Consider the following 67398-nt stretch of genomic DNA (forward strand, 5'->3'; position numbering starts at 1 on the left):
TACATACAAGATCAAGGCCAGCCACAGATACATAGGAAGACCATGTATAAAAAAAAAAAAAGCAAAAGATATTAATTCTGAATTGAAAATTACTACCTAAATAGTAAATGTACTTCAACAATAAGGCTAAGATTCCCTGAAGAATACATATCCAATCATCCAACATACATGTCTCCTCTGTCTTTTCAAATCTAGCTTCTATTATTCTTATAAATAAGAAAGCAGTTATTCATCAAGATGAGCTAACATACCATGTATCAACTCATCAGCTCCCAGGGCTGACAGAGGTTCTTCTGGCAACTGAGTAGTTAAGATGGTTTCTGAAACAAACAGCATTCATTTGTCCTAGCATAAATGTTCAAATGGATATTTGTTCATAAACAAGCAAAAATATACAAGCAGTCGTGGTTTCAAGAGGAGCTTGACCTTGTGGGCCTCAACTTCATTTTCCTTGGATTTATCCTCCTCATAGATCCTGATTTTTCTTTGGTCTAGGTTGTTCCTTGGGATCTCAGCCTTTTGGTCCAGTTCTACAGCTACAGATGAAGTTCTTTTGTCTTCAGACAAACAGAAAGCTGAGATATTGCTGCCATGAAAACATGGCATCATAATGCCAAGAAGCAAAATATTTGCTTTGGTAGAAAGAATGAGCATGTCAAATTGGAAAATTGAAGGACTGTTTGTACATTAGTCTTTAAATGAGGAGCATGTTTGAGTCACCAAGAGTTTATCAAATAAACATTCATGGCAGTCAGCGGTGACCAGAGAGCTGTTCATATGACTCACTCACTTTGACCCAGGTTAATCCCACTAGTCAAATGTTTTGCTTATTGTTCAGGTTTACATAATTTCATTCTTAGTCATATCTTATATAATTTAATTATAATAATGAATGACTAATTGGGAACCGAGAAAGCCTATGTGTTAAGATGCGTTATGCGTATTCACTCAGCATATTCCAAACATGGCACTTTTTCCTTCCTCTTCCTGGAATATGAACCTAAGTAGGACTGTCAAGCCTATATAGGACTTATTTCTAGAACCAAGCAGTGACCATGTGACCCATCCCTTTCTGTGAGTATAAATCTTTCCTGAGTTATCACAAATAGCAACAGATAACAGAAGTGGTTATATGTGTGCTGAAGACTATTAGGTAGCCCTCTCCTCCTAGGCTATCAAGACCCTGCAACATTCCAGGTTCTCTCCTTCCTCAAACCTACTCCCTGAGCTTCCTTTCTTCACATAAGAGTCACCCAATGCCTTCTAGCCAATTTTTAATTAAGGAATAATCTTCAAGTGTCTATAGCACACAATATGACACGAAATATATTGGGCCTGGGAAGATGGCTCAGCAGCTGAAAGCCCTTTGCCGAAAAAGCCTAATTTGAGCTTGATTTCAGAAAACCACAGTGGAAGGAGAGAGCCAACTCCTGAATGTTGTCCTTTGACCTCAATATCTGCAATTGTGACATGGGAATGACCGAGCTTCACACACACACACACACACACACGCGTGCGCGCACACACACACACACACACCAAAAATATTTTAAACTTTTCAAAACTCTAAGATAAATCTACATTTTTTTGTATGGAGTCACGTTAATTTTATAAATTATATGTATCCGATCAAAACGTTGAGCAATTCCATCACTATGTTTCTAGTCATTTAAAAACTAGTATTTAATTGAAAATTACAGTAGCATTTTATCCAATTTGACTTAGAACTTGTTAGCAGTGTAGACTTTCTAAACAGTCCGTGTGTTATTTGTGGATAACTGCTTGGAAAAAGCAGCATCAATCCTCTGATCCCCAACCATTTAGGAACAAAAGAAGAAGATTACAGAAACAAGCTGGCTTCTTTAGAGCAATTGTAAGAATTCTAAGTATAGGAACAGAAGCAGCTTTCTGTCGAGGCTTGATGCTTTACAGAGAATGAAATTTACTGTGCATTTAATATCTACTTAACCCTATATTGATTAACTGATTCCTCAGCAAGTTATACTTTTTCCGATATAATAAAATTCAGGAAAATGTAAATACTTTTAAAACCAAAAATATCCATTTAAATATACAGTAGGGAATACCTATAAAAAAAAAAAAAACAAAAATAAATGAACTAAAAGGGCTTGTCACACCTCCCGGCACTTGGGAGGTAGTGTTCAAAGGTTAAAGGTTATCCTCAGTTAGTAATTTCCAGACCAGATTGGGCTACATGAAGTCCTGTTAATAAGAAAGAGGAAGCGAAAGGAAGAAAATAAAATGTATCCAGCAATTGTTAAAGATATACTGATCTCAAAATTTTGTTCCTCTTACTGAACCAACAATCAGGGAGTCTATGTGGGACTGACCTAGGCCCTGTGTATGTATGTTACAGTTATATAACTTGGTCTTCTTATGGGACTCCTAATAGTGGGAGCAGGGGCTGTCTCTGGGTTTTGTTTTCTGGGTTTTTGTTTTTTTTTTTTTTTTGTTTGTTTGTTTGTTTTTTTTTTTTTTTTTTTTCTGCCTTTTGAGAATACTGGCTTGCTTGGTCCAGCCTTAATAAGAAGGAAGATGCCAAAATTTTCCTGAACTTGTTTGGTTGATATACATGGCAGGCCTGCCCTTTTCAGAAGAGAAACAGAGAAAGAGTAAGGGGGTGGGATGGGCAGAGGTGGGGGTGGGGGGACTGGGAAGAGAGGAACAAGATTTTAAAAAGTAATTTTAAAAATTTAAAAAACAAGAAAAAATATTTTTTGCTCCTCTTTAAAGTCACTTCTTTATCATACTAATTTGTGAGAGATTTGATGAGATTATACCGGTCATTAATGGGTGTTTGAAGTAAAGAGGAAGAAACAAAACAAAAACCCTCTGGGAAACACCAGTTCACTCTCTGGCCTGACAGGAATCTAGAGGGATCCTTCCCAGAAAGATGGAAGGCGGAAACTTTGAAGGGAAACACAAGGTGAGTAAGCCCTTACACTCAGCAGCCATCAGATGTTCCTACTTCCTGTTACTCCGAATCACTTTAGTTTCTGCACTGCGGGCCAACAAGTCAACCCCAAAGGACATGCTTTTACAGAATTAGCATACCATAGGACTTGTTGGGCATCCAGTGAGTGTTGCACTGGGTATGGATACTTGGCTTTGGGGGTTTTCATGAGTGGGGGTGTGTGGCTTTTTTGTTTTATTTAATTAAAATATAATTACAGAATTTCCCCCTCTCTGTTTCTTCCATCCTACTCATCCTCCCCACTCAAATTTATGGCCTCTTACTCTTTAATTATTACTGTTTCATACGTATGAAATAAATACATCAGGCCAACCATCTCAGTCCATTTGGTGGTGTTTGTATGAGGACTGACACTTCTGAATGGATAATCAATCAAGGAGTTCTTCTCTGGGGAAGACGACTTCTCCCTCTCTAGAAAGTCTTGGTGGTCTTTATCTCTGTGAGATTTCCCCATCTACACTGGCGGGTCATCTGGTGTTGTCACGGTTCATGTGTTATTTGAACAGCCATTTTGTTGAGATTTCATGAGTGTAGTCTCCTGGTTATAACTGGAACACACTACCTTAGAGCAGACTTTCTGGGCCTCTCGATTTTACCGTCTATCCATCCTTCTTTGATATTCTCAGAGCCTTAGGGATAGAAGTTGTGTTGTGGGTGTTTCCACTGAGACTAGACACCTCACAGGCAGTTGTTCTCTTAGACTATCTGTGGCAAGAAGAAGCTTCTGTGATGAGGAGTGAGAGCTACACTTACAAAGTACAGTTATGAATTGTGCTGGTTTAAGAAAGTGACAGTGGTAAGTTCTCCATTAAGACCTATGATTTTCTCAGCCATGGGTAGTTAGTTAGGTTTCCTGTACCAGTCGTGATATCGCTCCTGTTAATTGGGCCCTAAGTCTACTTAGGTAACTGTCACACAAGAAGTGCTACCACTGTACCTTTTGGGACAACTCGCTGTTCTAATCATTGTTGTGGTTAATAGACAGAGCTAAATAGGATGATTGATTGCTTTTCTCCCTTGGCAGCATATAAAACGCCTTCCAGTACAATTAATCCTCAGGGAGGAAGGTTTAGGTCAGACCCAACCCAAATTATCTAAGTCTTGTGGCCAAAGTAGGTTGTATCTTCAGCAATACAGACTTACTTTCAACCAAGGAAGAAAACCAGGGACAAAGCTAATAGCCTAATTTGTTTTCAGAGTCTCTGGGATTCGTTTGCCCCAACAAAGCAAAAGGAGGTTTCTGATGCCAGGCAGGATGACTCTAAGAGCTGGTTCTTTGAAAAGATAAACAATGGCTGGAGAGAGGGCTCAGCCATTGAAGGCTAAGTTCACAATCAAAAATATAAGAGAAGATGAATAAAATAACCTTGGCCCAGCTATCCAAAATAAGGACGATCGAAATGAATAGACCAGGAATAACAGAAAGCTATTGCAACAGATGCTGAAGAAAATCAGGCAGCTATCAAAAATATCCCCTACCATGATCAAGTTGGTTTTATTCTGGAGATGCAGTCATGGTTCAACATACACAAGTCAATGAATATAAGAAATCATATAAATGGGCTAAAAGACAAAAATCACATTATCATCTCAGTAAACACACAAAAAACCTCTAACAAAATTTAACATGTCTCTAGAGAGACAGGATAGGTATAGGATAGATGATATGAATAGATATGAATCTATGTATGCATCAAGAATATATGGAAGTATCATATACATCAAGAATATGTGGAAGTATCAGCAGGAATGAATCTGAGAGCAAATGGAAGGTGGATTCAGGAGGAGGGATGGGGAATAAAGATGAGATAAATGATGTAAACACGGAACTCTGAGATTCTAAAAAAAAAAAAAATTCAATTGATTTTTTTTTTAAAAAAGAGAAGTGTGGACTCAGCCCTCCTGTTCTGCTTTCTGACTAAAGCTTTGTGCTTACAATATAACCCAGCACTAAGAACAGCACACACTGAAGTCCACTCTTTCCTTTGGTTACTTCTGTCTGCCTAACGATTCACTTTTAAACCTTTCTACTACGTTTGGCTATTTCTAATGAAAGCAAGATGAAAATTTTTGATAACTCAGATTTCATGACACCAAAAAAAAATAAAAATAAAAATCTGTAATAGAGTCTTAAGTCCCTAGACACAATCACTAACTTTTAAAATGAGCTACCCTGGTAACCAATAATGGAATAGAATCAGATGTCTAGAAAGGCTTTAGTAGTAGAGGTTTATAATCCGTTGTTTAAAAAAAAAAAAATCTGTTATAATAGCTTAGGGATTCTCTTGAATTCCATGGTATGGTAAGTGCCTTGTGTGTAGCATAGTCTCGTTCTGGACCATAGTTTCCATGTTCTTTTAAAGTGGTTCAAGAGTCCCATGATCTGCAGCTACAAAATGTGTGTGGATGAGAAGCAAATAAATGGGAGGACAGTTTGGATTGCTGTCATGTTGCTGGTTAGTTCGATCCAATTTATTGGCATTCTTGATGTTTATTATTTCTAAGTCATGTCACAAAGGCACATGTTTCTTGGATACCCTGTGGCCTGGCCTAGAACACTAATGTGTCTGGGTTTTTATACTGCTGTGAAACTTGGATTCCAACCGACTGTTTATGTATAATTCCTTCTCCATCTCATCAGCGATGACTTTCACCTCAATTCCAGAACGTTACGGATCAGAGTTTTCCATTACCACAGTGCCACAGTCCTTATGCTTCTGACAGCATCGTGCCCATGAGAAATGGCCAACCTTTCCCTTTTGTGATCTGTCAGTGTTTGACCTGACAGTTAAGTCCTCGGGGCCTCCTAGAAAAATCTGCTTAATGGATGATAACCCTGAACTATGGTATTAATACGATCATATCTTAACATGCAGGGTGTCTGCCGCAAGAGCTAATTACACATCTTCCTTTGCTACAGTGGAAGGAGAGATTTAAAATCTATGTGAAAAAAAATGCCTTAGAATCAGACTTAATCTACACTACTATCTGACTTTATTGCGGAATGGACACTAAGCAGGCAATGCGTAAACTTTCCTAAGTTTTCTTCTGCTAAATTTCATGTAACATTGCACACATGTGTGCATGGGCACATATGCAAACACACACATACAGATACAAATAATGAATGAATAAATAAATAGTATAATATAATATTATTAAAATTTAAAGAACTCCAAAAACTCATAGCCAGTAAAAAAGAAATATGGCTGGGCACTATAACATCTTTAATGCTTCTATTTGTATTTCCATATATTGATTATTTGTGTGGTAAGTATATCAAGGAAACACAATCACTCAAGAGAGGTCTATGTGTATTTATCCATCTCTAAAACTGAGCTATCTGATCTTTGAAATTAGTGTTTTCTTTGGAGAAAGCAATAGGACACACTTTAGACTATTGTATATTTTACATATAGATGTTACAGACCATTTGGTCGGCTGAGAAGGTGTAAATAATACAAACGCTGTCCTAGATGTGAAACAGCACAGATATTTAAAGAGTAAAAGCACCTAGGTACTGGATAAGAACCAGGCTATGCTTCAGATACCTTTGATAATGAGTTTAATATCTTTATATAACAGACCATCCAATTATAAAATTGGTAGTTGACATGGCTCTTAATTTCAAATATCTGTTTATTCATTTTAGATCTGTTCATGTTTCCATTTTCTTTATAACAAATGAAACACCTTTCTGATCAATACACAGACTTTTTAAATAAATATAGTATGTAAACCATACCTCATTGAATATATATACATGTATGTATGTATGTATGTATGTATGTATTTACTTAGTCAGAAAATAGAGCAAAAATTCCCTATGTTACTTATCTAAAAGCAACTGAAACACCACCTTCCGACAATTGTCACAAAGACATCTCAAAAAATGACACTGAACAATCAACACAGTATTGAACATAAGTTTACCCAGATTTTTCCAAGAAAATGTATGAATTAATCATTACATGCTCCTTAATTAAGTAATTATCAAATAAAATGATTAAGATAATCATTGTAGAGTGACAAACAAAAAATATGTATACCTTGGATCCATCATTAATACCTTGCCCTGGATAACCTAGGTGTACGTGTGCTTAGGCGACTGACTAAAGGTCTTTCTCTTGCTGACAACCAAGGCCACACAATAGAAAGGGCTCTGGTCCAGGAGCCAGAAGATCAGACATCAGCTCTGCAGCCTCCCTGGGAAAAAAAAAAAAAAACTTTCAGCTTTTTTCAACTCTCAGTTTTTTCATCTGTAAAATAGAATAAAAATATCTACTGGCCTGCCCTGCTGGATTGTCAAGAGAATTAGAGGACTCGGTGCATATAAAAGCATTGAAAACCCAAAAACATTAGTAATATACTTTTTCTTAAGTGGTAGTTGATAGTCTCCTGATTTAAACCCACATTTTCAGAAACTAAGGCAATTAGTCATGGCAGTTGAGATATACCCCAAAGCTAAATCTGACATAAAAGCATCAAGTTCAAAGCCACTAAACATGCACCCTGTCCTTAGGCCTGAAAATTATTCAATGCCTTCTAGAGCCGAGGTCGGTCAGTTGGAGCCTCAGGATGGTATCCACAGCATGCTAATGATATTCTGCTTCAGAACTGGACCAGTTTTCCTCTGACCTCAATATTATATTTTCAACTGTCACATGTGGAAAATCTGGGAAGCTGGTCAGTAAGAAAAATGAGATAGGATCTGAACACCTGGGGTGCTGATACTTTAGTTGGGGTAAGACTGTTAAAAGCCCTCTGCCACAGTTCTTGTGACATCATTTAAATTGATGCTAACCTTCAAATAATCTATAAAACAACTTTAGGGACACTAAGGTAAAGCATCAGTAAAGTCTCAGAATTCAGTCATTGAAAGTACCCACCTTGGACCCAAGCTTTAAATGAATATACTCTCAACTGTCCCCTTGGGTATTCAATGGAGACAAAAATTATTCCCCAGAGTAACGCTGAATATTTTCCACTTTAAGTGGACAAGGGAGGACAGGCCTTCTAGGGCATTATTTATGCAAAAAGATTTTGAAGAAAGGAACCTGCTTGAGAACGTGTCACGATAGCCATCGTCAAGGGTTAAAATTTCAGCTTTTTAAAGTCCAGGCATCAAAGCAGCAAGACAGGTTTCTATGAATGACCTGATGCTTTTCCCTGCCCCGGCCACGTTGTAGCCACATTGTGTCTGGAAGCTAAGATATGGGCACAGAACTTTCGGTGTTTCCCTTAACAGCTTGGTTTGCACCTCTAGATAAAGATGTCTGGGGGAGTCCAAATCTCATTTAGCACAAGGCTCCTTTGTATTTTCCCACTTGCCTTCGCTACTGTGTAACACGACAGTTAAATAGCATAGCTTTCCAGATCAAAGGCTAGCAATAAATTCGAACAAATCTACAAGAAGCAAATAATAGAGGAGCCGAAATTGTAATAAGAGCAAATGATGATGAGGAAGAAATTTTATCTTTACCATATTTGACTTCTTGTATGCTTCTGCCATCTGCTCATGTATCCTTTACTCCACTATTGTAACCTTTGTTTTATAAAATAACAACTAATTAAGCATGTAACTGCCTCTCTCAGCAACTCAAAATATATACATATAGATGAAAGCAGAATTATTATATTACTTTCTCACAGCCATTACATCCGTAATTAGATCATATTGTTAGCAGAGGCCTGCTGTAGCTCTGGCTTGCCCAAGAATTTTCCTACTCAATATGAAATTCAGAGTTGAAACAATCATTTTTAGCACCTCTCCAAGTGCTGGTATTCTATGCTTTTATTTCAGATAACAAAAGGAAGGGAAAAAAGCTCTTGAATTGAGTAGGATAAAATCAGAATACCTCATGTCATGTAATTGAGCATACAAAAACCTAATTTTAACACGTTATTTTTAGCTCATCTCTTTAATGATTTCTCTTGATTTTACTTATTCTTCAGTGATTGCCCAGCTAGGGGGGAAAAAGTGCTCAATTAGATGACACTGGACAAAAAGTATCAGTTAAGTAACAAGAAAACTCTGGTTGTAATCAGGAACCCTGTTCATAACATTGTTAAAAATTATTCCATGCCTGTTTTTAAATAGTTGTTTTTTAACCTTAGAACATTGTCATGAGGGATCCTATGTCACTTGTTTTCTTACTAATGAATGCATTTCACATCTCGGACCGGATAGCTTTGATAAATATTCAACTCACAGAAGAGAGGAAAAACAGTCATAGACAATTCTGCTCTACTCCTTGGTGCTACTAGTTGGCCTCAATTCTGACCTAGAAGGAGTATCCTCAAAGTTGAAAATTAATTCAAAGTCTATTCCAGGTCGTTCTTTGGCATCTGTGCTGGGAAGATCTATTAATGCCAACGTAGACAGAAATAAGCACACAGGCCACAGTAGGAATAGGACCAAGACCATCAGTCATTTAACATGAGATAAACAGTAGCAAAGTCTAACTCACGAACTTTCCAACTCAAAAGTGAGTGTAAGTAGCAATTCCAAGACCCCAGAGTGAATAATAGGCCACCGCTAAACACAGCTCAAACTTATTTCTAAACAGAGTAAATATATCTCTAACATAACAAACAGTATTAGAAAACTCCAAATATAAGTAATTTATTTCAATTTGGGAATCTTTGCTGGGAATTAGCCTTTGTACCTGGGACAATTGAAGATATTCATAAAGATGCTTCTGAGTTATATAAAACTTCCATTATCTAAAACATAACAATAAGCAGGAAATATTGAAAATGTGAGTAGGCTTCTACTAGCTTGATCTTCAACATACTTTTGTGTATCTCTTTCTATAGAGGGACTTACAGGGTTATCCAGAGGGCAGAAAACATCCCTGACAGTAAAACCTATCAGACTGAAGCTGATTTATATTTATTTTTCAGTATCAAAAATAATGCAAATTTAAATTGGCACACTGTGTTAGACACTGGAAAGAAAGTCCTGGTGGTCTGTATGCCAACATGGATACATTTCTGCATCCATACTACAACTGAATTACATGGTTTGGAGGTCCTTCTTAGCCACACAAGAGATAGGTGCAAATTAAAAGTCTGTCTCGTGTAGCTTTCAAAGAGAGTCAGGTTCTCCCCTGAGCAAGTGCTGCTTCTGCTGAAAGACATGCTGATACTCTAACAGTGAAAGTAAGCAACGAGGTGACTGGAGCCAGGACTGGCAGGAGCAACACTGGGAGAAACTGATCCAGCTACAGGACAGGTGCCCAAGAAGGTAGTCTACCGTTAAGCAGCTGGTTCAGCAGAGTGCGACACTCTCAATTAGGATCGCAGCAGGCAACTGAGTTTCAGACCCATGGAATCTAGCAAAATGAAAGCTCTCAACGCAGAAAAGGCAATCCGTAAAACCTGTATCAGGCTGGGTCCCAGGAGGCAGCCTGTCACACCCAGGTTGGAGTAAGTCAAGGAGGTTTGACAAAAACACAGGACTTTACAAGGTATGGAATTAAACTTCAAAGAAAATTTGGTAATCTGGTACCCACCTAGGCTGTCGTCATCCTTTGGAAGTCAAGGGAGAGCCTGAGTAAAGTTTCCAGCTTCCCTAGGCTTTGATTATTCACTTTCATCATCGAGTTTAGAGTTCTATAGAGAAGCGGCACACTCCCTATACTCCCATTAACTTTGATATAGGTAACAGTTCTGACAATGGATCACAATGGTAACAATTACATTGTTTTTTTTTTTTTCCAGTGACTTTGCTGCAGCTCAAACTGGTGGAAACCATTCATCTGGGCCTGCACAAGTAGCTAGTGGTGACCTTTTTATGTCCCTGGGCTAAATTTCCACCTTCAGAACACACTAAGCTGCCATTTTCTGAGCAAGCATCCTTTGAGGAGCCATGAAGTCTGATTATGCGTCTGCAGACCGTAAATTACCTTACTTTCCTTGCCTCCCAGTCACCTTTCCCCATACCTCAGACCATCCTGCTTCTTCACCTCATAATTTTCCTTAAATGCTATCCTTAGGAACGTGGTACCAAGACTTGTTTTCCCGTTCTTCACAGATGGCCACTTCATTAGATGGTCTCCCTTTAGTAAAATCCATCATTTCATTGACTGACATACTGCAGGAAGAGGCAAAAAAAAAATGTCCAATAACATTTAGATCAGATGGTGAGAAGAGGAAAACTAATGCCTGGAATCTAGACGCTGAGGATCACCTAGAGAAAAACTGACCTCTTACCGGAGGAGGCAAAAAAAAAAAGCTCAAGGTAGCTCCAAGAGAGAAAACAAAATAGAGTAGTTATACTCGCCCATCACTTAGTATCTTCCTGGAACCTCCAGCAAGAGTTCCCAATGGTCAACCTCAGTTGGAAGCAAGATGACAGACTCTGGGTCTCCTGACCCCTGGGGAGCTGTTGTGCACATGTGGTCTCAGAGTGTGGACTAGCTTGGGAGCAGAGACTCTGGGCAGTGGTAAGTATGGCTGAGGAGGATAGACTTTGTCAGAGGACAGTTTTGCAGAAATGGTGGGCTAGTTTATAGAGTCAGGAAGAAAAGAACAAGAGAGAGAATATGCCTCATTTGCATATGCAGGCCTGATTGAAGACAGGCAAACCTTAGTGATGCACCAATCCAAACACCAAAGCGTTTGGGAGGAGGCAGGGACTTTCCAAGTGTATCAGGTAGATTAGCAGACTGCCAGTCACATGATCTCTGAGAAGCTAATTCTCTGACTGAGGCAGATGGAGGGTCAGGGGTCGGGGTGGAGGACAACAGAAGCCTAAATGACTCTATAGTTTTTTAGGGCCGTTGTCTCTATGGGGTTGAGTAGGCCCAAGCCTGATTTGGGTAGGGAGTGGCCCCACTGCTGCTGTGCTGTCTCAGAGCTTGTTGAGGGGTATGGCAGTACCCACTCCATCCTCCCTCTTCTGGCTTGGGAACCCACGATAAACTTGCATAAGTTTGGAACTGGGCAGTCCTAGCCTGACTTACTTTCAACTCCCCTTCCTATCCTGTTAATGTCCCCTACCTTCCACCACTTCCTGATCTGTTTGCAAAGCATAAGGTATACTTGAAAGATTTCATTATTAAAGAGCATTTAGAAGCTCCCCCTCAATGGTTGAGATGTTAACTGTGAAAATCTTTCTTCCTTTAGATGCACCTCGGCAACGTGACCTTTGCAATGTTCTTCCTTGAGTTTGGTCCTGTGTGAAGCACCACAAAGCATGCGAATTGCCATGACTTTTAACCGGAAGTAGCCCCAGGAGTTCAAAGTTCACTACAATCAGTGATCTATCCAGAGAAGAAAGAAGGGGACACACAATGTAATGAAGGTGACCCCACTAAACACACAGCTTTCCTGTCCTGCTCCTATTCCTCTCAGCTACAAAACAACTGTGTGCCTCCTGATTCCCTGTTCCCAGAGACTTTGAAGAAGTAACCCTGTTATCTTCTACAGGACTAGCCTTTGAATACTTTGCTACAAGTCTTATTTTGCAAGCACCGCCCTTTGAAAAGTGGGCAGCCTGGTCTTCCTCTGGTAACAGTTCCATATAGGTCAGTACAGGGAGGAGAGAAGTGTGATATTAGAGCCTCTGTCAGGAAAGTAGATACTACTTGGGGCTTAGATCATGGCTGAAAGTCAGAACATGAGGCAGCAACCTTCGGGTACAAATTACTCCAGGGATGTGAGAGTAAGGCGAAGCCCCCAGACATGTTGGGGAACTGGCTACAGAACAGAAGGGGTAGATCCAATACCCTGATGCCTTTGACACAGAAGGTCAGGATGGATGTAAAAAGCAAGTTGGTGTTCAGAACACTGGAAGACCAGCAAGCACTATGCATAGATAAGGATATAGGAGACCCTAATGATACAGTAGGAGCTAGTATTGCACACATCAGGGCAGAGAAAAGATGACACTATGCATAGATAAGGATATAGAAGACCCTAATGATACAGTAGGAGCTAGTATTGCACACATCAGGGCAGAGAAAAGATGACACATTAGTGGGTGGTGTATGGGCAGTTCATAAAGGGGAGATGTAAATAAGTTACAAGGCATACATTCTTTACACCTAGGCTTAAAGCAACACAGAAGAGTGGGACATTACAGCATCTTGCGCTTCAACCTGAGAGATGAACTACCTGACCTACTGACGATGAACTTTCATAGGGGAAGAGACGATAGAGAGGAGACTAAAGTAATATATATCCCTGAACCTCACTCCACCTTTCTTGGTTTTCCCATTGGCTAACTCAACTACAAAAGTCCCAAGTCGAATGCAGACAGATGGGGACAAGGATATGGTGAAGCTGGAGAGAGATATTGAAAACAGAGGCTATCATGTGATTCTGATGAAAGAAGATGGATGCCTCCTGCATGGGATCCTAATTTCGATAGAGAAACAGCAGTAACTTGACTGCATAGAAATGAGTGGCCATCTGGACTAACTGATCAAGGCGACAATGCCAGTGATGGTGGAAACGAACATTATATACCTCTGATACATTCAAAAGAACACACCACCTGCTGATCATTCCTGACAGAAAGGCTGCTTGTACTTCCACAAATCCATCCTAAGAAGAATCACCACACAAACGCAGATGTAGGGACGGTCTACAGAATAGTTGACCTGGTCACTTAAAAAAATGGCAAGGTCACCGAAGACAAAAACACAGGGAAAAGCTGAAGAGATGTGACAGCTGAGTGTAGAATTTGACCCAGAATCTTCTGCTGATTCAAGGACTTTATAGGGTAAACTGAGGACATCCCCATAAAGTCTGTATGTTAGGGAACATCATGTCCCAATGTCCATTTTGAGGCAGGCCAGATAACACCATAAAAGAGGCAAGCACATACATGACAGTTAAATGCTGGTGCAGCAGCAGAGCTGGGTTATAGTATGAGGTCAAGCATTTGTCCAACTAGTGAAAATCAAGACCCAATTGGAACTAGCTGTGACCAATTTGATCAAGAGTGATGACAGCTGTATATTGGTTCATTATAATGCTTTCTCCAGGTCATAAGCCTTGCAGAATATTCTACTTCCATGTGCATCTGATGTCATGATGTATCAAAAAAAACTTATATGAAAACAAAAAATGAAGAGTAAACCCTATTCTGGAGGAAACTCCAATCCTATTCCAGAAACCCTCCACTGTCTCCTATAGCTTATTTCATAAGCTTTCCCTCTCCATTATGCTCACTGATAATATGTGCCATCCCAGACTCATAAGACTCACTGGGAAATACTGGCAAGCTTCACTTGAGTTTTGATGTTTGGCTTGGTAGTGAAAGATCTCTCCTAGTTCCTTATTTTGCCTCCTCTCTGGATTCTTCCTCTGATGGTAACAAGAATGTGAAAACACTATGTAGTCTTGGTCCTATTCCTTGTAGAGACCTCCTTAGCCCTTACCACCAGTGACAATTTCCCAATGGCTTTGACCGTATGCAGTGGTCACAGAATCAACAGTCCTTATTTAAAAACCACACACACAAAAATGGTATTAGAAGGTAAAGGGATACAATAAGAAAGATCCATAGTGACCATAACAGTTATGAGTTGGACACCAGATAGTTCAGAAGTAATCATTCTGAAGAGACTTAGTGAGAGTCACTAATGTGCTTGGGTGCTATTTTCAATGTACTCCTTCTGAAGGATCCAAAAGCCTGTACGGGCTCCCTGACTTGTTTATCGTATTTTATTGCATTGACTTCAGGGTGACTCAGTCAATTAAATAAAGGGACTATATGCTAAACAATATGCTAAATTTCTACCTCATCAGTAATAACGAAAATACAACCCTTCCTTTTAGGAAACATTAAGCAGCTGTGGATCCACCCAACATGAGAAGAAAGAACACTTGTGCCAAGTTGGGCCTTCTTTGCCAGTCTTCCCTGCAGTATAGTCAGAGATCTTTCAAAGCATCAAGAAGACATTTAGAATACAAAAGTAACTCAGGCCCATGAGACAGAGTATCTGGGACACAGAAGGATAAGAGAGCACTCAAACTCTTCTGTCCTTGTGAGAAATTCTCTTTCATCCGGCACAAAGAATAAAAATAAAGTCGTATATATCAGGCCTTGTTTGGTCATGAATAACGCTTGAGATTAGCATCTTCTCTGGACCTCCCAAATGGCTTATTCTAGGGTAGAGCTGAGAAGCTTAATGTGTACATATTCCATGAACATGGATTGTGCGCTAAGCATTAGCCTCCTCCTTATAATCAGTGCCATAGTGATGGGTAGGTGTAATCTATATTTTACAGTAAATGGTAGCCTAAGGGCTTTGAGACTGCATTTCTGCCATATTTCTTATAATAGTATATCACGGACTGATTGCAAATGAGATTATAAATGCTCAGTGAGCATAAGATATATCTTTTCTGTTTTTATTATGCACAGTCTAGAAAACCTTGGTTATGACTGAAATGGCTAACTAGTATCCAGGAAATTTAGCACATAGGCCAAGAAGAAAAGGGCATTACAATGAAATTATATAAAAAAAAAATTAGTCAATAGACGATGACTTCTGGATCTCTTCATCCATAAATTCTATGCTTACCATCTGATATCATTTCCTTTGAAATAATTGTGCTTACCAAGTTCCCTACAAAAGGCTGTCACTGAGGAAGAAAGAAGACCATTAAATGATGCAAAAGCATGGTCAACAAGAATAGTTATGTTCCTGGAAATGAAAATGTTTCAGGGGAAAAAAAAGAAGTACGAATTCCCAGAAGAAAAGAGAATCTGCCTACTGCAACAGCTTTGGCTAAGGCCAGTCCTAGAACTAAGGTCACAAGGGGAAAGAAGTGTTTTCTTTAACTTTGTCCAGCCAAGACACTTTCCTTCTTTCAAGATCACAGCATCCTCAAACTTGGGCAAACCCACCGAGTTACATTTCTATCACCATAACAGAATACTGACATACATCAACGCAAGAATGAATGTTTGATCTTGGGTCATGGCTTCAGAGGTTAGGGATCGATGATGAAGCAGTATGTCATAGAAAAAGATGTGGCAGGGGAAACTGTCACCCTTATGATAGCTGGGGAGCAACAGGAGATGCAATACAGGGCCAAGAACCCTATACTTCCTTCAGGGGTACACCCTTAATTTTCTAGCTTCTTTCTATAGTACCCACCTCCTAAAGGTTCCATTGCCTTTCTATAGCACCATGGAAACCATACCCTAGGCATATGGGCCTCAATGGGCTATATAAGACCTAGGCCATGATATATATTGTATTTGAAAATAAATTAAGAATGAGAGTCCAGTCATTCAACAATGAGTACTAGACATTTCAGATCATGTGCCTTATTGATATTATGCTCCAATTGTAGGAAGTAACTTTGAGACTATTACATAACATTATACTCCACATTTGGCTATGTTTCTACTTGGGGGCTAACATTTAATCTGCCAGAAACAAGAATGGTTCTGACTACATGTAAGAACAGCACTGAAGGCTGCAGTAGTAGTGAAAACATACCTCCAAGCACGAGGCTAGATATCTTCAATTAATTTTCAAAGACTTATTCTTTTTTTTTTTTTTCAAATCCACAGAGCTATGGTCAGAATTTCAGAACAGCGTGCTATACTTTAAGCTTTGTTTTTAAACTGAGTGTGCTTCTTTAGTTTCTTTCATCACACAAAATGTACACACAGTCGAAGACAGCTCACTGAAGCCTTGTCTGATCATTGCTCACAGTTCAGCATGGGGTATCTTCCAAGCCAAGATCATAAAGTAAACTGTACAATTCACAAACACTATTCATATTTAATCACTTTAAGCACTGTGTCTCTTTTTCTGATAGCTTCTCTTTTAATTTTCTTCTGTAGCATTCAAGAATAATAAAAGAGCAAATAAAACATATTCAGAAAAACTTTCTCCAAGTATTTTTTTTGTAACTGGAGCTACATAACTTTCTCATACTGACTAGTTTTCTGCAAGATAGATTAAGTTCTTAAAAATATAAATTCTTCTTGGTTTCTTCAGTGTGGGATCAGCCATTGTTGGACTATACAGACCTCGTTCTGTAAGACAGCCTAATAGACCTCTTTTTAATAATGTGTGATTGTCAGGTGAAGTGCTCAGCTGTAATTCCCAGCACATAAAAGACAAGGAATACCCCAGCAAGCTGGCTACAGGCTCTAAGCTCATCAAGAGGTGCTGCTTCAGTCTATAAGGAGAGTAAAAAAGGAAGACAAATGCCAACCTTAGGCCTTCACATGTACCTTGCACACATGTTCCCACATACACATGAATAGAATTCGTATACATACCATATACACATATGTGATATATGTTTGTGTGGGAGAGAGACTTTTATGTATACTATAAAAATCCAACAGCATCAAATTTCTTGAAGTGTCTGTGGTTGTTTGAATGAGAATAGCCTTCAGAGGCTCATATATTTGAACACAAGGTCCCCAGTTGGTGTAACTGTTTGAGAAGGGTGTGGAGGTGTGGCCTTATTAAAAAGAGTGTGTCACTGGGGATGGGTTTTGAGGTTTCAAAACCCTATAACATTCCCAATGTCCCTTCTCCCTCTCCTCTGCCTCTCTCCCCCCCTCCCTCTCCACTTCTCTCTCTTTGCATTAGGCTTATGAATCAGATGTAAGTTCTCAGCTACTGCTCCAATACCATGCCTGCTGCCATGCATGCTTCCTGTCATGATGGTCATGGTCTCTAACTCTGGACCTGTGAGACCCTAGATTAAATGCTTTCTTTTATAAGTTATCTTGGCCATGCTGTCTCTTCACAGCAGTAGAAAAGTCAATAAGACTAAGCCAGGGTCCCTATGTAAAATAGCATGATAATGCTTTCTGTCTCCACTGACACAGATGATATTGTATATCAAATGTGTGCTCAGTAAATACTGTTATCTTCCAAGACTGCCATTTAAAAAGTTTTCAGTTCAAAAGTAGTGTAGAGCCTATTGATGTTGAGAACACATTGCCAGCAGTTAGCCTGACATCATCACTTACCGTATGTATTTCATGCACTTTCACCCATCAGTTCCATGAGGTAGATAAAATAGAACTTTCACATTGGCTTTGTATTGCTTCCATAACAACTTACTACAAATTTAGAGGGGTGACCAACACAAATCATCTTACCATTCTGAAGGTCAGAAACCCATCAGAGATCTCACCATGCTAAAACCATGGTGTCCCAGGGCTGTGTACTTTTCCAGAGTTATAAGAGAGAATGTTTTTTTGTTCATGGAAGGAAAAGGCAGAATTTTTTAGCTAGCAGTTGTAGGACTGAGCTTTTTCATTTCCTTGCTGTTAACAACTGAGTCATTCTAGTTTCTAGGCTATAACATTCCTTAAGCCTTAGACTCTTTTCCCCTTAAAGCCAGTATCATTAAGGTGGCTCTCTATTATGTTCAGATATCTCTGCTTGATTTGTGTTTTAACTATTCTTGTTGCTATGACTAGATGTCTGACAAACCACCTTCAGAAGGGTAGATTCTTTCATTCACAGACTCAGAGGGTTCAATCCATCATGGTAGGGAAAGGAAGGTGGAACAGCATAGTTCCCATTATGGTGATCCAGGAAAGAGAAAAGATGAAAGCCAGCATTTTCTACTGTATTGTTTTTTTTTTTCTTTTCTTTTAGTTTCCACCTCTATCTGGGGTTCATCCTCTTCTTTTAGGTAATCCTTGTCAGAATAGTCCTTACAGACGCATCCAGAGGGATGCATGAGCGCTTAGAAATCCAGTCAAGTTGCCAATGGAGGCTGATTTTGATCAGGAAGAGTCCCCTGTGAGAGACTACACAAATAGAGATTAAGGCTAGTTAAAGAATCCAGAGTGATCTCCACATAGAAATCTGCAAATTATATAATATATCTGAAGATTCCTTTTATCAAATAACATAACACATTCTCAAGCTCCAAAGAAATATACATAAGCAATGTGGGATGGATATGAAAGACATTTCCCATGTATCAGTTACCATTTTCCACATTTTATATATGTAAACAATAAGACCCCAAAAGATAAGGAATTATGATGAACATTAACTAAACAGCAGAGAATCAGCTTAAACCTCAAAATCATTTTATTCTAATCCCAAGCCAATGTTCTTCTAGTAACTTTTCTTTTGTCCAAAAAAAAAAAAACATCCAGAATTATTCTCTTGGTTACTTGCCCCTAGTCCCTACTTGCATGTAAAACCATGCCTCCAAACCTAGTACCAGGTGTGGCATATGTCCCCTCAAATGGTTGATCAGAGATGTCATGCAAACCTCCAAAACCATACAGGATACTATCATCACTCTTGCTTGCCTACCAGAACTAGATGGTAGAACCCTATTGCGAATGACACAACATCCTCGTCATCTGACATGGAAAAATCAAGTTCACACTGAGCAGGAAGCTTCCTCCCTGCTAGCTATCTCTCATAGTACTGGGATGTGTTAGAGGACTGCTGGTGGGCAGAGGAGTCATCAACAGGCTTACCCAGCTGTAAGCTCCAACAGTGACTCACATAGCAAAATATGCTCAGGAGTGCAAGAGAGGTCAAGTGAGGCGAGCCAACTGCTTTCTAGTTGAATGTACGGCCCTCTGCACAGGAAGACACACATACCTGGTACTATAACCCCATAGTGTATATGTAGGGAAGTCATAGGGATTATAAATTTAATCTGAGTAAAGTTTAAAACCATATATTTTGTGATAAAGGGCCTTTAACTTAAGATGGCCAAAGAACTGATATCATATATTTGCTGTAAATAGAATAAGAGTTTTATTTTTCTGATATTAAAAGTTACTTAATAAAGACTTGTTTCCATTAACTTGAAAAAGAAAAAAGAAAAGCACAGGAATCATCTTAAAAGAATAGGAAGAAATGTTGTAAGGGACCAAAGATCTGAGAGGACCAAGGCAACACAGGGTCTTCTGGACCTGAGATCACCATGCTCACAAACTCCCAGCAGCTACAGATCCCTCCCCAAAACCTGCACAAGATAAAGCCAGCCAACATTCTAGCGTGGAGTGTAAGAGGTTCTGGTTCACCAGATCCCATGCATAACTGAGCTATGGGCAGTTGATGCTTTTGGAGGAAGCGGGGATCAGTTTCCTTTAAAGGTATGACTTTAGAAGATCCACAACACTCCAGTGCATGGCGTCATACCCACACATATATAGACAGAACAAAACACAGTTGATGGGTCGTTACATTTTAAAAAGAGAACAGAAAGTTGGAGGAGTAAAGAAGTGGAGTGAATCTGTAGGGAACTGAGAGTATGAAATTCTTCAAAAAAATGTATATATTAAAAAGTAAAATTAGAAGATTGATTCATTTTTTTATGGATTGAAGGCATTTGTGTAAACTTATTAAAACATAAACTATACACATTACATGTAAATGCATAGTCGTAGTATCTATGGTTAGCCTTTGTCAACTTTACACATGCCAAGGTCATCTGGAATGAAGAAATTCAATGAAGGAGAAGTGCCTCGCCCAGACTGACAAGTGTGTGGGGCACATCTTGATTTTGATTGATTTCAGAGCTCAGCCTACAGGAGGCAGGATCACCTGGAACAGGTAGTCCAGGGCCATGTAAGAGAGAGAGCTGAACAAGCCAATAAGCAGTGTTCTTCTAGAGTTCGGCATTAGTTCACGTCTCCAGATTTGTGCCTTGAGTTCCTAGTTTCCCTCAGTAATGGACTCTGAGTTGAGAAACACAAGAAACAATCCCTTTCCTCCCCAAGTTTGGTCATGGTGTTTGTCAAAGCACTAGGAAGCAAACCAGAGCACATAGATTTATAATAAAATATAAAAGTGGGGAAAGGGTGATACTTTTGAGAGATAAATACAGTTTTTTTTTTCATAGCTTTTGTTAAAGAAGACGAAGTTTAGCTGCACTTGAACAGATTTTGTTCTAACGTCTCCTAAAGCATACTGTCATGAATGTTACCTTTTCCAGAAAGTAGACATCTTTTTGGCTCAATTTGTTTAAAGGAAAATGCCTATTTCTTAAACTGGCTGTGGTAGTGTATGCCTTGAATCCGCAGCACTTGGAAGACTGAGGTAGAAAGGTCACAAGTTCATGAGAAGTTTGAGAACAGTTGAATGGCTTATCTAGACTCTGTCAAGAAGGTTGAAGAATCAAAACGCTAACAATAGACGGGTACAGGTTTGTTATATTAGACATGTTATCTCCCCAAATAATATTCCTCTGAAGATACATTAACAATCTGATATGGATATGAGTAATATTCATTTGAGATAAGATTGATTACTTTCTACTTTCTAGAAAATACATTTCTAGACTTGCTCTTGCCAGTAGAATTTAAAAGCACAATTTAAATTTTTTTTTTTTTTTTTTTAGCATAAAAGACATCCAGTAGATGCCTACTGGTAATTGTTAAGTTGAAACTGTCTCTTGGCAATTCAGAGAGGTATGTTATTAAAAGACAAATTGTGAATCTCTGTTTATACTCTGAAACCAGTTCTGCTCCTGAAATGTATGAGACTCTTGGTTAAAAGCAAAAAGTGCTTTTAAACAAAAAGTTCATTAAATAAAGGACAGGCAGTAACTTTAAGTTGGTAATACACAGAGATCAGGGGGTATGCTCAATGTCTGGCAATGACCAGCTGCTTACACGTATAGCATTTAAGTGGTTTTATTGGCCAGGAATGGTGGTATACACCTTTAATCTTGGCACTGAAATGGCAGACGCAGGCCAGTCTACACAGAGTTCAAGGCCAGCTTGAACTACATAATGAGATCCTGGTTTTTTTTGTTGTTGTTGTCTTGTTTGTTGTTGGCTTGTTTTTCTGAGACAAATCTTACTATGTAGATCTGTCTGTTCTGGAACTCACTATGTCTACCAGGCTGGCTGGCCTCGTACTCACAGAAATTTGCCTGCTTCTGCTTCCTGACTGCTGGGATTAAAGGCGTTGTGCACCACCATGACCTGTGAGAACATTTTAACATATATTAATAAAATTTTAAAGTTGTTTTTTATTGAATTCCAAGTCTTAACATACTTTATCTTGCTATAGCAGGATGTCATGGGCTTTATAGAGAAAATAAACGTATTGCTTACAGTTCTGGAGCATTAAGAGTCCAGTATCAAGGTGGAAGTTTCTAATAAAGAACTTCTTCCTACATTCCCCCATGTAGATGAAAGAAAACAGAACACAAAGAACGAGATATGTGTGCTGAGGGAGAGGGGTGTCACAAACCTTCAATCCTACCAGAGGGTAAGGCAGTCAGATCTCTAGTTCAAGGCTAGCCTAGTCTACACAGCAAGTATTAGGCCAGGCAAGGCTACAGAGTGAGACCGTGTCTTGAAACAGAAGGAAGAAAGGAAGGAAGGAAGGAAGGAAGGAAGGGAGGGAGGGAGGGAGGGAGGGAGGGAGGGAGGGAGGGAGGGAGGGAGGGAAGGGGGAAGGGGAGGGGAGGGGAGGGAAGAAGGGGAAGGTAGGGCAGACCTCACTTTTATGACAACCCACCCTCACAGAAGCTAACACTGTCTCACAAATGTATCACTCCATTCTTGAGAGTAGAGCTCTTATGAGCTAATCAATTGTTATAAGGATTAAGTGTTTTAACATACAATCCATGTTGAAATAAATTACACAATTCTGAATTCAAAAAGAAAAAAAAAGAAAAAGAAAACTCAGAAAGACTTGGTTTTAAAAGCTCAAGTACTGGAGTTTGGAGTAGATGTCGAACAGAGACATGAAAAACTGTTTAAGAAGAAAATGCAAGTTAAAGAAAAATAGTCTGACACTGGCATCTAGTCTGAATGGAGTGAAAAAGACGTAAAGAGAAAGAGAAATCTCTCTACCCTCTAGGCTTGCAATGCTGAAGACAATCCATCCTAATGCTTGGTTGGCTCTGGAGTTGCATAAACGTTGTTTTAAATCCTCGCTCTTCCACGTATCAGCTAGCCACTTTTGGTAAGTCACTTGCCAGTTCTGGAGCTCAATTTTCTCATAAAATGAAAATGGAAACATTACCCACGTGCTGGAATTGTGAGGTTTAAGTGAGTTGGTCTATAAAAAGCACATAGTGTCTGACACATTGGCAGTACTTGACTTTTCCTTATTGTTATTATGATCATTGAGAACAGTGGCCATGGACGTAGAAAGTAAAAAGAAAAGCTAAGTTTAAAGAAAAAATAATTATTAGGGAATTGTAAGTGACTCCTGACTTTCTTTTGATCACCCAAGCTGTGTTGTTTTAAAAGGAGATATAACATTTAAAAAGTGTGATCTAAACCTCTCTCCAGTATGTGTATGTTCTGCAGTCCAGTAAGGGCAGAATCTAATCAGGACCAAGCTCTGGGGCCTTCAGATTGAACAATACTGTCCATTCAAGCTGCCTGCTCTAACAGATACGCTCCTTGTCTGAGCTGTCCAGTAACTGATGAGAACCACTGAGGAATCAATGTTTAATTCTACTTAGGAAATTGAATTTTATTAACTTGGTTGCTATACATTTGACTTTAACGGAGTCTGAATGGTTTCCTGTGGCCAGTGATCATGACCTTAAACAGCAAGTTACACCCAAGACAGACAATGTCCAGGATGCAAAGGGTCCTAAGATGCACATGCACTGTCACTGGAGACAATGAGAATGGAGGATATGTGTAGGGAGTCTCCAAAAATAGATTAGAACAGCAGCTGAAGCCACGATCTTTTGAGGGTTAGAGAGCATGGCTCCTCCCTCTAAAAAGCTATTATTAACTTGGTTGCTATACATTTGACTTTAACGGAGTCTGAATGGTTTCCTGTATTAAATAAAATGTTATAAAGCATACTCCCAATGTTCAGTAGTTTATTTAACTCTGAGAGATAAATAAAGCAAATATACCAGGCATCAAGAAAATAGATGGGAGAGACCAACTACTAAGTGCATCATCCGCCTATCTTCTTCTGCAGTACTAATAGCAAGGAGAGTAGTCTGGGTGTTCTAGAAGCCCATTTGTCTCTGTATTTGTCTCTGTACTCTGAGCTATGGCTGTATTCTAGTCATGCTTACAGCTCCATTTCTAAACCCTCCCTAGGCTCTAATCAAATCCTCATAGTCTTGGATGTGTGAGAATTAAGCCCAAGACTAAACATTAGTTCGTTTTTTAACTCTGTCTTGAGTTTACTGGTAACAGATACACAAATACATGTTTGCATGCAGGGAAAATTGCAAAAGCAGACATTTTTGATGTCATGTTCACTAGAAAATGATACATATGAGAAAAGAGAAAAAGAGAGAGAGGGGAGAGAGAGAGGCAAAATTTGTTGAACAAAAATATAGATCTACTTCTATCTAAACACTCAAAATTTTCATTCCCCCACCCACCCACATTTTAAAAAACCTTGTTGTCCCAGAAATATTCTATAAGCTATTCTTTTTCTGCCTGTACTTGATAAAAACAAAAAGATTAAATAACCTTCAGATTTTTTTTACATAATACAATTAGTATTCAGTTTTATTTTTGAAATTAAAAATTAACTTATTCAATGATAAAATACAGCTTAAAATGATTAAAAAACAATAATAAATGTTAGCATTTATTGCCTTATGTCATACACAACAAAATCCCCTAGAACCAAGAAATGATTGGTTGATCAGATGATAAAATAAACATACAATTTTGGAAATAAGTGGAAAGCCTTGGACATTATTTCTCCCAGTTACCTATTTTATTTTGCAAAGAAAATGAAACAGAGAAACACAATTCACTACCTAGAATCATGCAGGACTGTCAGTAGAAGTTGCTATCCAATGCTATTTCTATAATCGCATTTCTTTCTTTCCCAAATGAATCACAGGGCTCCAGGGTAACAATTACAGCCGCCATGCCCTTTGTATCAGGAAGCTGCACCCACACAAATCAGGCCAATATTATCAGGGTGGAGACGGCCAAATGCCTCTGTGCTTGGACCCTTATTTCAAGGAAGAATAGCTATCCAGCACAATTCCATATTTCAACATAAAAGTACCTAGTAACATACATTGTTAATTCACTTATCATACTTGCCATTGTCAAAATCCACACAGAAAACCTGACCTATGCTCACAGGTTATTGCCTACAAAGTCTCTTAAATAGGTAGACTGCAACCATAACCCATGCAAAAGGTATCCTAAAGTTCCAGAAAGGAATAACACCTAGAATCAGGAATGTTTTACTGGATTTTAAAAAAAGGAATCAAAATGACATTACTAATCTATTAGGAGCTATGGTTAGACTTTTTAGAAATTAAAAACTAATCATCCCATACAGATGAATCGTATGATACCTCATACTTGGTATACTAATATTTATGTCTCTTGATGTGTTAAAAATTTAGCCCAATAGCCCAAGACTAAACATTAGTTCTTATTTTCCCTTAAGTTGAGTTTGCTGACAAGAGATGCTAAAGTATATATTTGCATGCAGGGAAAATGACATGATACCATGTTCTCTGGGAAATGATAAGTAATCAACATGTTTATGTAAATGCTTTGGCAGATCTCACAGAGACCTCAGGGCTGGCCTGTGATGTTCATCAAAATAAGATTGGGCCAGCCAGGGACTCTTGGCTTCATAGAAGGAAGAGATGCAATTTAGATGAAGGAGATCCCCCAGAACTGAAACATGGGAGCACACAGCATCCAACACTCACATGCCTTGATCAGGGTGGAGTGCCACTGTACTGGTTTTGTTGTTCGAGTCAACTTGTTTTACCTATGTAATGTTTCCCTCCCTGCCAAGGAATAGGCACTCCAGATTCAGGATGATAACTTCCTCAAATAATCTTGTAAGCGAGAGGACTTACTTCTGACACCTTGGCCATCCTCAAAGCCATAAATGTTATGTACTGTCTCCCTGTCCTACCCGTTTAGATTTCCCTCATTAACAGTCAGTGCTTCCATTGTTCTACATAGCAATCTGTTGAGGTGACAGTTGACTCACACCTTTGTCTCTGAGAGACCTGAGCTCCAGGGACAAAGCTCTTCTCAAACACTGAGACATATATCAATTTGCCATTGAGAATGAGCACTTCCTAATATAAAATATCCTGCCTCTAGGACCCAAAGATGTCCCCCTAAGGGGGGTTTTTTCCTCGGGGGTGGGCAACACATGATGCAGTCAACCTTCTTTGACTTTGGAGAAGATATTCTTGTATCTCCTTGACAACTGAGCCCTCAAAAGCTTCACTCAAAAGGCCTCTAAACCTGCACTGGGCCTTCCCCTACCCAGAGCATTGCAATCCAAGGAGTTTCTCTGATGACAGAAATGTTCTGCCTCTGCTTTTACCAATACAATACTACGAGCTATACGTGGCTATTGTGCAATTCAAATGTGCTGGATTTGACTGAACTTTAAAAAGGTTTTCAATCTTAATGAAGTTTAATTTAAACAGTCATATTAATTGAGGCTGCGGGCTACAAGACCAAATATTGTAATTCTAGAGTTTGTCTGTCTCATAAAGATTCTTAATATATTGCCATCACTCTGATTAACAGAGTGTCAGCCATACGTTTTTCTGATGTGTATTGAGTGTGTATTCAGTTCTCATCAGACTATATTGTAACTGGTCACTTAAGAATCAATTTTGCATTTATACAAACTCTAAACGTATACTGGCACCTCACATGAAGAAGTGTTGTTGGTTTGATTTGGTTTGATTTGGTTTGGTTTGCTTTGGTTTGGTTTGGTTTGGTTTGGTTTGGTTCGGTTCGGTTCGGTTCGGTTCGGTTCGGTTCGGTTCGGTTTGGTTTAGCTTGATGACAAGATCTTACTATGTAGCTGGCTTTGAACAAATGATCTGCTTCAGTCTCATGACTGCTAGAATTACAGGTGTATGCCACCACACAATGTGACAACGTATGTCTAGTCCCCCTTTTGGTAGGGATAAAAGAAAGTGAACGAACCAGGTCAATGGCTACACCCACGAACCTGAGTTTGGGTTAATGAATTCTAACAAAGAATTACATCCATATACCATCCATAAGTGAGACTACAACTTGGCTGACTTTGTGAGGTTAAAACCAGTTTGTGTGAGTGTGCTTATATGTGATTATATTATTTTATTTTGAGGAACAAGACAAAAAATAAGTACAAATGAGATAGATATATATATATATATATATATATATATATATATATATATATATATATCAGAATCTTCTACTTAGGCATTCTCTTTGTGATAGATCTTATCTACAAACAAAAGGCACTGAGTTAGAATTTACTGAGTACTAATTATGTCTATTCTAATTATATTTGCAAGGACAGGTAAATGGCATGTGTAGAGCCAAAAAACTCATGGTAAGTATTCAGAAGTGAAAGGGCAAATAGCCTCTGACTTAGTATCGTCAATATAAAACTTCCAACTTTACAATTGTGCAGAACCTCTGTAGAAACTATACAAGTTTTAAATTTTTGATCTTGTCCCAGGTCCCTACTGATAAACTCTTAGGATGCTAGCTTCAAGTAATAAACTAGAGTTGCCAGTCACCCTTGCAAGCACAGGGATAAAGATGGATAGTTTATAGCATATTGTATTACCCAGATGTGATGTTCATCAGGTAGTAAAATTATATTCATTTGAATTATAATATTTCAATTTTAGATGAACTTAGTCCTATGTAACTCCATTGAAAGTCAAGGAAACTCAGTATCAATAACTGAACCAATAAAGGATTGTTGGTATATTAAGAACAACTACCGATAATGAGGTCCTCATAGACAGCTGACCAATGAATGGTCCACTTCCACCTAGAACTGTCTTCTTTAGTTCACTGGTGACCCTAACTACCACTCCAAGTCCCCGGGAAGCAAATTCAAATGCCAATTGCTTGCAGTAACTTTTTAAGGAAGGGACAAGACTTTATCAGTAGGCTGTTACTGACCTAAGAAACAATCAGAAACTTAAAACTGTTGTATAGTTTCTACTGATCATCTACTATTCTGCACCATTGTAAAGCTGAAAATTTTATATTGACTATACTACGTCATACCTACCTAGGAAGGACTAAGAAAGCAAAGCTGGTCAGATGGCGACATCCAATCGTGAAGCAATAGAAACAAAGGCCTCCATGGATTCCTAGAGAACTCCGGAGCTGGCACAGCCCCTAAAGAATTCTGAATTTAGGCCAGAAGCTTGGTTCTTTGAGTTGTCCTCAGTACTAACAGCCATCGGTCACTGAATGCAAGCTGTCCCTGGGGAGGAAGCACAGACTTACACAAGGAGACTCCCTTTGGCAAAGGACAATGCCTAGAGAAAGAGGGTGATTCCTGGAGAGGAAATCAGCTGTTTGTCTCAGGAACCAGCACTCCCAGCTGTTGACAGATGTAACGAGTGTTTCATACAGAATAGTTGGCAGTACGAGCACAGAAGGCCTTTACAGGAATGGGAGCCCAGCAACCACCAGAGGTTCCTTGCCTGGTTTTGCCTGAGCACCCCGCCTGCCTTCCTAAGCCTTCTCTTGCTCATCTGGATGCAAGGGCAGAGAGCTTGAGTTCCCGTTGATTGCTTTTTACTAATTATTCTGATTTACTATTTTATAAATTTGATAGTTTTTCAAATGACATTTTTCAATGATATATGGAAAGGGGTGTTCATAGAGATTTTTTTTTCTGATTTACATACTGCTTCACTTAACCTCAAAGTCAGTATCTAAATTCTGCTGTTGTTGCTGCTGCTGTTGTTAAAACACTTTATTCAGAGACACAGGGAAAGGTTGGAAAAGTCCACACTGTCTGCTGTCCTCCTCCTCCTCCAGGTAGATCTTAGAGCTCTCCCAGTCTCTAAGAGACAGAATCTACTTTTTTTAAGCTAAGGATACCTTTCTTTCCTCACTTTGCATGTTCACGAGGTATCTTCAGTCTTATTTTCCAACACAGCTTTGCCAAGTATGCTGTGGGATCTATTGTGGTTTTTGTTATCAGAGGTCATATCTATCCAGCATTCAAATACAAACTGTGTGTGTATGAGTGTGTTCATAGAGATAGATAGATAGATAGATAGATAGATAGATAGATAGATAGATAGATAGATAGACAGGCAGATAGATGATAGATAGATAGATAGATAGATAGATAGATAGATAGATAGATAGATCAGACAGATGTGTCAACTGATGCATCTAGAGAAAACTCCTCAGAATCCAATCTTATGAATGTCAGTGAGACTGGACAGACTTACTAACCACTGTGATTAAATACCAGGACCCAAAGCAAGTTGTGGAGGAAGGATTTATTCTGCTTACAGTTCCACATTGCTGTTCATCACCAGAGGAAGACAGGACAGGAACTCACACAGGGCAGGAACCTGGAGGCAGGAGCTGATGCAGAAACCATGAAGGAGTGCTACTTACTGGCTTGCTTCCCCTGGCTTGCTCAGACTGCTTTCTTATAGAACCCAGGTCCATGAGCACAGGAATAAATAGCACCACCCACAATAGGCTGGGCCCTCCCCTATCAATCACCAATTAAGAATATGGACTATAGCTCTGTACCTCTTATGAAGGTATTTTTCTCAAGTGAGGTTCCCTCCTTTCAGATGACTCTAGCTTGTGTCCAGTTGGCATAAAACTAGCCGGGACAACTTCTGCTATGCATCCCCCCAAGGAAAATATTTAGATCCATTCTTAGAAGTTTCTATGTACCTCTTTAAAAAGTGACCAGCAAAATTCACAATTAGCAAGTTTTCTCTGATATCAAGCTAAGCCCCTCCCACTGCAATTTCACACCACTTTCATTTTCATACTCATGAACTGAGAGGAACCACCAAGCACTGTCTATTGGCAGCCATTAGTTTCCATATGCTGAACTTTATTATAATGAATGTATTCCCACACAATCTCTGACACATGACATATCTTACGTATTGCCTACTTTTAAGTTATTTCGTAATATTAATATTATTAATACCTTCTCTGCAAATAGTCTTGCAATGCAACGAAGTTCATTTTGGCCAATAGCATTGGAAAGACAAATGTTTTAAATGTTGCTGGTTCAGTACTCAATGCTTGGAAATATAATTGTTTTTCTCCCAGTGGGCCAGTTCAATCTTTGTGGTATCCTGAACAGATGCGAATTTCTTGATACGATCCCTTATATGTGACAATGTTCAATGTAACATGCTTCCTGATGTTTACAAACTTCGAAGGAAAAAATAAATGAATAGGGCTGTCAAACACATTTTTATTATATGTAGAGTTAAAAAGAATTGTCCACACAAAGACAAAACAGAGGTCTAAACTCACATTTTGAGGAACATCTAGAGGAAGACTAGAGCTCATTTTCACCTGACATGTAAAAGATAAAAACATCTGTGGTGGTTTCCGCAGTCTTCATAAGTTACACTTACATAGGACGTGAGCATATCAGACACAGTCACGTGTCAGGACACAGGTCCCACTCCTGAGCCACTACTTAACTAACCTTGATTTCTCAGTTTACATGTTGTCTCCCACAAAAGGCTGTAAATCTGAGGAGGCTTTGCACACTGTGCTTGTGGTGCCTCTATGGGATAGTGACGGGCACCTTTGCTTCTTGGTTCCAAACTGTTCTTAAGCACTTCCCAACTCTGTTGACAGTGGGCCAATCTGTTTGATGCTGCCTCGAACTGCAAGTGTCCTCACACAAGGTCATGAGGGCAGCTGAGCAGCTGTGCAATGCCCTTTACACAAAGGTGCCTTCCATTCTGCCACCCAGCCAAACAGTCAAGCACAGGAAAAAAGTTCTACACTTTGGTGACAGGGCTTTATATGTGTTACAACAAAATTTGAATGTGAGCTCTATTGTTCCCATTCTCCATCTAGAAATGGAAGTGTCAGAGAAATTGAATATTATGCCCAAGCCACAAAGTCAGAAGGGAGCAGAGATGGGTCCAGGATTCTACAACACAGGCATATCCCATTATGCCCTACAGATTCTCATTGTTTTGGCAGAAAACCCTAATGTTTCACAATAGGATTTGTGTGACTTAACTGGTTTCAGACTCTTGGATTTGCTACTTCCTAAATCATCACCTACTTAGCACCTTTGTATGTTAGTTCCATGGTAGTAGAACACAGTTAATGTAAGTATATAACATAAAATTGATATAAGGATAAGAAATTGTAATAGAGAAATAATAATAGAGAAATAATTAGGATATATAAATATAATTTGGGAGTATTATATTTATGTAGTACAGAAGGTAATGTCAAATTATCCGTAAAGGTCCATGCTGAAATTATAACAATGTAAATGAAGAAGGGCAGCAACACACTAGTCCAGCTGCCCTGTTTAGAGTCTAACAAACGTCAGCGGCTCATCTATTAAGCACCCAGGGGAATGAAAATGACGGAATATTCTGCTCCTCTGTAGGGTGTGGCAGAGCACCATAGGGTCAGGAATAAGATATAAGGGAATCCTGACGCCCAGGAAAAACTGGAATCAACAAGAAGGCAGCCCAAAGATTCTGCTTGAAATTGTTGCTAAAGAACTGTACTGACTGGGCTGGAGACATGGCTCAGTGGTTAAGTGCACTGACTGCTCTTCCAGAGGCCCTGAGTTCAATTCCCAGCAACCACACACTGGCTCACAACCATCTGTAATGGGATCCAATGCATTCTTCTGGTGTGTCTGAAGAAAGAGACAGTGTACTCACATAAGTTAAAATAAGCAAATCTGTTTGTTTGTTTGTTTGTTTGTTTGTTTGTTTGTTTTAAACTGTCCTGATTGTATTTGATCGTGTCTTGTCTTTGACGTGATCATTATTTTGGCTCGCCTTATTTTAGATGCAACTGTCTTCCTGCTGGCCCCCAGCTCTTCCAGAATGCTTGTTGGGTGAGAAGAAAATGTCTTTTATCTTGGAAACATTAATAGAATCTTGAAAGGTGAACACACACTCAATTTTGAGTGTATGTGTCCACACTGGTTCCACTGAATGTACACACACAGGTGGGTATGCATGTGGAGGTCAAAGGTCAGTCCCAAGTATTACTTACTCTCCAGGAGCCATCCATCTTGCTTAGAACTGAAATTGGCTTCTTTTTTTTTCCCATTGGCCTGTAACTCACAAAGTGGACTAGAGTGTCTGGCCATCAAGCCTCTAGGAATTCTCCTGTCCCTGCCTCTCCAGAGATAAAATTACAAGCCCCCACCCACCACCACACCCAGTTCTCTTTCTTTGTTGCTTGAATTCTTTATAATGTAGATTCTGGGGTCAAGTTCCAGTCCTCACCCATGAACAGAAGAGCTTTACCTGCAGAGCCATCTTCCCAGCTTCCATTTTTTTAATTTAAAGTTAAACATGGTAAGTGTGAAAAACAAGAAAATTGTGTGGCATTACATGTGGGACCTCTCTAAAATCTAGGCCTTACATTTTTCACTATGTCCTCAAGATCTACTGCCTAATAAAGTTAACAGCATGTTTGACAGCAATTTAAATACACATTCTTCTTCTTGATTTGAATTGCAACTTCTTTATTTAACATTCAAAGTCTTCAGGGCTTCATACCTCAAAGGATGATACTCTGCCCAAGTAGCAGACTTTGTGACAGTTTTCCACTGTGTTTCGTGTCTCTTATTGAGACTTTCAAGTCCTTGCTCTCAAATCACTCATCTAAAATTAAAGTCTCTGCGGCATGAACAAAGGCTGAGATGCCATTGGAAACTTCTAGTAGGATTTCCTCCAGCCCCTGTAGAGCCTGGGTGCAAACACAGAAATAAAGTTTGAGTCCTCAATGATTCATCATGAAAGAACTGTGTTGTGCAAAGAAAAGAGGTGAGAGTCGGGAAAGACTGAATCATCAGAGTGGAGACGAATCTCCAACAGCTGGTACCCAAGAAGCGAGTGGAGCCCAGGCTGTCAACAGCAATCCACATAAGCAGCCTCATTCGTTCTTAGAGTACCAAGAACCTGAATGTCTACTCACAATACATAGCAAGTTGAAGGAAACCACGTTGTTATGGATGCTTCTGCGAATGTTTAATAACATCTAATAGTCACTCGTTCTCATCTCTGCAACAAAAATAGACTCAGTAAGAGTCAGGACTGTAATAGGGTATATGTTATTTGTGCACTAAAGATATCGACTAAGCATTACTTTAATTCAAGTACATGCAATTGATACTAAGCCTTCCTCCTCACAAGGCTAACACCTCAGGAGATCCAAAAGCTTTTGTTTTGTTTTGTTTTGTTTTGTTTTGTTTTGAGATGGAGTCTTGCTGGGTAGCCTTGAACTCACTGTCTTCCTACCTCTGAATCTAAGTTCTAGGATTATGAGGAATGTGCTATGATGATTGGCTTTAGAGACAATTTTCAGCAACGCTCTTTCATTTGTCATAACTAATCCTGTGGCAGGGTAGATGGGGACAGTATTACTATCCTCATTTTTAGAGCTTAATGACAAAAACACTTCAAAATAATTTGCCTACAGTTAGAGCTAGTAAGATATAGGGCCGAGACCCAAGATCTCAGATCTTTGGCTGTGGCAAAATATACCGGAAATATAGTATAGTCTTGAAATGAGGTGGATAACAAATAGCATGTAGTTTCCCAAATGATGAGAAAAGACAACATAACTCCCAGGTTGGAAGACACAAAAGGTCCTTTGATTCCTCTTCTTGGTGACAAAGGAAATGTCACCAATGACAGCTGGAATGTAAACCAATCTCTTGGGTGTTTGTAAGATGCACGGAAGCGGGTAAGAAAAGGTCTTGGTCTCCATTTGTGGTCACTGTAGATTAGATTAGCAGTCATGCATCTGCCGAGGGGTCATAAGATACCGTCCATCCTGAGGTGGGTGGGGAAAGAATATCTCACCATGCACAGTAACAGACGCCAGAAGACAACACAGATGATGAAATGATAGAGATCTTTGTGTCAGGCAAGATATTTGGCTGTGTGGGGTCGGGGAGCACTGAGAAACCACGCACAGCTGGAGTAAAGGTAAAAAAAACTAAAAAGAGAAAGAAGACTGTTTTGTACATGGTAGCCATCATGTGTTAAATGCAAGAGATGTGTCTTCCAGGGAACCCAAGTTATGTGTACGAGAGCGGAGCTATTTACTAAATAGGAAGACACACTTGTAGGACTGTGCCTGTGTATATTTGGGGATACACACAAGTGAAACTGTTGCTCTTCATAAAGTCACTTCTTTTTTTTTTACTAAAAGCAGACTATTTACTAACTCAAGGCAGGTTTTTCTTTTTTAAATTGAAGGCAGAGGAATGATTGAGCTGTGCTGAGTTAAAATCCTTTTCAAATAACTTTCCTAGCTTTAAGGAATGACGTTGGTACATGTTTGGAGAAATTAAAGGTTGGCAGTTGACAGTGGTTTGGAAGCTTATAGAAACAAGGTCAGATGTTCTTTCAATAGAATTATAGTTTGTAGACTCCTCTACAACGGCTGAAGGGACAGATCCATGGTTAAGACAACTGGATGCACTTCTAAAGAACCTGGATTCAATTCCCAGCACCCACATGACAGCTTATAAGTGTCTGTAAATCCAGTTCCAGGGGATCCAACACCCTCATATAGACATATATGCATATATGTAGGCAAAACACCAATATATATGTATATGTACATATACATATATATTATATGTACATATACATATATATTTGCATCATTTATGAACAGAAAGCAAGAGAAAAACTCAAAAATACCAAGGACTATTAGGTATGTGAGGCCTTTGTACCTTTTATCCCATTGTTCTGGGGAACCCTATTATAATCATCAACAATAAAAGACTTGACATTGTAGGTGGAAGTTGGGCTCTAATGAGGGTCAGATTGGGTAGGTAAGACCCAAACATAGGTCTCCTGAAAAGGTGGCATTCTGCCAGAGGGAGTTCTCATCTTTAAATAACATGGACAAAACAAGAAAAGGACCTGCTGCCAAGTGTCCTCACAGGAGAGAAAATGAACACCCTGGTATGGGGGCACACTTGCCATCCCAGTACTTGAGAGGCAAAGCCAGAAGATCAGAACATTTGAGGAAACGGGGGGGGGGGTAAAAGTAATAAAAATTAACACAGCTGAAAAAATACTACTATCTTCAATGTTTAAACAGAAAAGTAGAAATTAGAAAATTATTTAAGATAAAACAATAGGTTTTTAAAAAAGATATAGACAAGATGTTCTCAAGAGTTGCATAAACTTGTTTTTAGTCTATTACGTGTCAACAGAATCCAAAAGTTGTCTACAAGACCATGAAGAGAAACTTCCTGAGGTTAAAAATAAAAGATTAAAATGGGTGATAAAATGCCTTAAATCTGACGCTTTATACTGACTTCTTTGTATTACTTAGAAACTGAACACTTCTTCCATCTGAGAGTGTCAAATGCCTTGCTTGGCATCTCCTCCTCAGAAACATATTGTTCTTCAGCTTTTTCCTCAGTACAGGGCTGTCATTATCTTCCAGCTTAGTCATCCACTTCAAGATTGTCCATATAAATGAATGTTTAACCTGTACAGCACTACAGAAAACAGAGTGTCTCTTTCTAATGGGTGAATCACAACATGATAGAACCCTTCCCTCCAAAGAGCTCAACACCTCAACGTACTTTCAAACAGCTTAGTAAGCATTGAAGAGCTCAGTCAAAAGCCCTTTGATGAAGAAGTCCTTCCGTAGGCTGTTCTAGTCCAGAGGGCCACCACCTTGGTAGCAGATCCACGTCTCCCGTGAAGCTTCGTAAGACACACATTGAGTCAGGGCATCTGAAGGTGAAGCCTGTCCTTCTCTGTCTACGAGCTCTACAACAGATTCTCAGGCATAGACCTGCCTGGGAATTCTGAAATGGGCAATGTATATGCAGCGTGGTGGGCTTTCCTTGTAGAGAATCGGTGAGGATATTACCCTGCAAAATGTGTCAAAAGCGCTCCCTGATAAGGAGAAACTGCCTGCTAAAAAGAGTTTCACTAATGTGACTGCTGCTCCCTGAAGTTGCTGTGCCTACACAACCAGTGCACCCCCAGGCTAATACCACTGCAGCAGTAGTGACAAATTCCAAGCATATTTTCAACGCAAACTGACCTGACCTTTGAATCTAAATCTCTCCAACTCCCTCCTAAAGTTTAACTGTAAATGTTCACTCCGGTTCAACTTTCCGTTTGCCCTGTATTATTAGTCAGCAGGTGTGGTTTAAACATTTATAGGTAGAAAAGTTCAAATGGGATTCGAGTTTTGTTGTAATCAAGTGCTAACTGACTTGTTTCTGCTACTAAGTCTCTGACTCCTATTGACCTCGGAGAATAATCATTAGCAATGAATCTTAGGGGTTTTGGTCTTTAGAAATTAACAGTGGAATTTATATAGGTTTATAAATGTAGGTTTATAAATATCAAGAATATTTATTGAGACAGCAGTCCACTGTGTCTATGCAGGGAATATATAATCATACCCTTAATTTACTTACATTCTAATAGAAAGTCTTTACTCATCTAGTTTATTGTATGGATGCAAAGATGTTGTGTTAATTGAGGTTACTACTGTTGTGATAAAACACCATAACCAAAAGCAAATGGGGGAGGAGTTTATTTTACTAACAGCTCCATATAACAAAGGCAATGAAGGTAGGAACTCAAGCAGAACAGAAACCTGGAGGCAGGAGCTGATGCAGAGGCCATGGAGGAGTGCTGCTTGCCGGCTTGCTCACCACAGCTTGCTCAGCCTGCTTTCTCATAGAACCTAAGAACCACCAGCCCAGGAATAATACCACCCACAATGGGCTTGGCCTTCCCCCATCAATTAATAATTAAGAAAATGTCTTATAGGCCTGTCCATAGCCTGATCTTACAGAAACATTTTCTCAATTGAGGCTTTCTCTTCTCTGCTGACTTTAGCTTGTATCAAGTTGACATTAACGTAGCCACTACAGATATCACTGTCTACACAAAGGAGCAAATCTATGTACCAAGACTTGTCCCCTTTGGTGTCATGATAGAAGTGATTACAAAGTGCCATAGGATCACCGAGGAAGACATCTTTACAGGAAGAGTCACGAGAGGCCTGACACAGAAAATGACATCTATATATAAATCTCAGGGAGGAAACAGCACATTCAAGAATGAGTGAGAACTACATGGACCTCTTTGCCCATGTGATGGTCTGTTCAATTCCACCCTTGTCATCATTTTTGATATTTTCAACAGTGCTGTAGATATCGTCCCAGCTTCCTGCTCTTCTTAGCTCTATATTCCAATAGTTTCCTCAATTATCCCAGGCTCTGGCTTCCACCATTTTATCCTTATCATGGCAATGTCTGTGCAATGTCTCTTAGAAGCTCCGAAGTTCATGTTTCAGGCATTCTGAGCACAGAGCCCCATTCCACTCCTCTTATAGTACACTTGTCTTAGAAAACTTACTTCAGAATTCTGTTAGTCCGGTTAGTATCCCTAGTCAACTAACCCTCTCTATCACTTCTCCACTCTCTCCCGGTCTGCATCACTCATCTGATTAGCATGCACCCCCAACCCCCATACCCTCTTCTTCCTCACTAGATCAAAGCCCTGATGAGACTCAGTCATCTATCTACTACAGGCTCAAACACTAAGTTGAACACAACAGAAGAATAAGACTGACAATGTTATCTAATTCTGCTGATCTCAGGGGCAAGGGTTGGGGGTGGAAATTACTTTCTCCATTCTTCTGCAATTGATGTTCCTTTTGCCTAGGAACCACCCCCTGCCATACTCACATGGTGAGCTGCTCTGGCTTACTTGAGTATTTGTTTATATGTCAACTTCTTAAAGGGGCATTCTCAGACCATCCTGAGAGTGTCACCTACTTCAACCTAGCTCCCCTAGCTCTGTGTCCTTTCATTCTGCTTTACTTTTCCTCATAGCACTATGATACATCTTTATCATTGCTGCTACAACACATGAGGACAGCAAGGACAACTGCCATGCTCATCACTAGGTGTCTCTGCCTGTGCCACATGATGAGGGATGTGGTGAATTTATTAACTAACTGGGTCAAGGAGTGCTCTGATATTTAGTTGAACATTATTCTGGGTGTCTGAGTGGATCTTTCTAGATATTAACCTTCAAATCAGTAGTGTGGATGGTTGCTCTTTCCGATGTGGATGGACTTCATCCAACCTCCTGAAGTCTTGGATAGACAAAAAGGCAGAATGAGGCAGAATTTGAGCCCTCCGACTGATTCCAAACTGGGACATATCTTCTCTTGCCTTTGGACTCAGGAATAGACTAAAGCAAGCATGCTTGACTCTCTTAGGTACCCGGTTTACTAACTGTAGATATGAGATCTTCCAAGCCTCCACAGCTACATGCTGCAATTCTTTACAATAAATCTGGAAATACGTGTGGTGGGTGGATCGATCACTGTACATAGAACATGACTCGCTTTCCAATGACAAGGCCAGCAGTATGCCTTTACTTTCCTACCTCAGAGATGTGTCAGTTCTCTAGCACTGCGTCATAACTTATTGCAAAAGGTTATTTTCTTACTCGGGGACCATTATGAACCCTGGCTGACTTGCCATCTTCCTGCCTCTGCTTTCTAATGCTAGAATTACAACCGGGAGCTGCTCCATCCATCTCAAAAAAGCATTTTGATTATGTCTTTTAGATCTGGAATCTTCTACTTCAGGGAAACTGTGAGACTTTAGTAGTACAAGAAATAACAGTATCAAAAACCTCCCGCCCCCCCCCACGCTTTTTATTGAATTATTCTTTTCTTAAAAGATCTCTGTTTTGTGTTTTTTTTATGTTTATGTATGTATCTTATGTGTATACAGGTACCTGTAGAAACTAGGAAAGGATGTTAGATACCCTGGAGCTGGAGTTGCAGACAGTTGTAAACAGCTGGATATGATTGTTGGAAACTGAATCCAGGATCCTTGGTGCTACTCTTAACTTCTGGCTCATCTCTTTAGCCCCCAAAATAAAATACCCATCTTAAGATTAAAAATAAACCATTGTATCATGATTCCTCTAACCCTAACCCTAACGCTCATCCTGGCACAACAGCTTTTAAGTCTATTTAAATTTTGGAGGTAACATATTTCTCCTCTTGTGTGTTTTTTAAACCCATGTACCAAAACAAACAAATAAACAAAACCCTGTAGTGTCAGAGTCCTGAGTGAGAGAAGGGTTTATTATAGGCCCAGGCTGCTGTACACACTACTCTGCAGCCATGTCAATGTGACGATAACAGATAACTAGCACACTTAGTCTTGATGATAGATGAGTGAGCGGCACCTTAAAGCCTTTGACTAGGCTTTGAAGATGAACTTTACTGCAAGCTCTCGGGATGCTGGAGAGAAGCACTCTCATCTTTCTCAGGTAATGATCTCCTTTTGAGAAATCGTGCTAGGCTTCTTTATAACCACAGGTCACCATATAACCAGGCAATCTAACCAACTCATCAATTACTGAGTGTTATCTCACCCACCGGTCATAAAGCGGGCGTGAACAGCATTAAAAGCACAGGTAAGTAACATGCAGATATGTTTCAAATGTCCATGATTTCCACAACATTGCGTTTTTTCTTTCTACGTCTGCATTTATGGTCCCTTGGGAAATGAACTCTAATCACTTGACAGGAAAAGATACAGCTGACGTACAGTTCTAGACAGTATGTTCCTACAATCCTAGAGAAGCTGCATGGATACATTCAGTGATGAAACCTTGACATACCTTTCAGGATTGGGAAAGCATTTTCCAGAAGGTTGTATATGGTCTGAGTCAGCAGCTTGCACATGGCACTGTCAGTTATACAGCCTGCAGCATTGGGACTGTAGGTAGAAAGGTGTGGCCATGGGAGTGGAGCCATTATATTATTGCTCATCAAATTCCCTCAACATCGCTTCCTGTAGACTTATGCTTTGCTCTCCTAGAGGTTTACACTCAAAGAGAAAAAAGAAAAAAAATCTGACGTTAGAAGACCCAGTAATGATCCCTTTGGACTGGAAGTTAAGGCTGCCATCTGGCCACTTTGGACTCCTCATGCTTCTGAGTCCATAGGCAAAAAAACAAAGATGTAACTGTCAGGGGTAATTGATGCTGATATCAAGGGGAAATTCGGCTGTTTCTCCATAATGAAGAGAAAGATGGCCATATAAGTAACTTCAAGGCATCACTTAGTAGTATTATGCTTTGTAATTTAGACCAAAGGAAAAATAAAAACAAAAACACAGACGCATACAGGCAGAACCATGAAGGACCAAGAGTGACTCAGATATTCTCTACCCTGTGGCTCACAGGTCATGGACAGCTATGAATGTAGCCCAATGCAAAATTATGAATGTACTTTAAAGAATGAGGGCTTTGTGGTGGTGGTGGTGTCTTACCATTTTTAAGCATTTGATTGGGTGGTTCTCAAACATGAATTTTGTCAATGAGGCTGACATTGCCATGTTGTGATGTCAGAAGGTGGACACACCTGCCGCTAGACCTTTCAAGAATTGGAGGGTTGGGTCTCGCCACCAAGTTAAGATCCAGGCCAACTCAAGTGCTTCCTGAAGGCAAAGGAAATACAGAATGATTAGGGAATCAAGTAGCTATGAACAGCAGCTATAACCATGTAACTAGCTATCGAAAGATTAGAGTTGTTACGAATATTTTCTCCTCATTTGGCTTTGAGTGTACTTGTATATGCATTTGAAATACATATGTACATGAAAGCATATGCTTATATGTTTATTTACATATTTAACAAGCAGCCTTATTTCTCTGCTGCTCCCTTCTGTAACACCATGTGTAGTGACATTACATCAAGTGCTTAAGTGTTGTTACTTTTTGTGTTGTAGTGTTTAAAAGTTGGAAGACATTGAGAACAAAAGTATATATTTCACCTCCAAAATTGTATTTCCCCTTCTAGGAAAAGGGTTAGGGCACTTTTCCTTGTACACAGCATAATTTCACGGTGTCAGTCGGAGTTCATACTACTGACTCTATCTGGAAAACACATATGCTCTAAGGACATTCATAGAGTGCCAGGTTGACATGGAATGTGGAATGAACTCGCTATACTTCATCTTACATGTCAACCTAACTGGGTCACAGAATGTTTGATTAAACATTAGTCAGGGTGAGCTTGGGAGGATCTTTCTGTATCTGATCAACACTTTAAATCAGTAGATAGACTAAAGAAGATTACCTCATCCACTGCAGGTGGGTCCAATGAAGACCTAAACAGAATAAAGCAGGGTAAAGAAGAACTCATTGTCTCTGCCTACCATTGATCTGGAGTTCATTGTCTTCTGCCTTTAAACTCTAACTTGGAGTGGAAACTACATCACCACTTATCCTGGTCCTCAGATCTTTGGTTATTCTGTAAATCAGGCCCCACATCCATGAGTATGTAGGCAACACAAATTCACCTCAGTGAATTACCAAAACAAAATGGACAGAAATGGGAGACGATGGGGCAATATGAGTGAGTGGACTTGGGATAAATCAGGAGGAGGCTACAATCAAAATATATTATATTACATGTATAAAATTCTCAAAAAGTGAATAAAATATATGAAAGGTTAAATAGATCATGGGCTCTCCTCATTGTCAAGTCCCTACACTTGAACAAAAACTGCATTCCTGGTTCTTAAAAAGTTTCCATCTTAAATGCTCCACTCATAAAGGCTCCCTGACATAATTGCCCAAGCATGAGCTGAACAAGGATGACACCAATAGACAAAGCAAAGTGAACAAAGAAAAACCAACAGTGCCTCAAGCTTATACCAGGAACTATGTGCAACTACAGAACGCTAGAGTGGGAGAAAGTCTTCCTGGGAAACCCACACTGACTGGTTACATTCAAGTAGAATTATCCAGACTGAACAGTTATATTTAGGAGGAGGAGGAGGAGGAGGAGGAGGAGGAGGAGGAGGAGGAGGAGGAGGAGAGAGCGAGAGAGAGAGAGAGAGAGAGAGAGAGAGAGAGAGAGAGAGAGAGAGAGAGAGAGAGAGAGAGAGAGAGTGTGTGTGTTGGGGACATGAATGTGAAAGAAAGCAAGGAAGGGTGTATGGGAGGATTTGGAACAGGGAGAAGGAAGAGACATGTCATCAAGTTAATAATATACAAAAAGGAAGGTCACATTCACAGATACGACTCAAAAACAAAATATTATGTAGAACCATGCAATTCAACTCATAACAATTCTAAGGTCTCCCAAGCAAGTCCAATGAGAGACATCCTGGGGATGTTTAGAAAGACAATTGAAATAACTCATCCAGATAACTAAAGTAGTGCTATGTTAATCTCAAGAGCACTTAGTAAACATGTTTTTGCCATGTATAGAAATTCCAGCTGCAGTAATAAGAAAACTAATATGCATAAGAGATGAAATATTTTTAAATTGCTAAAACATACAGAAAGCAAAACATCACCTGTGGATGTGACGGCATCTGAGTCACTAGTTCCAGATGTTTCACGGAAGAGCCTCCAGCTGCTGAGCCCATTCCAAGGTTTCCTTACTTCTCAGTGGTCTTTGCAGTTTTTGATATTAATAGTAATATTTTTTAATCTCCCAGGTGTCAGTTATTTGTCACCCATTGTATTCACTTAGAAGGCTCCAAATACAATGTGATTATTAGAAATTCTTCATACTGTTAAAAATTATTATAGAAATATATACCACCAAAGAAAAGATTGTAAGCTACCCAACAGGCAATACAATAATAAATGTTCTGGTCAACAGAAAATGAAAAGTCATCCAGAAACATCAGGAATGCTAATAACAACGAAAATATCACTTGGGACGTTGATGTTTTGATACTGGTTGCTCTGAGTTTGGAGTTCAACAACAAAAGCTTACTTTATTTACCTTAGAGAGTTAGGTAACCATTCTCTGATGATTGGGCCTTGTCTTCTCAAGACTTGATATATACTTCTTCATATATTTGGCAAGTGTCTATGATCTTGACAGACCTAAAGAACCAGTAAAACAGAAATTCTAGGGGATTATTATTTTTTTCGGAGTGTAAAAGCTAACAAGGAAAAAATTCATCTCAAGGGCAGTGAAACCTAAGGCTAATTGGAAAGTGGTGGCCACTAACAATTTTATACACACTCAGCCTGATGGAGCATGAAAAATCATAAAAGGCAAGTTTATTCCGTTAAGTCTCTGCGAATCATTGGGAGTTCTGGTCAACCTCATTATCGTTGTATATTATCTTGGCAACAGTGCAATGATACTGCAACCTGTTATTCATGTAAACCAACAGCATTGACCAACCAAAAACGAATGGCACTAGCAACATTAACACCAGTGGTTTTATGGATAAGAGTCTCAAATCCTTTAGTGTTGTCATCATAATAAGCACGGGGGGGGGGAATGGGATGTATATACCACATGGTAGCTAAAACTAGTTTGAAAGCATATTTGAAACTACTTCTCAGGGATGTTCTGAACTATTTCAGAGAATATATTAAGATTTTTATAGCCTACAAAGAAGACAAAAGTAATAACAAACTAGCTATTTTTGTGGCTATTATTATAAGTTTACTTTCTCTTCTGATTTGGTTCAGACCAGATTCATTCTTTTGAGGCAATATTCACTCTGTAGACCAGGCTGGCCTCGAACTCAGAAATCTGCCTGCCTCTGCCTTCCAAGTGCTGGGATTAAAGGCGTGCACCATCACTGCCCAGCAATCTCTATATGAAACCTAGGCTAGCCTTGAGCTACAGCCTTTGCTTCAGCCTCCCCAGAGCTAGTATTAGAGAACTATGACAATACGGTTAGCTAAGATTTAATATTTTGAAAGAACTTTTATGCATTTTCAATTATTCTCTATTTGTAGCTTTACATTTCCCTTATAGTTATATTGTGATTACATATATTGAAATTATTTTTACCTTCTATCAATAATGTTATTTCAAAAGCCCCTAAGGAGCAATTCGAAAACCACTAGTAGACAGAATAACAGCAAAAACTAAAAGAAACAAAACAAAATACTCACAAGATGTAAAATGAATCTCTATCCCAGGGAGGCTGAGGAAGGACAGTCACTCCAAGTTCCGGGGCTACAGAGTAAGATCCTGTATCAGAAAACAAAACTAAAAAGAAAAGAAAAACATTCCCCCCCCAACCCCCCAAAAGTGAGTTCTATGGTACAGCTCTGTAATCAGCCCTTGGGAAGTGGAGGCAGGAGGATCAGGAAGAGTTTAATGTCATCTTCTGCTACATATTGAGGTGATGGCTAGCCTAGGGTGCAGGTGACCTTTGGAGTGGGGGGGAGACATAAAAGAATTGGAGTCACTATCTCTGAGTAGCTGGGTATTCATGAGAGAGAGAGAGAGAGAGAGAGAGAGAGAGAGAGAGAGAGAGAGAGAGGCAGAAATCACTGAACTCCCCCTCTGGTGTGTGACCCAACAGGTCTAGAGAAGGCTCTGGTTATAGATTTAAAAATCCTCTGAGCCTGCCTTGTTTGCTGTCTGCTACACCAATCCTGTTCAACACTAACTCTGTCTTGACACCAAAGTCTTGAAGCAGAGACCTTCACTATTTTTAAATGACAATAATGGATTTTAAGTTTTACTGAATATACCCATGTTTCAAAAATAAAATACCAGTGTTTCAGCATTTGTTGTTGTTGTTTTTGTTATTGTGTTTGTTATTGTTTTGTTTTGTTCGGGGACTCGAGGTTTTGTCATTGTTGATTTTTTTTTTTTTTGCCCTTTTTTTTTTTTTGTCTCTTTCTTTGTGGGTGTTGGAAATTGAACCCAAGGCATTGTGCACACTAAGCAAGAGTTCTACCATTGGGTTGCATCCCCAGCCTTTTAAAATAAAACTAGAAAACTTTCTTGAGGCAGATTCTCAATATGTAGCCACATTAGCCCAGCACCCAAGGTCTGTCTGTCTCAGCATCCTGAAGGTCAAAATTAGACATGTACCACCAGGCTGAGCTCTTGTTTTAACTTCAAAAAGCTGGAAATAAATTCTCATAAATTATAATCAAAACATTTGAATCATAAATCCATTAAACATTTTGAGTATAATAAAATAGTAAGTTTTCTATTCTAGATGTTATTTTCACCATCATGTAAAATATCATGTAGCTAAAATTCATTTTAATTACTCTTAATATTACATTGATATTAGCAAACTGCACATTTATTTTTTTTACTTACGTAAGAGTATTTACAGCATGCCATCATATTTAATATTGAAAATAAGAGTTTACTAACAGCTGAACTTTTATTATTTTGAGAGTGAAACTACCTTTAAAAATTATTTGATGTTGGCCTTAACATCCAGCATAGAGTCACTAAATTTTAATTTCAAATGTGACCTCTGTAGAGCAGGTGTCAATGGTGTCAATGCGTTCTGCTAGTTCTGCTATTTAAATACATGCTTCATGTTGTGTTGGCTTATTACATACAAAAAGTAATAATATTTACAGGCAATTGAGATTATAAAATTCTCAGTTAATATTAAATAGGTTTTGAAAGTATCTTCAAAAATGTACTCTTCTAAATCTCATCTACTCTGTAGGATATACTCTATGTCAAGCCTCAGAAGGATTATAGGAATTAAATTAGTATTTTTTTTACCTGGAAAAACAAGGCAGACACAGGGTCAAGTGCATCTCTGAGAAAGGGCTCATCCCCTTTGGCTCTTTTTTTTTTTCCTAACCCTTGAAACACTCTGGCAGGCAATGCCATGGGACGTACTGAGGGAGAGAGACCTTCTCCTATCCCTTCCACAACCGCTTCATTCTCTAACTTTTGTGCAGAGAATTGAATTGAAAGTTTATCAGGTAACAAAATTACAACTTTCAGCGTAAAACTGTATCATATCCTGTAGCATTGCTCTTGTTATTTGGGGTTATAAATTATTTAGAAATAACTGCTAAGAGATTGTTTGGAGGTTGTAGGATTTTTTTTTAAAAGGCTATTTTGTAAATATGCTGTACTGGTGGGGGGAGGGGGGGAAACACCTATTTCTTTAAACAATAAAGTGAGCAGCCAGAGACATGGCTCAAGAGGCAAAGATGCCTGCCACCAAACCTGACCAGTTGAATTTGATCTTTTGACCTCCATACATACACACACATATACTGACTTAGACACACATACACGCACACGCATACACACACACATGTACATACATACAAACTCTTTAGATCATTGCCAGGGCTCACTTTGTAAATTTTAAATCTTTTTCACCTTTATTGGGTGAGGTTGGTGTGTGTGTGTGTGTGTGTGTGTGTGTGTATGTGTGTGTGTGTGTGTGTGTGTGTGTGTGTGTGTGTGTGTGTAAGAGAGAGAGAAAAGAGGAAGAGAGAGAAAGAGAGAAAGAGAGAAAGAGAGAGGGAGAGAGGAAAAAAGAGAGGGAATCTGTCTGTCTGGTTGTTGTTATTTGTTCGTTTGGGTTTTTTGTTTTTAATAGGGTCTTACCATGTAGTTCAGGCTACCCTGGAGCTTATTATGTAATCCTGGGTTGGCCTCAAATTTGTAGTCATCTTGCCTCAGCCTTTCCAGGTTCTGGTTTACAGTGTGTTTCCACTACGCCCATTTGTTTGTCATTGTTACCATAGAAACTAGATGACTGGAGAGTTAAGTAGACACCTTCTCAAAGGTCCTCCCCCTTATTTCCATACCCCAGTAGCATGACTTCTGTACATAACAACCTGTATCCACTTGTTATCAACAACTGCTTATGTGAAACCAGAGTTCAAAAATGTGGTTAGGCACTACTAAGAAAAAAAAAAAAAGAAAGAAAGAAAACAGAGAGAGTTTTCTATTTTTCTGCTTTATACAAAGAATGGGTGTGGCTGGTAGAATAATGAATTTTTAGGAAACCAGAGTACAGCTGGGAAACTTATAGTTACTGGAGAAAAGTACTGTGATATCTTTTAAAATGCATTTTTTCCTAAACCTATGTATTTTCTGATATGAGGAGCTGAGCTGGGGTAGTATATGTCATATCTAAAAGTTGCTTCCTTAAAAAAAAAAGTAAAAAATTGCTTCCAACTTCCTCAAGTCTTTGTTCTACCAAGAAAAGGCAACCGGACGATTCTTCTAGAAGGAAAAAAAAATGTAAGAACTAGTGATTTAGAAGAGATAGACTAAAGAGTAGAAAACTGGGAGAAAATATTTAAACATATACTTAGTGACCTTGAAGAAAGAAAAGATGAGGAAATGAGAGGGGAGGGGAAGGGGGCATAAAGGAGAGAAAACGGTGCTAAAGAGTTTGTGCTGGTTCAATTCTTCTGTTCTTCCCTTCAAAACACTTTAAAAAAAAAAAAAAAACAGAAAGAAAAGCTAAGTTACAGAAACTGTCTCTCCACCCCAAAATTACAGAATTGAAACTCACTGTCACCAGAGTAGCAGATTTGCTTCACAATTACATGCCCTGCTTAGCACTATGTGACCCTGGCATCACCTGAGCCATTCTGTCACCTGCATCTAACTCCACAGTTTGCTTCCTGCATCTTCTACCACTGCAGAGCCCCGGGAGTACAAGATCCCAGCACACAGGAAACAAGGAGAGATAACAGAAATTTGGTACCCACTGTTAAAGTAACAAATCTAGGAAAAGATCATCCCTGGATGCTGATGCTTCAGGCTCAAAAAGCACTCCCCGGAATACATTAATCTAAGAGGAGAAAGCACAGTCTCACTAGGAAGAGTCTTGAAGTTCTCGCCTTGATGGAGTGTTCAGTCCCCCAACACAGGATCATAACCTGACATTCACCTGTGTGCTATTACTACACAAAACACTGAAAAGACTTTAACCTAAATCTAATTCTGAAGAAGCAATCAAACAAACAGAATTTAGGACTCTCTCTATGAAAAGTGACCCGGACTTTTCAAAAAACAGTATCCTTTTTAAAAATGGAAAACAGTTCTATTCAAAGAGATGGAAGATACTGTACTCAAATATCACACAGGATTCTAGATCAGTAGCTACAAAGAAAAATATATAGTTAAAAGGTATATTTGGTGTCAGTTCCACATTTTAAATATAGATACCATATGAGATAACAGGTTTTTAAATTACTATTAAATTAGTTGTCTTGCGGATGAGATTTATTTGGTAGGCTAATAGCCTAATTCTTAAAAGACGTAGGTTAAATATGCTTGGATGTGACAGAATGCCTGCAACTTACTTTCAAAGTAGGCCATCAAAAACATATATGTGTGTGTGTGTGTGTGTGTGTGTGTGTGTGTGTGTGTGTGTGTGTGTGCGTGTGTATATGTAAGGTATAAATCAAATATGGCAAAATAACAATGAGCAAAATACAGAAAAATATTTAAGTGTTTGGTATACTATTATTTAAAACTTAATGTTTTAAAATGTTGTAAATAAAAAGTTGGGTGACAAAGAGCTATCGGGAAGTTCTTGGCCTGTAAGTCAGAGAACCTGAACAATTTAACTGTTGCCTCTGCACTGAGCAAGGCCTCCAGCCCTCAGAGCACAAAAAGGATAGCCTTACTTGCCAGCTCTACAAGACGGTTTTGAAGATGAATAGTGATTATCATGGCTAGGGAGTATTTGTGAACTACAAAAATCCTCCTGAGGTCTCAGCTCTGGGCAGAGGCTAGGAAACTCAGTAGCCTTTAATTGCAACCTAACATCTCCTTTAACTATGAAGGTAGTCACAGGCTAGTACACCATGCATCTGGCGTACAAGAAGAGCTCAATAGTTCTGGCTCAGTTTTCTTAACTTGAACAGATGACAGTCACAAAAAGCATGCGTCAGCAGCAGAGCCACTGATACTCCCATATCTTTTTTCCCTTCTACATCTCGAAGACACGCCTACTCTGACCCAGTAGTCAGAAGGAAGATACTCTCTCACTGACTCATGCTTTCCGTGGCCCTCACTTGGGCAACTTACATAAACAAATTGTGATTAACAAAGTAACACAGAATGTTCCACGCTTAACTCTCAATCACCATACCCCCCCACCCCCAAAGCAGTTCACTAGGTGCCTCTCAACATGATAGCATGCCAAAAGCCCTGACACTCAAGACAAGACATTGGCTGCATCCTTGATTCCTTTTCTATTAGCTACCTCTGATTTAGAAAGAAATGCTATTGGCTCTTTTAATATATGGTTCATACAGATAGATAGATAGATAGATAGATAGATAGATAGATAGATGGATGGATGGATGGATGGATGGATGGATGGATGGATGGATAGATAGATAGATAGATAGATAGATAGATAGATAGATAGATAGATAGATAGATAATGTTCTAATTATTTCTTGCCATGTCTACTACCACTACTCAAATACAAACCATCTTCACCTCTTACAGAAGATCAATACAACACCCTTCCTAAAGGTCTTCCTGCCTACTTTCTCCTCTTCCTACTTAATTGTATGCCCTCTACGTATAATTATCCTTTTAAGAAACATCACATTGTCCATTTTTCTATTTCATACCTTGTGACGATTCCCATTTTCCTCAGAGTAAAAGTCAACGTCCTACAAATGATCTTAAGAACACATTTCTGTATACATGATACAAAACTAGACCTCCCCTTACCCCTGTGACCTCAACTCCAGTCTCTGCTTTGCATGCTGCCCCAGCCACGCTCACTTCCTTATAGTCCCGTGAGCATGCAGACATGGTCTCACTCTAGGGCTTTAATGCTAGGGAATCCCAGTGCTTTAAAATGCTTCCCTCAGATGGCTACACCCATCATCTCTCCACCTCTGGACAGTCCTTATGCATGTTCTGGCAAGCCTTTTAAAAATAGTAGCCAACTCATTATTCCTAACCCTTCTTATTCCTTTCTATTTTCATCTCAAGCACTTGCCGCCTTCCAAAATGCAAGCAAAGGATATATTGTCTATCATTAGATTGTATTTGTGTTCTGTGTTATAGCTCATATACTTCAAAAATGATTTCTTTGTTTTTGTTACTCTGTTTTGTTTTGAGACAGAGTACCATTTGCTTATGCTAGACTCGAGCTCACTGTGTAACTGGGGATGACCTTGAATTCCTGAGCCTCCTCACTGCTACAATTACTAGTTACCACCCTGTACCACTATAGTTGACATCTCTGACATAGCTGGCTTCTCTGCTAGTTAATCTTATTAGTTTCCAATATATATGTAGGAGCATACAAAAGATGTACAGTAAACCCATACAGTAGCACACAACTTTAATCGCAACACTGAAGAGGCTAAGGTAAGATCATGAGCTTGAAGACAGCCCGGGGTACATAGCAAGATCATGTCTTGTCAGTGCAATAATGAAATACAGTAGCTGAATCATGTTTACAGTATCTGAACCATCTGGAACATTGTTCCAAGTCGGCCAACATGTGTGCAGTATCTGAATCATGTGGAATTCAGCAGTATGTACCAAGCATTGATGCTGTGTAGCCATCAGCTCCATCCTCTCCAGAATGCTGTCCTTTGTGCAGAACTGAAACCATTGACATTAAGGATTTCCTCATTCTCATGTCCTCACATTTTGTAAGAACCTAGAACAGTTTCTACCACATGGATGCTTACCATGTTTTTTGTTGTTGTTGTTGTTGTAGTTGACTAAATAAATAAAATACTTCACGAAGAACTTCAGATGTCATCTCCACGGGGAATATTTCTGAATTTATAACTGAAGCACAGATCCTAGGTCAAATTCCTCCAGCTTTATCTAAATTATGCCCCCTTGTTGCCATCAGAAGCACACTGTGTGAAGCATCTGTAGTATTTGTATTATTTGAAGTATTGGCTGCACCTCTTGTGCCTCTGTGGTCTCCATTATTACAAAGAGGTCATCTGAAGCCTAGCACACCTTGCTAAGATTCCACAAAGTGAATAAAGGACAATCTCAGAATTATGAATATTGGGCTTCCCCTTAACCCACACATTAGCACTTATTCCATTGTTTTAAGTCGGCCAAGATGTGTTAAGGCTGAGATAATCTGAATAGGAAGAGACTAGGTAAAAATGCAAACAACTATTGCTTTAGTGTTATAAAAATCAAAGCTTAGTATAGCATGTTAATATTCTTAGTATGTTAATATATACAAACAAATATGTGTGTGCACATGTCTGTGCGTGTGTGTGTGTGTGTGTGTGTGTGTGTGTGTGTGTGTGTTGAGGCCCAGTCATGGAAATGACCCTGGAAACAAGGAGGAAACGACTCAAAATACTCACTCACTTTGAAAATTTAGTATAGAACGACAGGCTCCCAAGAGACCAAGCTGCTGGAGAGTTTGCTGCTTTTCTTGGGGGAAAGATTGAGATGGAAAACTTGGGAGACCACAATTGACACTCTCCCACCTTACCTAAAGTAGAAGGTCATGGTGTCTCCAGTCCATCCTGCGTAGCCTATTATTAGCAGTGAGGAAGCAAACTTTTTAGGAAGACATATGATTGTGTCAGTCAAATTTACTTGCGTGCAGCCGGTAGGCAAGGTTCCAGCATCTCTGGCAGACGTGTCTGTAAACCAAGAGGCAAGCTAACACTGGGATCCGGAAACAAAGCTGTGAGCAGACGTGAGGGAAAAAAAAAAAAAAAAAAAAAAAAAAAAAAACCTTCCTCTCTTCTGTAAGAGTAGAGGGGTGGCAGCTGCCGCGGAGGGTGCCCCAGAGCCAACTGGGTAGAGACCCGGCAGAAGCCAGCAACAGCTGGTAGAGTAGCATGGAAATGGCTCCAGCCAGCAAGTGGAAGGGTTTAGGGACTTGCACGGGTCACTTTGTAATTAGACCCTTGAAGCTCCTCTTTCCCCCCTCCTTGTGCTACAAGATAAGTCCAAGGAAAGAGAGGTACAATTAGATCAACTCGGTTGAATTATTTCTTCTTTGGATTTGTCAGCTACAAAATGGGTCATAGAAGGCCTATATATGCCCTAACTCCCACATTTCTGTATTCCAAAACTTCACTCCAGTTGACTCTTTCTCAAACTGTGAGAATCTTTCTAGACATCTCCATACCCTTAGATCTGAAAAGTTGGAACTAACTTCTAATGGCTGTTCAACAAAAAGAGATGGTCCCCTTCATATCCTGGATCCTTGTTTCTCTATTTTTAAAGCCCTCTGTTGGGACCCTTAAAGGAAAACCTGTAGCATTTTAGAGGACAAAGAAGTAGGAGACTGTATGGTGTTAAAAATAATAATAACAATAAATGCAAATCTAAAAGCCTGTCCACTCTCATAGGCTCCTTTAACTTGCCACAAGGCAAATACGCAAGCAGCTCACAAGAACATGCTTCCCAAATCTTTCTTACACCAGCCAGGCCCAGTGACCTGATGGAGAAGAAAGCCAGGCACACGAACAATGTGAAGCCAGAAGGTATCCTTAGCACATGTTACAGAATATTTCTTAATGATGTTCAACCAGGTAAAGTAGCGAACATTTCTAATCCTAGGAATAAGAAGGTGGAGCGAGGAGGATCAGGAGGTGAGCCTCAGTCTCAGGTAAATGTGAATTGAGGCTAGGATAGGATACATGAGACTTTATCTCAAGTTAAGTATGAGGGTTTGGGAGATGGATCAGTCAGTAAAATATTTGCTACTCAAACATAAGGATCTTTGTTCAGCCTTCCCAGAAGACATGTAAAAGAGCTAGGCACAGTGGTGCACATTTATAATCTGAGTGCTGAGGACACAGTGACAGGAGGATCCCTGGGCTTGCTGGCCGGTCAGCCTAATCTATCTGGCAAGTTCCAGGTCAGTAATACCAAGACAGATACACCCTGTCTTTAAAAACTAGGTAGATGGTGTCTGAAGAGTGATACCTTGGTTGACTTTTACTCCTTGTGCATAAACACACACATGCACCCACCCACACATGAACATTCATTCGTGCATATATAAACATTCATGCGCACCTGAACATACACACATGTGTGCGCACGCACACACTCACAAGTGCAATTTTACTCAATTAGCGAATCCTATGTTATATTCCCTCCAGACTCTTGGAGTCTGAAGAATTCTTAAATTCTTATAGTCCAAAAGAATTATTGAGAGAGAAAAAAACATAGATGAGAGATGTTGCCAAGGTTTGGGCAGATTGGTGGAAAGACAAGGGGAAAGCTCTAAACTGAGGGTGCAGAAAATGTTTTTCAAAGAGTACATTTGTTGGCCAATGGTAGACATTTTCACTAACTTAACATAGAAGTAATCATATAAGTATATGGGGATCTCATTGTCATCTGAAGTTATTCTTATTTTTCTTTTCTTTAAAGATTCTTGGTTTTGTGGTGTCATGGGATGAGAGACAGTCTAAGTCAGAGAAGGGAAAATTTTCTGTGCAGAGCCAGGTAGTGACTATGTGACACTTAGCAAGGCAGATGGTTTCTGTCACAACTGATCAACTTTTCCTGTTCTAGTACAAAAACAGTCAGAAGTGATATAAACATGGACATGTATGGCTGTGTCCCAATAAAACTTTATTTCCAAAACAGGCCCCAGCTGGGTTTTTCCACTATCTACAGTTTGTCAACATTTGGTCTAAGGCCATCCCAGAAACTTCATTTCCTTTTGTTAGTGGCTGATCTAAGCAGAGGTAGGTGACCTAGTTCTACAGAGCAAGAAAGGAAATTCTGCTAAAAGGTTTCTGATAAAGATTTTGTTTGATGATAAAAGAAAAGGGGATATAAGAGGAGGTCATTTTATTCTCTCTCTCTCTCTCTCTCTCTCTCTCTCTCTCTCTCTCTCTCTCGCTCTCCCCTCCCCCCTTTCTGCTTTGGATGTTTGTTCAAGGACATCCAGCTTGAAGTGGTAGTAGTCACCTTGTCCTATGAGACTTTATGTTGGAAGACAAAAGAGGGAATGGAAGGCAAATGAAAAGACCCAGGATCTGATCTGTACTGACTCACTACCCTGCTACCTACCACCAGGTTTCTTAAGAAAACAATAATGATCCTGGTGGCTGAGTCATTGCTGGTCTGATTTTATTCCTTGCAGATGAAAGCAAGGATATGTCTATCTGACATATCCACAAAAAAAAAAAAAAAAAAAAAAAAAGCATGCTATGTGAGTGAAGCGATCTTCACATTAGCATTAAAGCTGTCTGCAAGGTTCGAGTTGTTTTCTAGCATATGACTGGGGCATAAGCTCTCAACTAGGAATGCTAAGACTATTAACAAAATGTACGGGTTCTCTATTGTCAGTGCTGGAGAAGCTTTTCCTGTTACACTGACATTGGCTATGGGCACCCTGGAAGAGTCACCATGCCTGTAAAAGCAATCACTTTCACATGTGAGATAACTTTAGGTCTGTATGTACAAGGAAGGTACAAAATAATGATGACCTAGGCTTGGAACTGGCCAATCACAGCCCACTTTTATTTAGTAAAATGTGATTTAAATATTTCTATCCCCAAGTTCTTAAATATAGTACTGTCCTGTTATTGACCATTTTGCTTTCTGCAGTTATTATAGTTATCCACTGGCCACTGTAGTATGAAAATCAATAGAAACTGCCAGAAGTGAACAACTCATACGTTTTAAAGTCTTTGCCATTCTGATTAACACAATATGATTTTACACCATCCCTAGCCATCATTCTCAGAACATCATCCCAGCCATCATCGTGGCCAATGAATTCACACAGTATATGTTATCTGCCTCTTACTCACTTAGCACTCTCAGCTAGCAGAAAAATACTCACATAGTCACACCATTGTTGTGTTTGACTTTTGGTAGTTTTACTTTCTCTATAAGTCACTGTTTGTTTTTTTGTGTTTGTTTGTTTGTGTCTTACTGTGCTTAATTTATAAGTTAAAGTTTATCAGGGCTACAAATATATAGGAAATATCTCTGTGTCTCTGTCTCTCTGTGTGTCTCTGTCTCTCTGTCTCTCTGTCTCTCTCTCTCTGTGTATGTGTGTGTGTGTGTGTGTGTGTGTGTGTGTGATTCATTTCTAGCCATGGTTGGAACATCCACTACTTGTCTTAGAACATATCCAACGAAGATAAGAAACCAGGACTATGTTTTCTGGTTTGTTTTGAGATGCAAAGGACAAATTGAGAAATAGCAACAAGTACACAGGAACTGCAACCCCCTAGTCCAGACCACAGTTATAATTATGCCCATCTAGTCCCCAGATTTAGAGATTATTTAGTAAGTCCCTTCATGCCTCAGATGGAGAAACAATGGCCTAAAGCTTAAGTATCTTGCTTAGTCTTGTAGACACTTAAGGTGTAATCAAGACTCATTACGCATATCATAAAGAATAATCATCAGATGTTACAAGCCAAATGCTTCCAATACTTTTGAGCTTTTTAAAATGTATTTTAATGAGCAGGCTTTCTGAGCTTTCAGTGGCTTGTATTTCTTTACAAGAGCTCATTCTGTTCCAATATAATCAGTAATCTGTCCACAATGTTTTATTTTCACTAGCGACCATTTCTCTTTGAAATGGAGGTACAACAAATTTTGCTGGTACTGAATGACTTTCTATATGTCTCCCTTGTTATTTATCCTTCTTTGTATTCTCTCCAATAGCTAAACCTGAGTCCATTCAACTTTTCTGTTTACAGCAGAACCAAGACCCTAGAAGTAATCAAAGAAAATAACTTGTAAGCGTCTCAACATTCATACACTTGAGTTAAGTACTTAATCAGAAAAGAAGGCCCATGATCCTCACTAAGAACCTACTTACTCTTATTTGGGGTAGAATTACTTGTTGATGTAACAGAAGTCAAAAAATGGGTGCATTAGACCTGAGAGGGAAAAGGCTAAAGAAAACTACAAAGATAGACATAAAAATCTGAATCCAGTAAAATACTTATAATCAAAGAGACAGACACCAGATACAATTGTGTGGTTAATAACATTTAACTCTTGTGCATGACAGGAAACATCTTTTACATTGAACAAAATAATCTAGAATTTACCATATTGTTCTAATGAAAGAGCCTCCTTAAGAGTTGGCAATAGGAGTCACAAGCAAGATTTCATAGAAAAAGAAATACGAACACCCAACATACACTAAAATTAGTAACATTTCAGAAAACACATTAAGTGGTTCTGAAGCTATGTTTCACCACTTACTAAATGATGAGTCCCATACCTTTGTCTTTTAAAAAAGAAATGGCTATGAGCATAAGAGAAAAATTAAGTTTTACATCACACATTTTGAAAATGAATGATGAAGGTTATTACTAAATACCTCTTATATATTTTAGTATTTGGGGGTTTTGTTGTTGTTGTTGTTCAGCCAGTATTACATGTAAAATATTGTAGGTACTATAAACAAAGACTCTAACAAGATGAAGAGATTTCTGCCCACATGGATGGGTGTGTTCAGGATCAGAATAACATTTACAATATATAATGTAAGTTCAATGGGGGCTAAGATATACGAGCACATATAGAGATCATGATAAGAAGACAGGAGTATGAAGTGGAAGCAGGAATTCTGGGGAGCGATGTGGGAAGGCCTCTTTGTGGAGGAACTCTGAGCTGAAGCATGGATGGGGTGAGTGAGGATGTCAGGAATGGATCTGAGAAAAGGAATCACAGTCAGAGGAAACAAAAGTTACAGCAAACAGGACACAGTGGCTACAGCAAGGTGAAAGAGACAGGATCAAACAGGTAGAAGAGGGTCAGGGAGTTCAGGTAGGCTCTTGTTGGCATTCCACTTTGAAAGATCATTTAGAGCCAAGCACAGAAAATGAGGCCTTTGTTACACAATATATTCCTCTAAGCCTTCAGTTCCTAGGATGACGGGAATGCTAGGCATTGACCTCAAGTTCCAGCCGTATACAATTACAAAACTGGGTAAAATAAACAAAGCAATACTTTAAGGCAATGAACAACTGGGACTGGATGGCTGGGCTCCTAGAGGAGAGGAACTGTGAAGCTCCCTAAGGGCACATTTCAGCCAAGCATGGGAAAGCAGAGACCCAATACAGTCTTTTTCTAGATAAAAAAAATAAAGATTAAAAAGATTAAAGAGAAAAAAAAATAAAGATTAAAGTTTGGGGCTACTGAGGTGACTGAAGTTTGTGACATTTCAATGGAAGATCCCATCATACATTTTGGTAATTCCCAAACTTTTATGCACATGTAAGACCTCGACCCTTGTTTAGTGGTACTTACTTTGAGATGCCTTCTAGAAAGACACCAAGACGCAGATCAATGCAAAAGCAAGAGGATTATTTTTCCATTGCATTGGGAGTCGACCTTCAATTAGTCCCTTAAAGCGAGTGACTAGAAGGTAACCCCGAATGGCTATTACGAGCAGTTGTTATACTTTTTAGGGACACAGGTTACATCAGCAAGGTTACAGTTCAAACTTATTGGCTAAGCATATTGACCTTTAAATGTATTGGCTAGCAAGTGTGGGCAGATCATGACATGCATTTGAACTCTATCTGGGACGTTCCAGAGGGTTAGGTGACTATCAGTCAGTACATTTTATAGTTTATCTGAGAATTTTTCACTCAAGAATGTTCCTGTGGGTGGAGAATGGAACTTGGCTTAACTTTGACCCCAGGTGGGAGGGGGAAGCTGTAAGGAGGGTGTGGAATTCAAAAAAGCCCTTAGGGTCCTTCACACGTAGGAAACCTTTAAAAACACATGAAACTGCTATATTCTGTAGTACATGTCAGACTCAGGAAACTGAGGCAAGAGGATTATAAATTCAAGGACAAACTGCTTTATGTAGCATGGCCCTATGTCTGCACAGACTTCAGTGGCAGCATGCTTGCCTCTGTTCAACAAGGCCCTGAGTTTCATTCTCAGCACAGAAACACCAAACAAGCAAAACAACGGAAAAGGGGAAATAGTCAGACCACAACTTCCATCCCTCTCTCTTAACAACTGAAAAGTAAAAAGATAAAATACCCGGTGCAGTGAAAAACTATGTCAACAGCATCAAACAAATTTGACCTAAATGACATTTACATTTAACAAAGACTAATCTTTTAAATTTACCTTAACAGTGTAGATCACTAAGGCAGAGGGAGAATGCTCCGGGCAGGGGTGATGGCTCTCCACAATTCATCCTGAGGACAGCTCTGGATATAAGTGTATTAGATAATAAGTCATCCGACTACAAGGAGCAGAATGTAGGAACCACATTACTTTAAATAAAGGGATGACATTTGTGGTGTAGTAGCAATGAATCAATGTTTTTAAAGAAAATTGTCTCTGGGATCCTGCTGGGGTTTTTTTCTCATGAATATTGAGCCACGAATAAATGATTTTAAACAATCAGCTATCCAATAGCAAGGAGTAAACCCTGAAATCATGTACAATTGAGTAACATGTGGACTGAGCAGGTGGTGTTTATATACTTAGAAATAAATATACCTTTTTATATGTGTATAACAATTGGAAAGGCCATGAATTTGAGAGCAAGTAAAGGACACAGGAGAAGGACTGTAGGGAGGGAACAGAAGCTGAAAAGTGATGTAATTATATTTTAATCTAAAAACTTAAATGAGAAACAAAAAAGCAACAAAGGGCTATATAAGACGAAGCCATCATATTCATAATTCAATGTAGAAAAAGAGAAGCTACAATGGAATAGTACAATATGCATTCTTCTTAACAGGATTTTAAAAAAATATTTTTTGAAAATAAAGCTTGTAGTGGAATTTAATCTAGTAACATGGGTGCTCTGGCAAGGAACCGTATCTAAATACCTTTTAGGTCTATATGATTTGTCTGGAATGCAGACACAACCTTAAAACACACCCTTATTTCCTAACAATGAATGTAAACTTAGTTTGTAGAAGAAAGCATCCATGTTTGAAAGTGACATCTAACTGAGGGGCAGACAAAGTGATGAATCAGAGAAAGATTTGACAGAATGAGTTAGAGATAGGATATGCCCAACTCTTCCAAGGACAGACAGGAGAGGCTACTTGTGGGAGAGGGGGGCAGTTCAGTGACTGTAATGGAGTTGAGTTCATGCAGTTCATACAGTTCTGTTCTGTTCTAGTCAGTCAGTTGAATTTAGGCAACACAGTTCAGTTCAGTTCAGTTCAGTTCAGTTCAGTTCAGCTCAGCTCAGCTCAGCTCAGCTCAGCTCAGCTCAGCTCAGCTCAGTTCAGTTCAGTTCAGTTCAGTTCGGAGCAAAGCAATTCAGTCAGAAGCTGAGAGAAGCCAGTTTGAATCAGTTAGGTTAGCTTGGAAGATGGGTTGTACAAAGGCTAGAAGCTTCTAGGCCTAGTTAGAACAAAGAAAGAAACACTTTGGGTTCAGTTCAAGCTCTGTATTTGCACAGCTTGGGTACAGCCCTCATCTCATCCCTCCATCAGAGGAAGTAAAAGTTACTTTTACAAAAAAAAAAAAAAAAAAATTGCTAGAAATCCCCCAGCAGATATCTCTTCAGGTATTGTTAAATAGAACAAAGTGTCATGGCATCCTTACCTTTAGGGAAAGCTGAGAAAAAAAGAGAAAAACAGAATTGTTTTGAATAGCACAGACCAGAGCTTTCCAATTATATTTTATGCATTATATATGTATATATACATATATATATACTCATATATAATGCATATAAAATTATATATATAATTTAAAAGTAAAAGAAGTTAATTATATTAACATATTTAAGCATATATCAAAACATAATTATTTCAACATACAATCTATGCAAAATTATTAATGTGGTATTTCACTTTTGGTACCTTGTTTGCAAAATCTAGCATACATTTTATACTTAAAGCACTTCAGTCTGGACTTGCCTTAGGTCATATGTTCAGTGGCCACATGTGATTAGTGGTTTGTCACATTGGATATCATGACTTTAGAACAACCAAATTCATTGCCTGGCACAAAACATGTTGAGAATATATATATTTATGTATGTATATATGTATGTATGTATATATATGTATGTATGTATATGTGTATATGTGTATATATGTATACACACACATACAGAGAGAGAGAGAGAGAGAGAGAGAGAGAGAGAGAGAGAGAGAGAGAGAGTGCAATGTAGGGTGCATATGTCCACAGGCAGTGAGTAATGACAGCTACATTGGAACACTAACTCGCACTATTGTCTATTAGCTGGAACTGTCAGGTAGAAGTGAAATGCAGTTGTTTGCATTTACATGCTTACAAGCTGATTTGGAAAGTTTGTTTTTCAATTCAAACGTTGCAGACAGACTCACATTCCCAGATTCACTCATTCAATACATGTCTGCTGGTGGCTTTACAGTATTTTTCAATCCCTTCAACACCTTCCGTATGAGATCTGGGATTTTTCATAAGCTATTTCCTTGGAAAGGAACCTGTTCCCTCCTTGTCCTACCTTCCCATCTCCAAATCTGAATGACTCTAATTCATCTTCCAAGTCTCAGATTAAATGGTACTGCCTCAGGGAAACCTTTTTCCACCTCTGTATAATTACATTTCATACTTCCATAGGCTCCTGTCACCACCTATCACTATGCTCACTGGACTTTACTATAATTATTTCTTTTATTATCCTACTACATGGCTATATTATATGTCCCACAAGGTCGGAAACCTTGTCTGTTTTCATAAGGTACTAAAGCAGACTATCTGTTCCATATTTAATATAAGCTTATTGAATGAATAAGTGAATTACGAAATGCCATGCATTACACTATGTAACAGAAGGGAAGATTAAGAAAGATCTCAATATAAATAAAAAGTATGGTATGATCAGTACTATTTGTTAGGAACACGATGCCTGCATTACAGAAGGAACAAACCTTTAAGTACATTTTAAGAAATGTGTCCAGGTGAGTAAGAGCATTTTAGGCAGAAGAGATGACAGTCTTTTTTGCTAGGAAGACACAAGATCCTGCAAGGCGACTGGAGTGTAGGTGTGCATGATGGGAAATTCACTATCTATTTGGGAAGTAGAATCAGTAAGAGTTGAGACAAGACCGTGAGACTTGGGGAAAGGAGAGGGTATCCAGCACAATGTCCATGTTTTTGACATCAGAGATGTTATTCCTTTAGGAGGAATTCAAGAAGAAGGGAACAGCTGGGAAGAGGCGGCGGGGGGGGGGGGGGAGGAGGAGTAACAACTAGCTAAGCTGAGAACAAAGAGAATTTGGGGGGCGGGGTTGGGGGAAAATTTAAAGACATGACAGGAGCATAGATCATTGAGAACACTACCTCAGATGAAACAAGTCTCTCCTGAATGAATGCCCACCAAGCAAGGTATGGTTATAAAGCTATGCAGTTGTTTCTTCAAAGAAAGTGTATCATTTAACCTTTCATATGAATGATGTTTCTTCCGTAAACCACCTTGGGAAGTCCTGATGTTGGAGCTGGAGAGATGGCTCGGTAGTTAAGGGCACTGTCCACTCTTCCAAAGTTTAATTCTTGGTCCTGGTTTAATTCCCGCAACCACATGGGAGCCTACAACTGTCTATAGCTCCAGTTCCAGGAGATCTGGTATTCCTCACACAGACATACATGCACATGATAGGCAGACATCAACTCACATGAGAGAAAGACAGAGAGCAGTCCTGCTTTTAGGCTGACTGTGTTGCTAATGTGTGCTACATTTTCACAACCTTGTTAAAAGATAGTGGTAATGCAAACGTTTACTGTTTCAGGATAAACTCAATTGAGGAAACAGAAAGTTTAGGAATAAATCTGTCAGATTGAGGAAACTGATGGCTATACATTACATAAGAATATAGTGGCTCAGAAAGAGAGATGTTTTTCTCATAAACCTTAAAAACTGGACCTTACAGCCATCTTAATTCAATGCCACATCTTAAACAACATCACTATTGATAGCTGAATAAAGACAATTTTTCCAATCAAGCTCAAAGGAACAGAAAAACTCTTCCCTGATGGCTAGCCTTCATAGCCAGAAGGGGCCACAAAGACTGCTGAGGGAGAAAAAACGGCGATGGTCTTACCTAGAGCTGGACCCTGCATGTGATACTACCAACCTACCAGGCAAAATGTGCTCACTGCTTCAATGGTGGCGTAGCTGTTATGAGGTAACCCATTGCTCTCTGCTAGGATCTGAGGTCTATTTTACAGAACACACCTCATGCCTTGTACTGTAAAGCCAATCAAAAGCCTCTAGCTGATGAGGTCATAGGCCCAAGGGTAGAACCTATCATTGTGATTTTGCTATGTGGGCATGTTATGTTTCTCTCAATTTTGGTCACAGAAGCTTCTTTCTGCAGCGGGTAGCAGTTTATGCAGAGACTCATATCTGGTCAAGGTGCCAAATGTAAGTAATTGTGAGTGCTTAGCATGGCCGAATCATTGATATTAATCTCTAAGGCCTGGCAAATATCCAGAAAGGAGGCAAGAAGAATTTGAGAAGCAGAGGATAGGTCAGAATGCCGTGACATTTGGTCTTCTGAACATAACGGGGCTCCTACGTTCCAACTCATGGCAGCTGTGGTTCCATGCATATGACCTGTACAAGATCAATACAATCAATATTCCAGCAGAAATGGGGAAGAAGTCTACCAGACTCCACCCTTAAGGGATAGCTGCTGAGGAAGGGAGCATCATCCTTCTTTGTGGGTGTGGCCATTGGTAGTTTTCTCAGCCTCCATTGGATGATCCCACACATATGTGCAGCATTAATTGGACATATGTACTGGCTGGTATTGTGTCAACTTGACACAAGCTGCAGTTATCGCAGAGAAAGGAGCTTCCCTTGAGGAAATGCCTCCATGAGATCCAGTTGTAAGACATTTTCTCAATTAATGATCAAGGGTGGGAGGGCCTATTGTGGGTGGTGCCATCCCTGGGCTGGTAGTCCTGGGTTCTATAAGAAAGCAAGCCTAGCAAGCCAAGGGAAGCAATCCAGTAAGCAGCACCCCTCCATGGCTTCTGCATCAGCTCCTGCCTCCAGGTTCCTGCCCTGTGTGAGTTCCTGTCCTGACTTCCTTTGGTGATGAACAGCAATGTGGAAGTGTAAGCTGAATAAACCCTTTCCTCCCCAATTAGCATCTTGGTTATGACATTTTGTGCAGGAATAGAAACTCTGACTAAGACAACATAGTAGGTTTATTTAAAATGAAGAAGACATGAACTTAGAAGGGGATACGGTATGAAGAATCTGTGAATAACAGGGGGTGGGGATTGTATATAGCCCTATTTGATAGGATGCACAGAGGAAATACTCAGAGAACACATATTTTAAGTGAAAAGGAAAGTTCCGGTGTCCTCATGACTGAGCTAAATTCCATTTTATTTTGCCAGACAGCTCTAGGTGTGTATCTCTCCAATGGCGTAGTCCTAGAATACTATTGTGATATAATGATTACCTCAGGATGCATTAGGATGATTTTACACAACACTAAGCACAAAGTAGTTACTAAACAGTTGTTTGATTAAGATGTCAATGGACGAGTGAGGAATGAGTGAGTAGCTGAGGAATTTTTAAATTCCCTTCAATTTTCCACCAGCCCCACAGGCCTACTCTGGCCAATATCTTTTTACGTTGATTACTTGCTGTGTAAGATTTGCAAATTTGGGGAATTAACACTTGGATTTGTCTATTTTTGTTTTCTGTGACTTTTGTAGAATGGGATTGAGAGGGTTTAATGTAGTTAAGTTTTCAACTTAACTGAACTAAATACACTCTGCTAGGTGGGAAAGCATTCTGTCTAGGTGTATCTGGGGGTGTTCAGAGATGGTTAAACTGGTAGACTGAGCAACACAGGGTTGCCCTTTGTAAGATGGTTAAGATTCCTTCAGTATGCTAGTAGTCAGAATGAAACAAAAAAAGCTGTGAAAGGGAAAAATTGCTCTTAAAAAAAAATAGAGCTGAGACATTCAGTTTTTCCTAGCCTTGAATCTCTAGAGTTCCTGGTTCCTACATTTTGAAACTTGGACCTCAGCCCACTCCCAGGTTTTCAAGGCCCAGCCTTAGGCTTATTACCGCAAGTTTCTCATTTCTGTTGACTAATGACAACAGACTCCGAGACTTCTGGGTTTCCGATGCTACATGACTTAGGAAACTACAATGAATCTCCCTTTATATGAACTTTTATATTCTAAGCCTATTGATTTCATTCCCTGAGAACCATGACTCTCCAGTGACCATAATGACAGCAATAACCTTGCTTGGGTCACTCATAGATAAAACCCACCCCCATACGAGAACAGTTGTTGACACAATAGTTGATTTTTAATAAACAAAAGTAAAGAAATAAAACTAAAACAAAAAAAGCCTCATTTTTGGTTATTCATTGTTCTGTAATAAACTAGTCCAGCATATAACAGCTTAAAATAACGAGCATTTTATTAGATTTCATGAGTCTGTGGGTCAACAACTGTGGCAGGCCTAAGTGAAGAGGAATCTTCTTTTCACTAAAGGCACCCAGTAATAATGAGAGGGCAGATGACCTTGTCTGAAAGACTCAAGACAGCTTTACTTGACACGGATAAGAGGAAGACTGAGCTTATCTGGATCGAATGGCTAGGGTCACCTACTTTTCTCCAGTGTGGAGGCGACAGTGCTTTTGTTCATTGGAGACTGGGAGTTCCCTTCATGAGCATTCAGAGATATGTGGTAGCTGTGCTAACACACTTAAGCCTGAAAATTCTCACTCTGTCTTGGCCTGTTCAGGCCAAGCAGGTTACCAAGTCTAGTCTGTTTTCAAGAGGAGAACATTCTCAAAGGGAGGATTAATAGAGAATTTATTGGAAGTTTTTAATCTTCTGCGTGCATCAAAGGAAAAAAATGAACATGTAAAATTGGGTGGAGATCTAAAATAGAACAGTGACTGCCGAAAGAGCCAGACATAAGTAGCCAACATGAAAATTTATAACTTACGCATACAAAAAGCCAACTTCTTTTCCCAGTTCCAGGGATCAAACCCACGGCCTTAAGAAAGCTCAGCCTCAAATACTGACATTTATGGGGAGATTAAACTCCTGCAAAATGTATATAACACACTACTATTGACCACTTCGTTGACTACTTTGTACATATTTTCTGTGTCCTTATAAACCATACTAGTGCATGGATACTGTTATAATCCCACCCATTTTACAGATTATGAAACAGTAATACTCACTACCATAATTAATAAGTGATAGGACTGAGATAGGTCTCCAGGAATTTCAATTGCAGAGCCCCTGCCCTTTTCCACCAAAGCAGTGGGCTCTGGTAAGCATTATAATTTATTGCAAAGCTGCTTTCCACCCTCAGAATGAGCAGGAAGAACCTATTTTAAGAACGTGAAAAAGGAAACAAACTTCAGAATCAGCCCTGTGTTGTAATCCTGGTTCTTCTTAATACTGACTGCAACTGTAGGCAAGTTCTTTAACCTTAATTACTCATCTGTAAATTAAGGGCGATAATATCTAGTTTGTAAAGTACAATGAAGATTAAAGAGAATAATTTCAAGTGCCTGGAATAGAGTCATCACTCAGAAAGACTTAGAAAGTGTTAGTTCTTTTTTCAGATCTGTAACTAGTGCCCTACTTACGGGGAGAATCAATCCCACCGGTGTGTCACAATGGTTCATGAGGATTTCTCATGACACAATTAAATATTTATACGGAAAGGAAAAGAAAGCGCTACAGAAACTTAGATTTATCTGCCTCCAGACCCGTTTAGTCTTTATCCAACCTCATATGAACAATGGAACAAACTCTTTAAACAAAAGCAAGGTTACCTCTAGTAAATTAATTATAGGGAACTGTCAACACAATTTTTCATTGGTTATGGAAATGGCTTTATAAGTCACGTTCATTTTACTTAAAATTGAAATCAGAATGATCTGCAGTATGACATTAGAAAGGAAAACAAGTGAGTGTCTAATTCCAAGTTCTAAGTATCCCAGGGCAGGGGCCATGGTAGCACTAAGATAGTGGCATTTCTAGCCTTCACAATGTTACTAGTGTTCTTAGCATGAATATTTTACCACCAACGGTGTGTATTCAGAGTGTTTGAGATAGTTCCATTGAAACAGGGTGTCTCCATGTGTAGGCCAGACTAACCTCTAATTCATGGTGGTCCTCCTGCCTCCATCTCATACTGGGATTACAAGTAGGAGCCACTAAGACCAGTTTTTACACTACCACTTTAAATCTTTCATTAGCTAATTCCCTATCAAATAACAAAGCATGTCAACGCTATTTACCACACTCAAGTCCTGTGCTGTTGCAGTAAAGAGATAAAGTTAAGGCCAGGCAATCCAAGATTCCAAACTGTAAGCGTGCCTGTTGACAAGGGAGGTAGAACAGCTTATACAAGGACCAAGGAAGCATCTAGACATGCTCAAGAAAAACAAAACAAAACATAAAGTAGTCAGAAATCAAGGGCAAGGGAGTTCAGAATAAAGGCTTAGACACATAGATATGCAGCAAACCCAATAGAAGAAAACTTTCTCGACATCTAAAAATGTTGTTTGTCAGCTCCATATTTAAAACTCAGAACATTTCCCTAGCCTATGCTTTACCCAGCTACAACTTTGAGTGGGAAAGTGGAACCTCTCTAAAGCCATAGATGTGAGAACCAGAGTAGTAAGGGAGAGATGGGCACAAACAGACCGGTGATCTTAATCTTCGTGAAATCGGCGAGGTTATGGTTTTTACAAATAAGGAGCACACCGGAAGTTGGGTTGTGAAGGAAGCAGGCCTCAGGGAGGTCTGGAACAGGGACAATTTGACTTTGCGAAAACAATCTCCAAGGGTGAAACTCGACTGCTGACCCAGAGCAACAGGAGAAGTGACTGTAATTATTATATTAAACCAAGCCTTTTATGGCCGATGACTTAAAAGGAATCACAAATCTCTTAATTATATAATAAATGCATTTCTAAAAAAGCCTCCTAAGAATTAGCCAGTGGAGACCAATTAAAGCGATAACAGTTTACTCTTTGCTCACTAGGTTGCTATCAGTAAGCTTGGCAGCCAAACCAGGAAACAACAACAGAAGAAAATGGACTTTTGTCCACATAGAGTATTAAAAGTCTAGGCATCTCTGCAGTCATGGAAAACTTTACAAATTATTACACAGGATGTCTGCAATCAGCACATGCACTACGTGAACTATAGTGGAAAATGACATGGGAGTGGGGGGAGAGTCTGAAAGTCACATGTCTTTCAATGTCCTGAGTCACCGTCATCACCACAATAATGTGAACTGGGCAACTGCTACACATCTCTTTTGGAGGAGGAATCAAATAGACAAGAGAAATGTTTGCACACTCCAAAGTCACTCGATGGTATGTATTGAGCTGTTTTGGAAGGAGAGAATCAAACACATCAAGGGAGGTAGTTCCTAAATGTTCTATTATTTGAGACCCACCAAAGGAGTGATTGCTTGCTCAATAAAACTATGTCCCTCAATTCTTGGGTCCCTCTAAATGTACAGCATGAGAAGGAGACTCAAGATCTTTCCAGAATGAGGCTGGGATGAAGCAACAGGAAGAAGGAGACTGGGTTGCAAGAGAGGACAAAAGATGACACTGGCTGCAAGGAAGCAACAGAACACCTCCAGAAATAGACCTCTTGAATGCTGATTGAGAACTTATCCAAACAGAAAGAGAGCCTGAGATTACCTATCAGTTTATCTAACTGCATTGACTACTGACAGGGTTGTGCTTTGTGTTTTTACTATGAAGGCTTTGTTTCTTTTTGGAAAAAA

At 39.3% G+C, this 67398-nt stretch overlaps 2 long non-coding RNA genes across 3 annotated transcripts; one reads left to right on the forward strand and one right to left on the reverse strand.

Annotated features, from left to right (window-relative positions):
* Positions 1–2794: 2794 nt before the first annotated feature.
* LOC143436124 (uncharacterized) lies at positions 2795–12538 on the forward strand. The gene is made up of 3 exons (XR_013106328.1): positions 2795–2947; positions 10721–11445; positions 12128–12538. It is a non-coding gene; the product is annotated as an uncharacterized LOC143436124 (long non-coding RNA).
* Positions 12539–36497: 23959 nt separating this feature from the next.
* Positions 36498–46402, reverse strand: LOC143436125 (uncharacterized). Of its 2 annotated transcripts, none has more exons than XR_013106329.1 (6): positions 46296–46402; positions 43856–43934; positions 42720–42823; positions 42283–42501; positions 40246–40413; positions 36498–39801 (listed from the first exon to the last, which is right to left on the reverse strand). It is a non-coding gene; the product is annotated as an uncharacterized LOC143436125 (long non-coding RNA). The 2 variants fall into 2 exon arrangements; XR_013106330.1 differs by having other exon boundaries at positions 43856–43919; positions 46296–46401.
* Positions 46403–67398: the final 20996 nt, after the last annotated feature.

The sequence above is a fragment of the Arvicanthis niloticus genome, chromosome 22, assembly GCF_011762505.2.
Source record: "Arvicanthis niloticus isolate mArvNil1 chromosome 22, mArvNil1.pat.X, whole genome shotgun sequence".
Lineage (NCBI taxonomy): Eukaryota > Metazoa > Chordata > Mammalia > Rodentia > Muridae > Arvicanthis > Arvicanthis niloticus.